Below are 62,886 nucleotides of genomic sequence, written 5' to 3' on the forward strand. Positions count from 1 at the left end.
CCAAGTGACTGATGTTCCCTGTGCAATGCAAGACATCTGCCCAAGCGAGCAAGTGAACAGACAGGCCCATAAGCTGGACAAACCCATATCACTACTTGGAGAAACATACTCAAAAGAGAACACATCAGCCTGCTTAGCCTTTATGAAGCTAGTGCTTTTAAAACATTGGGGTTTATACAGCCCCTGTGTGCTAGTCAGGTCCAACTCAAACAGGTGCAAGCATTTTAACAGTCTGCTAAGTGATATTTGTTGTTCCTCGGCTGTAAATTAAGTTCTTGCCCTGAAGAGCCTGCTGCCTTGATATTTTCCTTGAGGGTGATGACTGCCTGGCAGAAGCTATTAAAATCAAACTACAGAGTAAGAAACAAACATGCAATCCAGCAAAGGTCATGAAGATGGTGGTTGTTTAACCACACCGACATCTGGAAAAGGAACTATGCAAATTTTCAAGCCAATTAAAAATAAATTATCTAACATACTGAAAATGATTAAGACAATTAAAGGATTGCAGCACCTATTAACGAGGCTGAGAGACCTGGGATGGTCAGCCTGGAGAAGAGAAGGCTTGGGGAGGGGTCTTACCAGTGAGTATACATACCCAGGGGGAAGAGCAAAGAGGATGGAGCTGGGTTCTTCTCAGTGGTGCCCAGTGGCCGGACAAGAGGCAATGGGCACACACTGAAACACAGGAAATTCTGTTTAGACATAAGAAAAAGCTTTTTCTACTGTGAGAATGGTTGAACACTGGTACAGCTTGTCCAGAGGTTGTGGAGTCTCCATCCTTGGTGATCTTCAAAACCTGACTGGATGCAGTCCCAGGCTCTCTGCTCTAGTTGACCCTGCTGCGAGTGAGGCAGCTGGACTATGCAATCTCCACAGGTTCCTCCTGAACTTAACTGTTCTGTGATTAGAAAAGAATGGCTTTCTAAAGGAATTTAACTGTGGGGTTTAGGGTCTTCTATCAAAAGATGAAAATTTTCTCAAGAAAAATTAAATGATTGTCCAGATTGGTGTTGAATGACATGCAACACTATGATTATAATGAATTAGTGCTTCAATGACCTAAAGAAGTTCAATACAACCTAATCTGCTCCAGTGTTCCTTAGAAGAAAAGACTGCAAGGGGAAGAGGGGTGCCCAGGTGCCCTCTTGAAGGTATTTGGGCTTTCAGCAGCTGCTGGTGGTTCTGAGACCTTTGCTCTCCCTGTTTTCCGGGCATGCTCCAGCTCTCTTGGCTGCTCCTGCTGCACCTGTGTCCTTTCTGAAAGCAGCTGCCGTGGGCTATGGTGTATTTAATGGGTGCCACATGGCCAAAGCAGCTTGGAACTGTACATACCAGCTTGCTGCTTTTTTTCTCCTTTTGCATATGTGCATCTTAAAAGAACTGACACACGGAGAGGAAGTGGCTTCTGAGGCTCTTCAAGGTCAAGAGGTAAGAAATTCTGTGTTTGCTGTCTACATGGTAGTAAAACAAAAGCAGGGATTTGAATGGGATTTTGCTCTTGTCCTACTCCACTGATCTGCTGGCTTCTAGCTCCACCCATTGCTTGCTTCAGTCTCCAGATTTAAAGATTTGATTTAGAGAAACTTTGGTATGACAGGACGATACTGCCCGTTCTCGCAGCTTTGATAACGCTGTGGGTTGGTTAGGATGACTGGGAGTGCTCGAAGTTAAAGGGGTGCTCTGCTAGTCTTTAGGGGGAAAGTGAGAGATAGAACACCTTGCAAGCTCTGCTTCCCCCAAGCGAGGTAACAAAACCTCTAGCATTACTGGTAAGGTTTGTGGGGGGTGGGTATCTCTCTCAGGCCTGGGATAACCAGGGTTGGAGTTAGGCCAGGTGGTGGTATCATGGTGCAGAAATTTGTGCAGCCAGGCCAGTGCATGGCAGTTCAAGAGACAGGGAAGTGGTAAGCAAGTGGTGTGTTGCCAGCTGGAGTGGTCATGGGAAGGTTTCCCGGACGCTTGTACACCTTGCAGCCACAGTAGGTCCCAGGCTTACCGAGTGCACACTGGTGACAACAGGCAGGAGAATGGCAGCATGTGCCAGATGCTTCTAGCGCGGGCACAGGGAGGGACTGAATAGGCTGGGGTTGCTCTCCACAGCCACAGTTTCCTTGCAGCTTAGTAACAAGTGAAAGCTGCAGCCAGGGAAGTGATAACTGATGGATGTGAAGTGGTTGATTTGGCTTTTCCTTGTCAACTGATTCCACACCAAACTTTTTCAGTGACCAAAAGCCATGGTTGACCAAGCTGAGACACAAGGTGGCCAGGAGAGCTCCACATGTCCCAGGTGGTTTTCTTGCTAGGTGGGCTGCAGTAGTGTAAGGCTAATGTTTGTATTTTGTTTTGTGAAACCAGATAGTAGTGACTTCAGTCTTAAAGCTGGGACATGCTGCCTCTCCTTGATTCATCCTAATCCTTCCCCTGGCGTGTAGGGCCTTCATATGGGTCAGATCAGGTCTCACACGTACTGTTCATCCTGACAGCTTTTTGTGAAGCCCAAACTAAAGCTGATGTGTATCATTTTCTTCTAAAATAGTTTGTTACAGAAGCCTTTGCTGTGGTCCTTTAGTATCTCCTTCTTTTTACATTGGCATTTGTTCTCCAGACTTGCTCAAAAGCCACCTTGCCCAGTTTGCTGGGTAGGAAAATGCTCCCTGGTCTTTAATGATTCCTTGCTCCAGCTCTCCCTTCTCTATATAATATTCATTACTCTTGAAAAACTTTGCATTGTCTGTGCCTTTGGTGGATTTTTAGGACTCAAATTTGGATGTTGAGATGGAGCGGGGCGGGGAAGGGAATTGAGTGGTATAAGCTCTGGGCTTTCCCTAGCTGCAGCTTGATTAAGCTGCCCTGTTACAATAAAGCCAAAATACTCTTCTGGACATTGTTAATGGCTTGCACTTCAAGGTATGAAGGCAGGACAGTTACTTGTGTCTTTTCAGTGTCTCGGACTGCGCCTCAGGCTTTGCAGTTGTTCAAATGTGTGGTTTGAGGCAGAGGGTAGAAATTGTGTAAGTTTAGTTTAAGGGTTGGGGGTTTTTTATTATTATCCCTCAACTTGCTTCTGGTGATGGGCAGTTCTCTACCTGACTGACAGAATCAAGGCACAATCAAAGTCTCTTGTTGTAGTCAGAGTGAACCATGGCTGGTTTACCTCTTCTGCACCTCCTGCGTGTTTTCCTCCCTGAGTAAGTGTGCTCCCCCGAAGCCATGTTGGGCAGTGCTGGTGTGAAGCAGTGGCTTCTTCTGAGTAACCTGCAGCATGAGCAGTGCGAGTAGCGAGTCTCTTCGTGGAATTCATAACTTAGGATAAGCAGCCTCGGCTATCTCGTCAGCTTTTTAATGATAACTGTGAGGGTGCGAATCTACATGATATCTGACTTATTTGTTAGGAGTGGAGGGAGCTGCTGCTAAGCTTCACCTTCACTGCTTCGTCCCTCCTGCTTTAGGTAACACCTTGTTGAGAAATGGAGGAAAACCAAAGCAGCAAGGGAATAGCTTTGAGAAGCTGACTTAGTCTTCCAGCCATCACAGAGCAGCCCAACTGTCCTGGCTTTGGTCTGCAATTGTAAAAAAAAAAGCAAAAAATGTAATTTTCCTGGCAGTTTGTTTGTTTATTTCAAATTCGCAATACCAGCACACACAGGGCATAACACATGACTTCTCTGGAACAGTAAGTCTTTTACAAGGTATTTATTTTAGGCTTCTGCTGAACATATGAATAAACCAGCAAAAGAAAGAAATTACAATTATGACAACAATGAGGTCAATCTTAGGGAGAAAATCTTCTTGAGAGCACCCACTTAAGTGAAATTGTCACTTGTGTACATTCACAGACACAGCAGGATGCAATCGATTAATGGCTCCTTCAGCTCAATGGGAAGTGAAGAAGCAGCTGCCTTTGATTTTTAGCCTTCTTGCACACCAATGCGTTCCACTGGGGAGTGGTAAACGGGAATACTCTGGCCATTGCGTAGTTTCAAGGTGACATCCTGAAGGCACCAGCTGATGCAAACCAAAAGAGATCTTTAACTTCTTTTAATCACTTTTAATACAGTAGTAAAGTCAGTGTAGAAACAGCTGGCACGGAGAAACAAATGGTTCCACACGTTCATTGCTTTTAAAAATTCTCTCAAGTGTTTTAAAACCTGGTTTGTGAGTGCCAGCTACTGAAAGCTGATTTCCCTAGTAGTGTAGCATAGCACAGTCCAGATTTAAAGGTCTGGGCTGCATGTTCCTATTTGTTGCAACTCAAATAAAATCCTGCCAGCTATTTTTAGATAGGACATTCCTCCCCCGACCTGGTGCTTTTCTTCCTCTCCATCCTGCGGGTGCATTCCTCACTCCACTCCTCTCCAGCCTTGGAGCCAGACCATGTTGCTAAGGAATTATCCTGGCATGGAGGAGTTTGAACACTGTGTGATTGCTCAGTGTGGCTGCTGAAACCCTGACAGGGAACAACAGTGGTTACTCAAAGGAGAGGGAAAACTATGTTTGTTGGAGACTGAGGGGAACACTTCTTTTTTTTTTTTTTTTCTTTCCTCTAAGCTCTGCTCTAAGCTCACTTCTGTGAGACTGCTCGTGCTGCTTTTCCAGCTGGGAAGGACTATTATTTCAAAGTACTGAGATAGGATTTTTTTCAAAAGCTCCTGGCACTCACCCAGCTCTGCTTTGCTGGAGTCAGTGCCGCATACGTACAACTAGGTAATTAGGCTGCCGCACCTCTGTGCGATGGGTCTGTGGCAGGGCTCTTCGCTCGCCAGCCCTCCGCCTCCATCCGACCCAGGATGAGCAACCGCCTCATTTATAACAGGGCTTGAAGGAGCAACAGCTCGCTCCCCTCAGCGTGGCCTAGGGTCTCGGCCCTTCCCTGCGCTTGCTTCAGGGCAGGCTGCTCTGGCAGGGGGGTTGGACTAGATGATCTTTTGAGGTCCCTTCCAACCCCTGACATCCTGTGATTCTGTGACTGGTGCCTTGGTTGCCTTCGCCTCTGGGCACCCTCCCCATCCCTGCGCTGCCTGCACCTGAGTGAATGCCTTCTCCAATCCAAACCAGCTCACGCACTCCGAATTTCCCTTTCTTCAGTTGCCCTCTTTTTTTAGCAACCACATAAATAAATAAACCACTACGGACAGACTGCACACTCTGTCTCAGAAGCTCCATTTCAGTGGCTTGGGAGCCTCAGCTACCCTTGCACCGAGCGCTTACCTCCTGGTGTCACTTAACTGTGTCTGCATTGGTCTGGTTGCCTCCCCAGTCTCCACTGGAAATGCCCACTTGCATACTCTGCAGAGCCCCACCAGGATTGCCTGCTTATGTGTTGGTTTTTCCTGTTGGGGATTTCAGGAGCTCCTCTTCGCAGAGCAGATGGAAACCAGCCATTTTACTTTTAGTTCCTCAGCAGGGTGCAAGGACAGCAAGTCTTGCCTAGCCCCAAGTGGAGCTGTGCACAGGACCCCACGTGTAGGTGGAGATGATTAAGTCTGACAGATTTGTCTGCCACAAACCCTTTTACAGAAGATGCTTTTTATTTTTAATCTCTTAAGCTTGAAGAAATGCCTGGAGAGCTTATTTAAAAAAAAAAAAACCAACCACAACTCTGCGATACGCATGTGCTTCAGTTATTGCTGCAGTTCAACATCTTGCAATCTTCAGCTATCCTCACCGTAACTCAGTGAAACAGGAGGGAACTGTTATTTCCCTCCATCTGTGAGGAGGGGATAAGGAGGAGTGAGGAAATCAGAGCCCAGGCCCCAGGGAGGCAAAGGTGTGCAAGAGCAGTGGCTGGGGACCTCTGGGGCTATCTCTGGTCACTAGGGAGGAGGCCAGGCCCTGAGTCTCTCAAGTCCCAGCCTAGTGCCTTCCTCCCATCATTTTACACCTTACTTCCCATAATTATTCAGAAGAGAAATCCAGTGAGTCGTGCTCATCTAATTATGACAAGAAAACATTACCATATGGCTGGTGGTAGCTGAGGAAAAACATTGTAGCTTTGAGTTTCTAAATAGAGCTACCAGAAGTGCCTAACAAACTCCAAGAACAAGTACATGTGAAGAGGTTTGTGGATAATAAAATTTCCTCTTTTGCAATGGAAGATGGACTTTGAATTCATGTAGTAATACTTTGCTCAGGTCTAGAAACCACTTTGCCCTTGACAAGGGAAGTTTTCAGGCTTCAGTACCACAAAAATGTAAAGTTGCTACTACATGTTGTGGAATCAGAGCATCCTGCCACTAGAATGTATCTGTTCTAGCACTTAATTATAAGGACAGTATTTATCGGATGGCTTGAATAAAAAATCCTGCATGATTTTTAGCTCACCTTGATAGGCTCGCATATAATGTGTAATTCCCCTACTGCAATACATAATACTAGGCTGGAGTTAGGACTGCTGTTCAACGGCCTCTGCACCTGCTTGGGGTGGAGGGGACAATACATTACCTTGGCTCACAGTAGTTGTATATACACTGAGCTGTAGTTCGCAGAACACAATTCTCACAAATGAACGGCTTGTGTTGCTCTTCTATTTGTATTTATAGGGATGAATTCAATATATTTCTCAATTAATTTACATTTTTACTGTAATGACAGTAAAAACCTTTCACAGGACCTTCAGATATGAATTTCTGATTCCTTTGTGCGCATGATCTCAGCAACACAGATGACTAAAGCAAATATCCTGCTTCACTCTTATCTCCTACTGCTTCTCTCCCTGCGTCTATACATTTCTCCTGGCACCTCCCCAGTACGCACCATTGACGGGAGTGATCCATCTCCGAGTTAATGTAGAGGTAACCCGCTGATTTTGTTCCAGATACTGGTAACTTTATCTGCAAATGTAAAAGTATGTTAAATGTTCAGTGAAGTGTGTATGAAACGGACAGTTACTCCTACAGCCAAAGATGCAACACCTTCTTTTTAACTTAGGCCCTAGTTATTTTTTTAACTGTATTTCAGAGTTTCACTAAGCTTTTCTAACGGCTAACGAGCGCGTGGCTATACAAGTATGTCTGTTCTGCCATGCATTAATCCCTCTCTGCTGAAAGAATGTACTATGTTACAGCTGCAACCCCCAGGGAAAACCACTCGCTCTCGGAAATATTTATGAGCAAACACCTTTCCTTACCAGAATGCATGGTGATCCAGAGGCAACCTGCACTATGTTAGAGCTCCCCATAACCATAACAAGCCTGTAGGTTGAGATCCCCTACCGACCAGTCCCTTAACACTCATCAAGGCAATGAGATGTTCAATGATTCTTCTCAGTGTCACAAATTCTACCACTCCTTTAACAAACAAAGCTAGGAGCTGTAGCAGTGACCACAGCTAATTGCACTAGGTCTAATGTTTGAATAAAAGAAATGTTTCAGGTGTAGCGTTTGCTGGTGGCATTGCAATCACAAAGAGAAAATGCCAGAGGTTCTCTGGCAGTCCCAGGAGCTGGGAATGTTGTACATGATACAATAATTAATGATGATTAACCAGTTTATTTCATGAGAACATGAATGCGCAGGAGCATGAAAAAAAGGGAGAAGTCGGTGGTTTGTGTCTTGGGTGAGGTCGGCAGAAGGCAGGGTTTGACTTCACCCTGAGTCACCCCAGCGACCAGCATTCTTAAACAGTGACATAGGAAAACATCAGTGGGACAGGTTCTCCTTTTCAATCAGCATAAGAGGTTGCGTGGGGCTTTTGCACATTTTAGGCCCAAGATATGTTTCCTGGTAGAATCTCTAAAACCTGAGAAGTGTTTTGGTCCAGGATATCATGTGGGTGAAGCCTGGCTGGAGTGACATGGAAAGCAGAATTTTATGAGTTGGTTAAAGGTTGAGTTTTCTTGCCCCACCAGCCCCTTTCCTTCACTATACCACCTGCCCTGTTCCTTAGTGCCCTTACTTGGTCCTCAGGACTCAAAACTACTCATCAGGAGGAACAAAATGATTCAAATGTGACGAGATCCCACAGTGAGGGACCTGGAGAGGTCACAGCCAGCCCTGGATTAAGGGGTAAAAACGGTGATAGAGAATCCTTTTCAGGCAGCAACATGGAGTGGAAGTGGGCTTGTGTTTGTGAGTTTTGCCTTGGCCCAGCCCTGGGCTGACGCACGGCAGCCTTGTGCAACACTTCAGCACCCAGCGCAGCATTCTCCAGTCGCTATGTAACCCTAGCGCTCAGTCCCGCTCCAGGCAGCTGTCCTCCGTGGCGCAGACTTAGAGATGCATTTAAAAACCACAGCATTTGTGCTGTACCACAGCGTAGCTCGTAAACGGCTATAAAACTCTGTTCTGAACAAACCTTTAAAAACTAGTGTGTGTCATATCCAGGGGGAGGGGAGAGAGGGAGGCAGCTGCTGTTTTAAAGCTGGATCTGATACGTTTCTGAAAGTAATTTTGTGGCTTCCAGTAGCAGGAGGGAGATCAACTGGCTTGGGAGGTCCCTTGGCATTCTGCGATGTGCCCACATAGCACAGCATGAAGATGCTGCTCTTGCTGTTCCTGGTCCCTCACATCAGAGCATAGATTTATACTCTGGAAATCTGTTCCTCTTCTAAATCAACTGGCATCCCATCCTACTGCCTTCCAGTGCCCCCAAGTGACTTGTGACCTGCTGAAAATCCCCTGGCTGATCTCTTGTCACCCTTTGCCTTGGGAAGCCACTCTGTGACACCACCTCCCCAGCGTTACCTGTGCTTTTTCTGTGTCCACGTGATTACTCCCATCTGTCAGTCGGATGTTGTGAACCTTAAGAGGGGGGGCACCCAGGGCTTCCAGGGCATCAGGACTGCTGTTCAGCTGCTCCAAAGCCTGCTGATAATACTGGGTCCTGGCAAAACTTTCTAGGTGCGAGAAACAGGGTAGTGAGGAGATTGCTTAAAATCAAAACAGAAGTGAAAAAGAAAAAGACGTTTCCTCCAAACCACCACACCCTCCCTGAAAAACAGTCCAAAACTATTCATTAGGAGAACTCTGGCTAAAGGAGGAAACACACACTTACATCAGAGAAGCATTGCTGAACTGTAATGTTATTCAGCTCATTTAAGTGGGCTCTGAATATATCCTGTTCCATACTGATATACAGTTCAGCTTATGGCTGTGTCCCCCTGCTTTGCGTACGTTTGTACGTCATCTAAAAGGAACAACAACAACAAAAAAAAAGCATAAGGATGAATATCTGAAAATGTTCTGAAGGTAATTCAAATTTTTTTTAAAAGAGGTACAGAAAATACTTTAAGAACAGAGAGCACGTCACAGACATTGGTGTGAGACAGGAACTGCTGCTGTGAAACTCTTGCTGTGGTCTTGATCCAGCATTTCAAGTGGCAGCCATGAAGCTGCAACTCTGCTGATGGGTGCCTTAAAAGGGAGGCACAAAGCAGCACCATTAGAGTTAATGGTCAAGCAGCAACAATAGCACAGTAGACTGGATGCTGCAGTGCTGGCACATGGGGGACAATTGTAGTAAAACACTATTTATCAATGTCTGTTTACTACATATAGCTGGGAAATGCTGCCCATTGGTGACCACCACACAATGCAGAGCCGTGAGGCTGGAAATGTGCCAACCCTCCTTATGGAGGTAGAGACTTGGTTATAAACATTTTTCAGGCTTGCAACTGAGACTTCTAGATGTGCTTCACGCCAGCCTAACTTCACTCTCTTGACGTCGAGAAGGGCGGAGTTAAGCTAAGAGCATGCACATGTGAAAAGCCTACTCTGGCAACTTTGCTCTTGCCTTCCAAAGAGTTTAAGACAAGATATAATGTTTGTTTCCTGGTCTCTGGCCAGTTGGTATTACTCTTGGAGCGTGAGGCAGAAGGGTGCTGCCCCCTGTCCCTAATTACAGGCATACCCTGTGAACAGGCAGCATCCAGTTGGCATAGAAACAGCTTTGCTAGGCTGCAGCCTGTGCTGGGCCTCCCCGGCTCCCTGGGCCATCCTAAGGAGCTCCAGCAAAAGGCCTGGTAGCACGCCAGCCCTTTAGTGCCTACAGCTCACGGCAAGCAGCCACCCAGACCATGTTAGAAGTATGTTGTGTTCATCCTGCAGGTTGGAGGGGAAACAGGTTCAAGTTTTCTGGTGCTTTTTCTCAGCTGTTCCTTGTTAGCATCTCGTGTATTTGACATAAAATGCCTGACTAACCCATTTGTCCACACGTTTTTCGGTAGGAGAGATGAAAGGATGCTGGGGTTGGCTGGGGAGACTGCTGCCATGAGGAGGGTGTGGAGGTGAAGAAAGTGAGTGGAAATAGGATTAAGTGAGTGTCTGTACAAGCTTTCCCAGAGCCCACGTGCATGCAAACTTCCCTTCAGCCTGAAGGAAGGGGAGGGAAGCTCCCCTCTCCCCCTGCTCCCACCACTACAGAAGTCACTTGCTCCTCACAGGTCCCAGTTCTGTGCACAAGGCAGAAGGAACTGGGATAGCCCTGGGTGTGCACCAAGGGAGGAAGGGTCCCAGTGTCTGTGGGAGGCTACAGAAGGACACACTTTGCAGCAGAAAGTGTCCTTTCAACAGCCTGGTTGGCTTGTCACCGAGTTATCAGACAGCGACTCGGTGGCCACCGATACTGCAACAGAGTAAGAAGTAGCCACTTGATCGTTGTGCCGCTTGATCGCACAGCTCAGTGATGCAGGGAACGAGACCTTTGACTTTTGTATAGCACAGGGGGTGACTTCTTTTCCCTCCCAGAGATTTCTAGATAACAACGCTGAAACTGAAAATTAAAAAATGCTAATGTCCTTGTTAAAGCCAGATTCAATATTTTAAAGTGTAAGAGGATCCTATGTCTGTCGTGTACTCCAGAGCTTGAGGGCATGAGCTGCCTAAAGTTAAAGTCTGATTTCCAGCCTTGTCTGATTTGCTATTAATACGTGTAAAATGAAGGGGGGCTTTCAGAGCTTATCTGAGGGCTTGAGGATCAGGCTTGGCTACACTTTTCTGGCAGCATGCTCTGACACAAGGGTAGGTGAAAAGCAGTATCATTTGATAGCACCAGCAAGGGAGAGGTGTAGGACCAAAAGGCCTACGCCACCCCCCAAAAGAGAGGCAAAGCCTATTTCTGGTCTGATGCTAAACATCTAGAAACAATTTTAGAAAAAAAGAAACATTTATCATTGGACTAATAATTTCGATTCTTGGCCAAAGACATGTAGCAACTAGACCTGTCTATAAACAGCAATGCCACTGGTCTAGCTTTTCTCTCCTTGTCTTGGTCTTCTCAATGCTAAGTGCTCTTATCTGCCCTTCAGTCAGGAGAAACTAATGACATCTTAGCACTTCGCAGGCATGTGGTGTTTAAGGGCCAGCACCACAGAGATATTTACAGATAAAACCCCTAGACATTAATACTTTCTCACAGATGGTCCTCTCTTCCTGCCTAGTTGTAAAATGTCAGTAGGAAACAGAACCTGCATTACTGCCTAAGCTGTCACTTCACCCTCACCCTCAGGAAACCCCCCAGAAACCAGACTTTCTCCTGACCCCAGCAGCCTGCTCCCTATGCAATACCCACCTCTGGAAATTTGTGCAGCTTGGGAGAGCAGCACCCCTGGGGCTGAACAAAGCGGAGCCCACAGAGGCAGAACCCTGAGGCTCAGACACACTACCCTTAACTTCATCTGCTTTTCGCATCCTGCATGCTGCTATTTTGCCTGCCACACAAAAGCAAATGAAAGGGGCAGAGGGGAAATAAGGCTGCTAACAGCACCAAGACTTACTTTGCATAAGATTATACATCACGATGCATCCCCCACCGCTGAACAGTCCCATGAAAACAGCCATTTGCTGCAGTTTTCTTAGAGAAGCTGGCATTTTTCCTCCCTGAAAAGAAAATGGGAAGACATTTGTTGTAAAAGAAGAAAGCAAACGGGCTATTCCCCCCTCCTCCTCTTTCCTGAAAGCCCTTTCCAACCACGCCTGAATGAAAGCACAGTGCACAGGCATCGGGCTCCTGCTCGCTGGGGCCCCACCGTGCGCCCAGAAGGAAGAGTGGTGAGAACAGAGCTAACCAGGGACCCAGCTGGGTTGGACGTGTTTATTCAACTTCTTTTCGCGATGCCACCACTTCACTAATTGCCGAGAAGAAAATGACCTCCCCGGTGTGGCCGGGGGCCAGCGTCAAGGCGCACCGCGGCAGGGGCTCCTGGTGCCTGTGCCCTCACTCGCACACTGTGGGCATTCAGGCTCCGGGGGCCGGATTTCTCTCTCGAGTAAACTCCTCTAAAGTAAACACGCTCGCGGCAGGGCTGGATTTGGCCTGGAGTGGTAAGGGACAGAGCCAAGCCACCGCTGTGCCAGCACAGATAATGGAGCCAGGGTGTGTGTATTCTGTTGTGTTGTTTTTTTCCCAAGCCGCGGATAAACAGGAAGGCTCTTGCAAGCCATTTTTCTTCCTTCCTGCATGCCCCCCCAGTCCAGGCTTGCCCTTACAATGAGTCACAATTTTGGCACTTGAATGAATGACCCAGCAGAATAAGAAACACCTCTGAGAAAGTCAATCTACTAAAAACTTTCCACGGTTTGGGTAAGAGGGGGACTGTGTGGCCTGAGGAGCCTGAGCTCCTGCCCACAGCAGGTTAGTAGGAGTTGAGCTGAGTCGTCAGTGGGAGAGTAGCGTATTGCTTCAGGCTGTGGCAGGATGGGACTTGACCGAGCATCCGAGTGTCGCCTTGTGCACTTGCTTCTCTCACAGCTAGGACGGCAGGGAGGAATGGTCTTGACGGCAATTAAAAAAAATAAATAGCAAAAGGCTGTCCTTTTTTGATGTAGGCATGAAGACATCTGAATACTTGGGGAAGCTGTAGGGGATCTCTAATCCCAAAGGTTTCACACCTTGATCCCTATGCCACAATGGTGTGACTGAAGTGTTACACTTGGTGAGAGCTGGTTAATAAACCAAGGCCCAAACCAGTTACAGAAATGTGTCCTGGGCAAGGCCATTTTTGTCCTGTTGTGAAAACCACTCCTACCATCCCTCAGGTATGTGTTAGTCAGGTATTGCTCAGCCAACAATGACAGTTTAGAGAGGGTGGAGAGGCAAATGTCAGGACTCCTTCCCCTTGTGTCCGGGTCAGGGTGACACAGGCAACCTCGCTCTGCTGACATGCCCAAATGCCATCCCTTGCATCCTCTAGCCCGAGGGAAACTGTGACTGCAACTTTTGTCTACGGCCCTGTTGGCACTAGTCTTCAGTCATAACACACGCTACCCCTTAGTCAAAGGCTTTCCTTGTTAATTAGTCCCCTTGGTTTTAAGAGCTCTTAATATTTACATATGCTGTTTAATTTACTTCAAATTTATGGATGGCTAGCACTGGTAGCAACCCAGAGAAGCATGTGGGTATTATGTCTATTTTATGCCCCCAAAACCTCCAAATTGTGCCATTGGTCCAGTTAGTCACCATCGCTCTCCCTCCTGATCTGCTTCTCTGATGGATTTTCTTCTTCACTTCCCCTGGGGAACTTGAGTGGTGTGACAAGTTGCAGCAGAGGAAGTATAAGTGTGTTTTTACAGAGAAACAGCAGCAGTCATTTCACAAGGACCGCAAGAACTTTCTGCTCGCCTGCCTGCGTTTGCAGCGTTCCTTAAATTGCAATTTATAACATTGTCATGTCCTGTCCCACCCCCACCCCCCTAAACTGCATGATCTGATTAATAACTGAGTTTCCTGTAAGATCTGTCCAGCCAAAAGGAGGATTTGACACTGACGCCACATAACAGGAAGGAGAAAAAAAAGAAAGGTGGTAAATCTGGAGACCAGATCAGATATAACAGGCTGTGACCCACGGCATTTGGTTTTGCCCCTTTCAAAGTTGCAGTCGGGCAAAATTTGCTTTCTGTGATAAAATTCAGGGTAATTGAACGCAAATGTCTGGGGGTGGGGGGTGCTGCCGGCAGTTTGCTGAGTAAGAGTGGGAAGATGTGGAGCTCTTGCACCAGCAAGGAGGCTTTAACCAAGGCTCTAGGGGACCTGCCTAGCGAAGGGCGGAAATTAGAGGCTCTGCAACTCGCTGTCAGCGGGTTTGAGGTTTGTTAGGTCTCACGGTCTGCTCGCACCCAAACACTGCGGATGGAAAGTAAGAGGAGCTTCGTGCTGAGCGGGCAGGTGCTCTTTCATCACCGTTTCCGCTCGCAGCAGCTCAGCGGCTGCGAGTGCCCCCGTCGTGCCGTGCCAAGACAGAGCCATCAAGCAAGGGAGCTTGGCAGCTGAGAAATGGTGGGCCCAGTAAGCACTGCTGCCCCATGCAGTGCTCCCGGCTGCTCCTGATGTGCTGCCCCTGCCTGCAGCTGCTGCCCATTGCCGGTCCTGGTGAGGTAGGGACGTGGCAGGCTGAGGTGCAGCCAGGTTGCACAGCCCACACTGGCTCTGCAAAGGTGATTGTTGCCATAACAAGGAGAATACCTCCATTGCTTGCTTTTGGTCACAGTGGGAAGCCTCCAGGCTGGACCACCCCATCCAGAGGCTAGCCCTTGACACTCTCTTCCCTCTTCTCAGCCGTTTTCTCAAGCCAGTCCTATGGCAGTGCATTGAGGGAAGCTGTCCAGGGCTGCACATTCTAACAAGCCTCTCAGGACCTTGCAAACCTTCTCTTTGATCCCACAATTCCCTGTTAGCTTCCAAAAGCAAGGACAGAGATGTCCTTGGAGCCCAGTGCACCCCTCACAAGGAGGCTGCTGCCCCCTGTCCCTGCTATCGTGTTCCCTTGCAGCGTGGATGTCCGGATGTTGCATCCAAATCCTCGAGCATCCCTCTGCATGCAGCTGCTGCTGACTTCTGAATGATGACACTGAAGATGAGCAACCTGGTCTAGTGGGAGGTGTCCCTGCCCATGGCAGGGGGGTTGGAACCAGGTGATCTTTGAGGTCCCTTCCAACCCAAACCATTCTATGATTCTGTGATACTAATGGTGTCAGCTTGTTGGAGACTGAAATGTAGTAAGGAGCTGTTGTGTGTGAGGACTCATTGCTAGGATTTCTGCCCTCTGGCCAACTGTGTTTGCTGCTCCCATCTGCTGCTCTGCTGAAGTGCCATGGAGGTGGCTCATGAGGGAAGGGAAGCAGAGACATGCCCACAGGCATGCCTCCTGTCCTGAGCCTTCCTGAAAATTACTTACAGCCTGCAAAGCATAGAGGTTATTAAAGCGAAGGACTAAGCCCCCTCAACTTCATTCACCACTTGGGGAGTAACTGTAAGACAATGCATTTAGGAGAATCTTACAGCTACAACGTGCAATCGCCTCCTAAGAAGGGAAGTTCAGGTTGCTATCTGTGGCAGAGATCTCCCCTCAGAACCTGTTATACCACTAAAAAGTATGCAAGTGAACTGGTGGAAAAACATATTTCTTCACAGCCAGTAATTAAAAAAAGCACAATTTCCAAGCTACACTGTTCTGCAAAAACATCTTTTCCCCTGTGCTATTTGCAGTAGTAAGAAAGATTAAGTGGAGATTAGCACACAGAAAAACACTGAGCCTACAGTTACCAAAAGAAGAGACATTAAATCACTATAAGTACTGTTCTCTAAAAATAAATATTAAAGAGCAGAGCTTCCTAGTAAGGACAACGTTCATTTTGTGCCTTGAAAATACTAAGATATGGTGAAGAAGGTAGTATTCTTTGAAACTACGCAGGACTCAGGCACTTAACAAGAAGATTTAACAAACTCAGAGAGGTGGAAGACTCTGAGGGTCACATGTGAAATGGTGGGTTACTGCAACAATAAAGACTGTTTTTAATTAGACTTTGTTTTCTCCACAGAGGATCTTCTAAAAATAAGCTGGATTTAAGAGATTCTCCCTTATTTCAGCAAATTCAGATTTTCTGTTTTGGATTCTAAAATTTGCATGGCAGAAGTTGGTCTCAGGCACCTCCACCAAAGGCAGGTAGTGGTGAAGCAAGGGCATTTTCCCCAAGCCACAAACATCCATTTTATTCGCCTCAGACCTGAGCGAGGGAGCTGGGGCTGCAGGTTCTTTGGGGAAGGCATTTCCTCCTCCTGGTACTATCAAGCTCCACCAGCACCTCCAGCTTCTGGGTGCGATCACAGACCAAACAGGAAACAATAATAGTGCTCTGAAATCAGAGAGAAGCAACTTGTTCCATGCAACCTCAGTGTGATCACTGCTGGCTATCTCGATTTGGGCCACTGTCTACCCACCAAGGTAGGGTGTCTTGGCCACGCCAAGACAATATACCACCAGGCCACCAATACAAGAAACTGGGAACCTTTAAACCACTTTGAACCACTGTAGTCCTGAAGTGTCAGCACGACACACTAAACATGTGCGGCAAAAGACTACTATTGAATTAAATTAAAACATATCAATAGGCCTGAACACAGACCTGAGCATCTAACTTCAAGGCTGGAACTGCTGCCAAACCCTTCTGCAATGAAACTCTCCCTTGGGCTGGTGGGATTTGAGTTGGCCCCAGGTCCAGCTTTTCTGCAAGCCATCCAGGTTGTCATGAAAGTCGCAGGAGAGGAGGGCAATGTCAGGCAAACCACACACAAGCACACACTTTTATTTCACATTCTTACTCTCTTGACCATCCATTGATCTTACAAGATTCATAAGGCACCTGGATGTGAGCCAATTTCTATACTAATAACATGCCAGGATGACATTGTAGAGACAGCTTCTTGACAGTCACTGTCTACAAAACACCTTCATCATCGGTACTGTCACCAAAGAGAGGACAGTACAGCAGAAGTGTTTCAACAGGATCATCATTTCAGCATATTATTTCCCTCTTTTTCATGGAAATAGTCTCAACATACTATTTACCTCATTTCTGAAAAGTAACAGCACAAATTGTGCCCCCTGCCAGCATGTTCAGCAATATTGAGCCTTTGCACGTCTGATCTGCCTTCACCAAAAGCTCAGCAACTTGCAGAAAAGAAGTTTGCTTAATTCACAGTCAAAAAGTAAAAGTAATACTCTCTTTGTCAGTGGTTCTTCTCTAGATGCATTGAAGAGGCGGATTTTGGCATTCAGGGAGGTAAAACACCTTTTTAGCCAGCTTTGAAATGGCTCCTTCAAGGGTCTCCTTGTGGATCGTTTCCTAGAATGATGTAAATTACCCTGGTTAAAATGCTTTGAAGGGACAGCTCTAGGTATCAGGAAGATTAGTGGCAAGCCAGGAAACTGTGATAAGCTTATTCTCTGACTTTGCTGCTAGCTAATTAAGAAGAAAAGTGAAAGTAGCCAATAGAGTGATTAAGGACTCTAAACAGACACCTTATTCTTGTGGTTGTATCACATCTCCTGGGGCACACACTACAAGGCAGGTGGCTTGCTCAGTTACTACAAAGCCTGACATGGTGCCTACAGGTAATTTAGTTTCATTTCCCTCTTCTCCTTTCTTGGGTGCTCTCGTTTGTACGTTTCTATATATTTATACGTCTTCATACGTCTATACTCCACTGCCTACTTCCCCATGTGCTCTCAAGCTACAGAGCCTCATCTGGTGGGCTCACCTGTACCGCATTTCTTTTCCTCCTGCCTGCCTTCACCTCCCTACATGCCTTCTTCCCCTGCAGACTATTGCACCACTCCAGTGCCAGGCAGATAGAAACAGTGGGGTGACCGTTCCTGTTGTCCAAGGAGCCTTCTCCTGCCATCCCTTGGTTTACCCCTCTGTGAAATGGAGTCTGTTTTCCCAACTGCAGGTAACAAAGGCAGGTGCCGAAGTCCTTTTTTGCCTTTCTCCTGAGTTGCACAGACACTACATCCTAGTTTGCTCGGTCTTTTTGAAGGCGAGGCTCGTGTGCCAGTCAGTTCGTCAACCTGCTCCAGATCATCCTCCAAGACAACCAGCGCTGCCCACACTTTGTACTGAAATACAAGGGCTATCGCAAAGAAGAGGCACGACTAGGGCGTGTTATTGGAGAAGCAGGATAATTATACCTACAGTGTGACCCATTTTTGTTGTTATTGGAGCACAGCGTTATAGGTTAATGTGGAATAATCTGTCATTAACATCCCTAATTGTATGTTTCTGTAATTGAGCACCAAGGGGGAGGGGGGAGGTGTGAATGTTCACCTTTTGTGTTTTAGAGGTGAATTGCAAAGGATTTAAAAGTAGGAATTTCTAAGTAGGGTAAATGAAAAAGTTGTATCCAGGGTACAAGAAGAAAAGATCAGTGGTGTTTATGGTTTTAACAGTGAGTGATTTACCTGAGAACGCTATAGGACAGCTTCTTGGCTTCCCCACTGCTGGAAGTGAGGTCACAAGAGCTGCAATTCAAGGTTCAAAAGAATTGCTCCACACTGTCTGTACCTGTGCCTCCCCACAGCCTGCATCATAACCCAGCTTCCAAACAGGCACATTAAAACAAAAGAATCACATAAAGAAAAAGCAAATATAGTCCTTTGACTGCCTCATGCAGTCAGGATGACAGGGAATAGCAGGCCGTGCTTAGCAGGAGCTTAGCAGAAGTGGACTGTCAAGCCAGGGAGGTTTTCATAGCGTGATATGTATTTTCTGTATATAGTTTCCTAGAATAGGTTCACTGAATCTGCAAGGTAAGTGATCAGTGAAGAATACCAAACCATTTCTCTCACTGGAAGATCAAAGAGCTTGCAATGCTTTCTACACAGTGGTAACTACTTAGCTCTCATGCCAGTCTGTGGCCATTTATCTGTGTCCAATATATTAATTATGCCAAATACACTGACAAGTTCTCAGACCCCAAAAAAATGACCTATCAAGCTTTAAGTCAACTTACTAAATCCTGAGATGGGGAAAAAACATGGAGAAACACAAGGAGTCTGTAATGACCTTCTTGGCAAACTGGTCAAATTTCACTTTGTAAACAGAAAAGAAAATGGTCACAGAAGTTCACAGAGGTACTGCAGACATCATTGGGCTAGGAGCTGTACGTGGCTACATTAAAAGTTAGTATGTGCCTGGAAGTTTACGGTCTCTGACTCCAATCCTGATAAGCCTTATGCCAGTCTGTAGTCTTAATAACTTCAACAATACGATCCATGTGCATGCATTAAATAGGCATGTGGTAGACAGTGACCTAAAGGAACTGAATGCCAGGGGAGGCTGTCACAGGGAAAAAATGTTTAAGGCAGGAACATAGTGTAAATCATATGATGCTTGTTCCCTTGTAACGTGTCTGCTTCTGGAAATGAGGGGGTAAAAGATGGGATCTACTGTGCTGTGATCAGCATGAAGCCAAATTTACAAAGCCTTTAAAAACATCAGTGGAGATGGCAAAGTTTGCAGCCCTAAGGCCAAACATCTTGCTGATGTAACACCTTTTATTATACAGTACTCTAGCAATACATAGTTTTGGTACTCCACAAACACCTTCCTCTTATTCACACTTCCTACCAAAACCACAAAATAAATAAAATGTTGCCCTAAATCCCCCCAGATTCTCAGATGTGGTAAGTTTATTTCAAGTGCCCACCTTTACACCCTCCCCAGAAGGGCCCCTCCTCCAGAAAATGCTGACATTACCTTTCTTCTAAAAGTCAAGTCCCTTTGAAATACATTAGATCAACACTTAAAAGCCTAAGGCTTTGAGGAAAACTAATTACTTTCGAACATCTTGGACACCTGGATTGTTTCCAGAACTTGGTCCTTGCCCATATGAGCAGAACTGGTTCAGTATCAGCTAAATCTGTTAACACAAATTAAGATCTGGGGAAAAAATAACCTCAAAGACTCGTGACTTTTTAATAAGCATTGAACACCAAAACCAGCACAAGACCAACAGGGATTCTGACCTAGAAACATTCTATTCTCAGAAAGACAAAAAGGGGAAAAAAGTTATGATGGGAACCGTTAAAAAAAACCCAAAAAAATAAGAAAAGGAAAAAGGAAGAGATATGCTGGATGCTTACAAGACAGTTGGATATGAATCAGCTTCTCTTCCAAAAATGAGTCAGGGCAAGAGGAATTTGAGAGAATAGCCGACTGCAATCCGTATTTTCCTCCTCAGAACATGTGTGGGAAAAGATTTGAGTGAAAAAACATCTGTCTAACGCTTTAAATGATGTCTTTATTTCGTTCACTACATTTCAGGTCTTTCTATAGCTCCTGTTAGGGAAGGCAGGGTATTTTTTTTCATTTTGCAGAGCTGTGGCAGAAAAATGTGTAACGACTTCACAGGATGCCTCAGCCAGGTCAGGCACTTGTTCATCAGAGACCTGGGCTGTGTCCCTGCCCATGCACCATCCCCTCTCTAGGCTAAAACATACCAGCCTAGACAGGCTCAGCACAACTCCAGGGCTGTTTCCAACGTTTAGGGATAGGGGGACAAGATTTTCCCACGGAGCTACAATGTAGGGCTCTGCCCAACAAGGAGGTGTGACAGTCTAAGAGCTGGATAAAAGCACAAACCACACTTCTACATACTGTTGACAGGTGAGATTTTTCAGAACATCAGGTGCTTTGTGTGTGCTCAACAGGCAATACCTTTACAGGATTACTGTTTCCTAAAAGTGCTGGGATCTTTGAAAATTAGGCTGCTTTATGGCATTTTCAAGCCACGCCCTCACTGGTAGCTTTCAAACAGGGCTGCTAACAACATACGTTATTTCCTCATACACTTATTGTTACTGTAATCTTCAAATACTTGCTTGTGGGCTTTGTTGATCAAATGCTAGATTACCAAGGGCTAAATACAATGAGATTTGATAAATGTGGCATGCAGGAGACACACAGGTGTGCTGTGATCCATTAGAAAAGGGAACAGGACCAGTTAGCGGGGAATCACTGCTGGTAATGATGCTGGCAGGGATCCACGCCCACAGACTTCTTAAATTGAAGGCTGCAGAGGAAAGACTTTGCCTTTGACCACAACACACACATTTTTCCGCTTGTTTTTGTTTTCTCATCCTGTGCTACTCAGCTCTCCCTTTGTGGGAATTAGGAAGAGTGATAAAAAGATACAATCACTTCTATATAGTGTTACTCCCAGGGAACTCTGCTTAGATAGAAAAGGCCCCTACCGAATGTTACTTCCAATTTACCCGTGGCTTTTCCAGTTCATATGACACCAGTGCAGGCAAAGCAGAAGACAGCGCTCCCAGGTTTCACAAGCAGTTCATGGACTGACTCACTGTATCACTGTGGCTAAAACCATAAACTCTGGGTGTCTCAATTCACACGTGTAAAAATAAGTGACTAAACATTTCCTGATTCCTACTTCACTGGAAGATAGCGATGTTTAATGGCTGCAAAATGCTCTGCCAGCCTAAGATGAAATTTTACTTAGGTATGAAATTGCCCATGTGCAGCACACACATGTTGAGAGGCATGACAATGTGCTCTAGAAAAAAAAAAGTATTTTGCAGCCTGGCACAGGGCGTGTTGTAGGACCAGTAGAATAATTACAGCAGCCACAGTTGGTACTTATTAGAAAATTAAAGAAGCTGTTAACAGGTCATTAATAATCTGTGACTACCTGCCTTAATAGTATTCTTGAGTCAACAGGCATGAGGGTGAGGAGGTGGAGGAAAGTCACACCTTCTTCTAAATCACTCTGGAAGGCTGATACCCTTATTTTTCATCGCTTTGTAATCTGCTTGTTTACTTCCCTCCTGGTGTCTCTTCTGACTGGCTCTTCTCTGGCTGCTAGCTCTCACACCAGAGGACCACAGGGCTCCTGGCCAGGGAAGCCAGCAGCCACACCTGCAACAGCCAGTCTCGGGGGAAAGGCAGCCCTCTCTGTGGTGTCCCAGCCTGGTAGCTGTCTCCCTGCCGTTCAGAGTTGCCCCTAACACCTCTCCCGAGTGTGTGCTCCTACTCCTGAGGACTGTTTTGTCTGCAGGGCATCCCTGTCCATTTACAACACATTACAAGTTGTTTTCTTGCACCTTGCTCCTTGTGTTCCACGCATAGGCAGATGGTTGGAGGAGGAGAGAAAAGCAACTTGTTTCCCTGCTTTTTCAGACACATGCTCCCCAGAGCAGACAGATGCCTTAAAGTCAGATCCAGAGCATTAATTCATCTTTTGGGTTCAGCTGTAGCGTATAAAGCATTTGCTGGCTCTGGTCTAATGCTTTTTGACATTGTCAGGCCCCCTTCAGTGAACTACTGCCTTGTAACCAACTTGACAGCAAGTATTGTTCTACATTTATTAATACCGAACGTGCTATCTTCAAACGACACATTCTGAGGCCAGGCATCAGCTGTGCTCAGCTCTGGCTTCAAAAAAAAATACTCAGACAGCAGCACAGACCTCCTGCTGCTAATAAGTAAACAAATCAATAAAAACATGCCTTTACCACGCTGCTGCCACACCTTCTTACCCTTTCAATCTCAATTTTGCAATAATGTTTTCTTCTCCTAGGGGGTCTTAAAATTTTAAGTATCCACTTCCCTGTATCCTCCCCTTTTTGGCTTCTTTAGAAAAGGGCTTTTTTCCCCCAGTCTTCTTTCAATTTATTCCTTTCTCTCTCTTTTGGTTGCAAACCTAAATTCCAGAAACTTGAATCTACATAAAAGTTCATTAACTTCAGGAACTGGTTTTCTTCTCCTTTTTATTTTTTTTTTTTTTGGCATGTAGATTTTTTTTTTTTACTATAGCCACTGTAATTTTCTATTATTTTTAAAATGTTCAGCTTAATGGGTTATATTTACTTAGTCAATAAGCGGATGATGCCCATGACAGCACCAGAAGTGTTTGGTTAGCAGCAGGGAGGAAAAAAAAATCAATAACTCCAAGCATTTGGCAGCTTTGTGGGCAGGAAATCATTTGTATTCTCTGGTTTAAATCAATGACCTTCTTTTCTTTGCTGTTCCAACAGGAAATTATAAACTCTGTGAACACTATTTGCATAGCGCCTTCTGCAATACACTTGTATACGCCTGGGCAAAACAATATGTTAACCCCAGCAGTGCTTCTCTGAGGTCTCCATTAGAGAAACCCAGGCACTTTAGCACAGAGCTTTTCAGCTGCAGGCACTTGCATTTGTAAGAAGTGGAGGCAGAATAGAGCAAGATGTGAAAAGAGCTCCTTCTCGACTTCCAATGGCACCGTCAAAAGAGGAAGGCATTATTATTTGATAACAGGGTTGTCTACTGCTGTGTATTAAAAAAAAAAAAAAAAAAAAAAAAGCCTTCTTTGTAACTTGGCAAGCTGTTGTATTTTCAGTATGACAGTCAGAAACTTGCTACTTCTACATTAAAGCTGCAATTCCATTTTTGTATCTTGTTTGTCAGGTTTGCCCTAATGTGCCAGGTATGGTTTGAAAGTGCTGCACCTTTGTGTGAACTCAGCTTAGCATTACAGAGTTCATGTTTGTGAAAGTTTCAGCCTCCTCTATTCTGCCCTTTTGCTAAATGCCCTTAAGGAAGAAAAAGAAATTGCCACCTTGTCTTGCCATGCTGATGGGAAGCCGTTCCAGGAAGGTGACATTCTGAGATAAGGCAGTGTTGAGCCTGGCACTGAACCTGCCTTCTAACTTTTGCTGTTCATCACTGCATTAAGCCCATCTCAGCTATTTCTTAGCACGTAGGAGAGCTGGCATTGAAGAAGACAAGCTAGTCACAGGAGATGGAGGAGGTGTGTTACCCTTTCTTCTATGTTTCCCCCAGTGTGATTGCAGCACAGCCCCAAAGTCCGGGATTCTTGTCTATGGACAGAGCTAACTGCAGCAGCTTGCAGCATGAGCAACTGCCACTGTAAAGCTCCTGGACCTGAGCACCCCTCAATGTGCTGATCTTCATCCTGTGCAGGAGAATGACATGGTAACTCAGCCTGAAGAACATGATAATAACCCCAGAAACCACCAAGGCCTCAGTAGTGTGCACTGAAATTAAATGTCATAAAATTCAGGCATCCAGATTTCCCTGCTTTGCTTTTGCACATGACAAGTCCTTTCACAGTAGTTCTCAGCAACCCTCCTGTGCTCCCAGTGCCACTGGCACAAAGCTGTAGTTATCAGGCAATACTTGAAGTATATTTATTAGTTATGTCACAGCTCTCCTTCCCTAAAACAAAAAGGATAGGAATGTTACTCAGTGATGGAAGTAATTAGTAATTCTTGCACTCCTGCTTTGTTTCTGTTAACCTGCCAGATGTAAGGTTGCCCATCCTGACCTCACAAGCCTTTCATTCCTTCTCACTGCAAATTCTACATGCTTGTTGGGGTCCCTTCCAGAGCTCCTGGCTGCTGAAGCACCCTTTGCATTTCCAAAATTTGCTGTTCCTGATTGAAGGGAGCCACCAAGAAAAAGGAGTGCCTCACTTTTTCACTGACAAGAGACCAAAGCAGCATAAGAGTATTACATAAGGGTTGAGGTCAGAAGAGACCTCCGGAAGTCACTTTGCCCAGTCCCCCTGCTCAAAAGAGGTTGCCTACAGCTAGTTGCCCAGGATCATGTCCAGACAGCTTTTGAGTATCTCCAAGGACAGAGACTCCACAATCTCCCTGGGCAACCTGTGCCAGCACTCAGTCACTCTCACTGTGAAAAAGTGTTTCCTGATGTTCTGCATCACTGCAGACGGCACCTCCTGTGTGGCAGCTTGTGCCCATTGCCTCCGGTCACTGGGCATTGCTCGAAAAAGCCTGGCTCCCTCTTCTTCACACTCTCACTTCAGGTATTTACATACCTTGATGAGATCTCCCTCGAGCCTTCTCTACTCTAAACAGTCCCAGAAAGCAGAGCGATAAATCAAAGGATGAATTCGGTAGCTATTGCTCAGTTGACTTTCTTCTGAGTGGGTCAAAAGCAAATGTCCCTTTCTTTCTCTGTTGCTTTTCCTCCCTTTCCCAAGCATACATCTCCTAAATGTCATGCCATCACCTCTTCCCATTGAACACCATGTATCTGGAATCTTTCCATATCACAAGAAGAAATGTTTTAATCTGGACAGATGTGCAAATAGAACATAATAGCTCATGCCAGAAATATGAAATGGTTTGATTGGTTTTAGGCTTTGGACTGATTTGTGGGTGATTTATGATTACATATGAATAAAACATAATCAGAAACTGTGGAGTGATAGTTGTATATGCACAAAGAGGAGAGCTGCTCCTGTTACACATGGGAATGTATGGGCCATAATCTAATTCTTCTGAGGTTGTGAAAGGTGTGCTATGTGACTAATTCATTTCACTAATACATGACAAGGCACATTCACAATGGAAAAAATTACTTTCCTAGATAATTTATTTTTTACTGACTTATCACAGTTGTTACCCTCCTAAGGCTGTATATTTTCTACTATGCAGAAAATTGGTATGGAATAAAAAATGCTGATAGACTCAAAAACTGCATTTAGCTTCAAAGCAGAAGTTTGTGGGTTGTTGTTTTTTAATATATATAAGCCACAGTCTTTGAGGGTTTTGCTCAGAAGACAGCCACGTGTTTCATGTGGCCTCTGTTTACAAAAAGGAAAATATAATTCTGGGGAAAAGAAACTAGATTACATTGCAGGAAAAGGAGATTTAGTGCTGCAGTGTTCAAGAGTACCCGGATGGAAACTCAGCTCAGGAACTCTGTATTGAATTTAGGGCACAGATTTACCAATTGGCTCTGTTCTTGCATTGCACTTAAACACGCTGCTGTATTCATACTGAATTGAATAGGATTTGCTGTAGAGGTAAAAAGCAAGACTCACCCTCTTTTGAGTTTAATATGGGGTAATGACTTTGACTTTGCTGACTTCAGTAAAGTAACTCTTGATTTATACCACTATAAGCAAGAGCAAAGCCAGATTAGGAATGCACCTCAAAGTGACAGTGTCCAGATGTGTATTTAACCTTTGTCAAGTGAAACATTTGGAATAAAATGCACTGTTCTCTGCTCTTACCATTCTCTCCATAAATGCATGGTGAAATGGCTTATGGTATTTTTAACCTTTATAACATTAGAAATGAGGACCCATAGTCTCCAAACATTACTCTCCTCATGTGATGCTTCTTCATTGTAAACCAAATCACTTTAAATGAGGTATAACCTGGTACCAGAGAAGATAGAATTGGCTAGTTTACTGCGTGTATGTATAAACAATAAGATGGCAGAAGCAGCTGATAGATTATGTAAAGTTTACCACATCTGTTCCTCTGCCCAAGGCTGGCATGGAAGAGGACAAAACTCCCTCCTTTCTTGCCCTCTATATTCGGATCCATTAGACACACTCTCAAGTGTCTTATTTGTTCTTTTCCATTTGTGTTGGCCATTCCTTTCTAACAGGCCACTCTCCTCCACCCAAGATAAGCACCTAGGCAAGCAAATGGTGCTAAACCTTGGCTTGGAAGTTCCTATAAGCATGCGATTTTCCCCTGGGGATGTTTTGTCTGGACCATTTTATGATGCAAAGGTCTTACTGGAAGACAGAACTGGCCCTACAAGGTCTGGATGCCTTGCTGAGAGAAGAATACTAGTTAGCATATATAACATCCAGTACTGGTAGGGAAAGTAAGAAAGCAACCAATTGTTTTTAACTTCTATGACAAGCTGCACTCCTCTGACTACGTTTTTCCCCAAATCTGCTTATAAACTATGTTTCAGTATGTGCCATTTGTGCTTTACAGAACTAAGAGTCTAAGCCAGTTTACTGCTGAAAGTAACAACTTTCTCATTAAATGTTAATGGCAATGTTTTAATTAGTCCCAGGGTTCCGGTAGAAAGTTAAGTCCTTCCTTCAATAACCAGCAGGTACAGATGCAGTAAGTGTTAATAACTTAACAGGAAGAAAACCAGGCAGGCGTACATTCCATCACCCAGAAAATGGATTTCATGTAGCTTTTTGATGGACTGTTCACACTTTAAAACAAAAAAGTGGTTGATTTTTAATATGGAGAGTTGGTCTGTTTGCAGCACCTAAAGCTGCAGCCCCATCATGTTGTTTCTCATTTCTTTCAGACCTAATGTTTAACGTGCTCCCTGCTATACAATTCAAAGCTAAAAATGTCACCTGGGTTAGGAGTGGGGAGGGCAAGAAATTCAAACCATTCTCAGACTTTTAGCAACTGTGCTCAGACACCAAAAGAACAAACATAAGAAATCAGGCAAGATTTAAATAGCTTTGTTTCGTATAGCTTTTTAAGACACAAACTGACTTTTATAATGAACAAAGAGTATGCATAGGGGTTATGTGGGAATGGGAAAGAGCTACCTATGCGAGTGTGACACCAGAGAGGATTTAGTGGGAACAGTAATGGACAAAGTTTTATCAAATGCTGGTCTAAAGGCCAACTGGAGCAACCAGCTGCTTTTCACCTCTATGCAAAAGAACAGCAGCCAGTAACACTGACTGCCCGTCCTCCTCCACCTCTCTAGCCACCCAGGTTTTACTTGGGGAAAACTTTCTCTTAAATGGAGCCCAACAAATGGCAAGGAAAACCCAAGATCAGGTTTTTGAAAGGCTGCCATATCTTTAGGTATACAGTAACCTTAAGGGATACTTCAGGGATACTGTATCCTGGACAGAGAGGTTTTTGAAAGCTTACTGTCTCTCCAGGGACAGACAGTTGTCACTCTGATTGGTAACATCACTTTCTGATCCTTGGTTTTCTACCCTGCTGAAAAAAGTAGACTGCCATTGTATTTGCTTAAGTAACTGTCCAGCTTAGGAGATGTCTTCTGCATTTTCCAGTTTAGGAAGTAAACTGAAGTTGAGCAAAGAAATCTTAAGCTTTTGTCACGGTCAAGAAGCAAACTGGTTTTGGCACTAGGCAGGGCTTTTCCAGTGATCCACTGTGGTTTTCTGGCCTCAGCACTGCTGTATCTGAGGGAGTTCTTGAAACGCAACCCAACATCAGCATAGTGCTGGAGTATATTAACAAGACCCCATTTACTGTAGTTTTAGTACAACAGGGAGAGATCTGGAAATACGAGTGGCAGCTACACAGCATTGAACTCTAGTGATTTTTCCCCTGGCTTGGTTTAAAACAGTTGTATGATAGGCTGATAACTGTAATTATTTTCACCTCAATCGTGCTGTGGATTCAGGCTTCTGAGGCCTGACTTACCTTATTCAGATTCAAGCTCAATACCTACGGCTTGATTTTTAGGCAGCTGGAGAAAGCAAGGGAGTGCTTTTTGTACTGTAAAGCACCAGCATAACAAAACGCTTTTTGGTGCCACTCCTCTAAACTGCCGGTTCAAGATTGCTATCACTTGGTAGCCTCAATCCAGCTAAAAAGCTCTTATCCAGACCCCACCCAGAACAAAAGAAAAAATGCAAAGGAGTGGGTAAGTAGCAGAGGCAGAGGAAGAATATTCAGACATTCCTACGGGTTCAACGGGGTCCCTCGACCTCCCACTCCAAGACAACATCTAGTACTGTCAGTCCTACTGCCTGTGTTCTCCTTACAATCAATATATAGTAAAGTGAGAAGTTAACACACAACATTGACATGACAGTAGTCCCATCAAAACATCAGGGATCTCCTGCAGCTTTATCTGGCCTTGTTCACAAAACCCTTATGAAAATAACCACAGTCTTTTGCATGAAACCATGCCTGCTGGCTGCCTGAACAGTGCTAGCAGTATTTGTAAAAAGGAGGTAATAGACCATGTATTTCAGTCCTACAACTAAATATAATTTTCATAATAGACATTCCTCCTTTACAGCTCTTCCTCTGTTGGTAATAATGAATAAATCCACAACAGTCCATGTGCTGGGACTTTTTGTTTATCAGTTTATCCAATTTTTATGAACTAGCCTACCTGAAAATGGATACAGTCATTCTTCTAATGGCACTTTGTGTTTAGCACATGCAAGATTTTGCTCTGTACGTGTATCAGGAGAAAAAAGTAGAAGAGCTAGCATTTTTAAAGAGTAAACATTTCAAGCTGCAGCCAAGATCTTTAACCTAGTAAGCTCTGTGGGAAGTGGAATAAGAAAACCTGGGATCCTCCAGATTTGGGCCTCTTGGAGTCTCCAAGGCCAACAGAGAGCAGTTCCCTGCAGCCTCTCCCCTGCAGAGAAGATCCAGACCCACTTCAATATCCAGCCACCTGCTTCCACAAAATTCTAGTGTCTTCAATATCTCAAAGACCCTGTGCCTCTCTGTCAGGTCTGTTATAACAGGGAGGTTCCCAAACTGTGTATAGATGGATGCCGACACACGCACAACACACATGCCAAGAACAGTCATTTCCGTAGGAAACCAGGCTGAAATATGTGCAAGTCAGTCAATACAAAGCCAGACAATTTTCAAGACAGCTGTTAAAAAGCTCATTAAACATTTGCTAAGCTCTAGGAACGGGACTGTGTGCTTGTAACAGAACTGCATACCATGGCATCCCAACAGCAGCCTCTTGAGTACTCCCAGCATGCAGGAGTTAATGTTACAGTAGCACCATGAACAGCCCCAACAGAAATGAGACTTTCATCCATTGGTTGCTCAGCCTTAATTAATAGGACACTTTTCAATTAAACTTCAATGACATCTTTTGAAAACAAGTTTTACACCTACTATATTTCTTTTGGACAAAGCAGTCTGCTCAGCTGTATTCCCAGCTGTACATTTTGTTTCTCCCAGCCTGCTGGCAGCCACGGCTACTTAGAAAGGGAGTAAGTTATGTCAACTGCTAGGATTTTCTACGGTACATATTACATCACCTTTCCTGAGAAACTTGTCTGAGCAGATCCCTTTTCTTGCTTTCTTCTTTCATAATGCCCTTCACATTCCTCTTTCAGTATTTGTTGTTCTCTCTGTGGAAGCTCAGTTGCTGGCATTTTAAGGAAAGGTTACATAGCAAAAAGGTCACTAATGGAGCTTTTCTCTCCCTATCCTATGCTCCTAGAGAGAAAACAGTAGTGTGTGGCACCTTTAGAGAAAGGTTTTCCTTCAGAAAAACCTAAGCATTCATTGTTGGTTTCAGAACAAGAAAAGCAATTTGGAACAGAAATTACCTTGGCCATTTTATTTCTAACTGTGAAGGACGAGAAAGAGCAAAGGACAAAACAAAACAAAGACAGTAAATTATGCTCTGATGCAAGTAGAAAGCCAGATCCCTAAATTTTACCCTCATCCCTGATCAAATTGCTCTGTGGCTCTGCTTGCTTCTTTATGAGTCCTAGTCCTTATGAAATGGCCTTGGAAGTCAACAGCCATACGTCTTTCAAAATGTCCTCTAGATAAAACGTACTGATTGAAGTCTGGTCCAGAGACAACGGAAGGTGCTGGGAACCTGCCCAATTCAGGTCCATAGACTTCAAAGTAGGCAATGTAAGAACGAAGTATGTTAAACCTGGGAACAGGATTTGGAAAAAGGTGGGAATGGAACCTAGGGAAAGAAAAGATAAACATTTACAACCTAAGGTGTATAAACTTGGATGGCTTAATATACGTGCTCACCAGTTCGAACACGTGCACACACGTGTGTGAGCTGGCACGCGGGATGGCTGCTTGCTGTTTGTTTATGCGGGCTCTTTTACAGTCCCTCATTGCAGCAAGGCAGTGTGTGCAGTAGCAGACTGGTACAGTCCGTGGTAGGGCATCGGCACAAAAGCATAGTAAGGATGCTTATTTTCACTAAAACTAAATGGCTGAACATGAAGTTGGGAGGTATCTTCTCTTCAAATGCAGCTTCTTCTTTGAAACACAGTGGCTCCCACATGATCTTCTTGAGTTAATGTATCAGCATGCTGTTGATGGTATATAAACAAAGCTAAAAGAACAGGAAATTATTAAAGCAGAAGGCAGTACTTCATTTACTATTCAGCTGGGATTACTGCTTAGGAAGCCACTAATACACATTCATAATGAATACTAGAAGTGAGCACAGGCAGAAACTTGCCTGTTACCCAAATGAGTATGACTACTGCTGAAATGTTTCTCTTACTAATCTTTCTTAGAGCCTGAATTTCACTTCCAGAAAGGCAAGATTATTTGGGAGGTTCTGTTTTCACACTTAATTGCAGAATCACACAGACACATGGAGCTCTTCCGGGAGCTCTTTGGGTTTTGGTTTCTTCTGAGCGGAAAGAACATCAAAGACTAACAAAGCCCAAAGCACCTGTTCCGAACTTGGTTTGCTGACCTGCCAGTTGTGTGTTGGATTGGGAATTTCCTTCTCTTTTCTAGAACGTAGAAAAGAAAGGGAGGGGGGGAGAAAAGTAGCCTAAAAAATTATTCTGTTCTTGTTCCAGTTGATCTGTTTAGGATTTTGTCACTGGCCTCTGCTAGACCAGGAAAGGCTTCAGCGTACAAGAAACAGCACAAAGAGATCAGATAGGAAGGGGACGTACCAAAATAGTGGATGCAGCACGGGGTCTCTGGCAGGGCCAGATCCCTCCCATAGTACAGTGTGACCCCCCCGCCCCTTTTGGCAGAAACCACTCACAAGCCCACGTGACTACTTTCCCACTTTTCTTGTCTTAGGAGTCTCAGGTGAAGAGGCAGCTGCCTTGTGCCAACAGACTGGGAAATGTTAGGCATGAGGCGTGTCTTCCAAAAGGCCTGAATCAGGATTGCAATGCTCAAGTCAGATGCCTAAAGTAAGCAGGCAGTCTCGATCCAGACTACCCTTTCCCCTTCCTGAAATTCCAAAGTTGCTGATCTTCCCACTTGCCTTTTCAGTTGCTACGGATTTCTGTTAGAAAAGGATGATACAGTAACTTCTAAAGCACCGAAAAATGCTGCAATGAGAGATCCAGGTACTACTGAGGAGCACCTGGTGTCACATACAGAAGCCCCACGTAGGGTGGGCTGCTATCACACGTAAAACCAACTGGGTTAGTAACAGACTAAGCTGTGGCTTCTACAGACAAAAGGCAGATTCGGGACAAAGGGACTTGAAATAGAAAGGGAATTTCTGACTGCACTTCGTCCCCTATGTTCCTTTTTTACTCCTTCTTTTCTTCCCACTCCATCCCCCATCCTCCTGTCCTTTTGCAAAAATCCAAAATGGCACTGGTTGTGTTACAGCTACAGATAATTTGTCAAAGATTTGTCTCCTCCCTCTCTGTATGAGCTAATTGTTCCCACCAAGCTTTCTGGGGTGATGAGTCAGTGGCAGCAAGAACCGACAAATTAGATGTGGTATTTATTTCCCTCTGCTTTTTTTAAGCATGGCAGCCTCCCCCATCTGCCGACATAGGAGAAAGGGTAATCAAACGTACCGCAGCTGGGAGCTCTAAGAATAATGTCCACAAAACCTGCAGCTTCCAGTAAAAGCCTTTTATTTTTTTGTTTTTTTTTTTTTTTTTTGTACCAGGCATTTCTGCATGTTTACTCAGCTACACACTGTGTTAAAAGTTGCAACATTCATCTTTAAATATTAATTACCAAGGCATGACTGCTTCAAAAATCCACTGCCTGAGGGCAGGGCCTAGGAAGTGGAAAATGTAATTTCAGAAAGAGATGAGAACAAATGTTGAGCCTTTTAATTGCAGGTTAGTACAAATGACTAACAGTAAAGCAAAAATCATTTGGATGTATTTGTTGTTCTGAATGTTGAATTCAAAACTTAGCAGTGAGTTGCCTGGGGTTTGTTTTTTCCCCACTGCTCTTCTTTTTTGTAAGTCAGATAAGCTGGTGAATTTTGGAGAGGTGCAGGAAGTACATTTCTAAAAATTCAATTAAAATCATTTACTAGATTAGAAGAAAGAAAGTAAGAAAAGGCTAAATGATGCATGCGAAGTCAGGCAACAGTTGCAATAGTTGTTGGACAGTTACTGTGCTCACTTGGAGTTTCATTTCGGGATGAAGGCTGCAGCGATTCTTAGCATCTATCTCCATCCCCCTCAGTTCTACTGAAATCTACCTGGAATTACAGTGTAACAATGGATTTGGCCTGTTTCATCACATGTGGCAACACAATACTAAATGCTTCTGTTACTCAACGTTGCTATATCAGATGTCCCAGACTGACGCCAACAGAACCATTGCAATAGCAATGGCATCTTCATCTCCACCCTTCTGGCCTTGCTGCTGGCAGACTGGGGACAGCCCTGTGTGAGCACCTTTGCAGGGCATCAGAGGCACTTCTTTTCCCACAAGGGCAGAAAACTTGTTCATTCTAGCCCCCCATCGCTGCTCAGTGTTGGCCATACCTGGGAGCACACAACTGGTGGGAGATGTAACTCATGCTCTGGCAGGCCTGAGGCTGGTTTCTTGTGTGACCATAGGAGAGACCGTAAGGGCAGGGTCTGTGATGGTCCTAAAGTTGCAGTTATGCACCAAAGCCCGGAGGCCAAAGGGACTCCAAATTGTGACACTCATCTTTTCTAATGCTGATGTTCACCAGGAACCTTCAGTTCTGCTTCTGGGTGTGCTCAGAAGTGCTTCTGACCTCACAGCACTGAACAGCTTGGTGCCTGCCTCCCTAGGATTGAGAAATGGCATGCCACCTCACTACCAGAAGGGCCTGATCCACTAGGTGTATCAAAAACCTGCCTAACCTATCATGTTTCATCCAGAGGAGCGGAGAGAAGACAAGAAGATGGTGGTGATGATAGCGCTTGTGTCCCATCTCCTCTCCCCACTTGCTTCTATCTAACAGTTCTGTACTGAAAGCTTTTTCCCCGTGACCTGGGAGATCTGATTTCAACATGCTCTGAGTACATTCTCTTGCTGAGTCAGTCTGCACCCTTCTGTAAAATGAGGAATAAAAGACCTTTATCTCATGGCCATTCTCACCAGGCCTGTACTGCAGACCCGTGCCCACAGGCTAGTTTTTGCAGGATGGCTTATGACCATACTGTTAAGAGTTTGTTTCCTACTCAGTGGACTAGCTGCAGCCATGCTGCATAGTGCTCAGCTCAAGTCTCCCCTTGAGACTCTGTAGCTAATGGTTGTTATTTTCTGTGCACAGGCTTGGTGGGTTTTTTTTCAAAGTATGGGGGGTACTAACAGGTGTATGCTGCAGGCCACCACACCAGCGCTGCATCAAAAACATTACAATGCCAGAAAAAAATTGTTGTGTGCTCTAGGAAAGGGATGGGTGAAGGCACAGCTTATGCTACTGCCTGATCTGGAATAACGCTGAAGCACTGTCCTTATTGAAGGAAATATGTTTGGTGTCTTCCACATCTATTCTGTCTGTCTGGAGCAAACCCTGGACTGAACTACATGGTTGACAACACTCATGCTTCCCCTTGGGGATACCAATGGATTTGTTCCAGAAGAGAGCTCAGACACTGACAGGTGTCTGACATACTGACCACGGGTAGTATGAATGACCAGGAAACCCACCCTCGGAGCAAAACTGGAGTGTGCCAAGCTACTATACAGACACAGCACTTTTAAGCAATAGCTGTTCTGCTTTGATGGGGCCCATGAAGTTCAGGAGGTATCTCTGCTGAGCTCACTCAGACAAAGCATCAAGCAGAACAAAACCAAGTGAAACACAGTGCTGTACAGCAGCCCTCAGTTGGTGTGGTCAAGTAAGTAATGATCACATTTGTTTTCTCACTATTCCTTCCCCTCACACTTTCAAATAACCCAGGTGGGTACTGCATTTGTAGGGTGATGTCCGGAAGTGTACAGAAGACCAGGGCTTGCACTGTCTCCCATCCTCCCCTCCTTTGCCAGTGATCCAGTGACTAGTTTCAGTTCTGTTTTACCACAGGTACGACAGGGAGCCTGAGGAGCCTCCTGTGCCACTGCTGCTCTCTGGAAACCCAGCTGTCTCTATGTTTTCCTGACCGCCTCTAAGATGATTGTCAAGGGCAGAAAATATTAATTAAAATTTAATTAATAAATTGAATACTGTGAGGTTAATTACAGCTATTTACAGGGAGTGTACGGGATTTGGAGGGCCTACCTTCTGGTGTTTTTGCACAAAGTGTTGCCTCTTCTTCTAATCTCTAATTACCCAGCTTTTATTTTTTTAATAGCCAGTTTCCAAATGATTGCTCAGTACCTCCCATTTTGTTCTTCATCAGCAATTCTCCAGCACAGCTGTTGCAGAAGGGAAGCAGTGATGCAGTTTGCCTTGCAGGGAGCAGGTGATAAAGAATCTATCAGAAGTGGTGTAAACCAACAACATAAAAAAAAAAAAAAAAAGAAGAAAAAACCTGAGAGGCCCAGCCCTTGACATTGTCTAGAAAGGGGACTATATAAGAAACAAAGGACATGGGCAGAAATAAGAAGAAACAGCAACATCTGAGGCTGCTGCAAGGTCAAAAAAATGTCTCTCTGTATGCAGCCCTCTTGCCCAGCTGCATGTTTTGCCTTCCTGCATATGCACAATGCCAAGAGTCATCAAGAGCAGCAAAGCATCTGGGAAAAAGCAGTCTGTTCCAGCACAAAGTCAGCTGCAACTTGGAATAATTTCTCCTCTACTCCTTATTCTCAACCTACATGTTTCCTCCTTAGTGGTAAAACCTTTTTAAAATTTAAATGGACTTAATTATCTGTATTTTAAAACCAGTTAGTTTTAACCTCTCAGAATATAGCTACAAAGAACAAGGGTCCTTTCAGGACAGTGTTAAACTAAAGGCACACAGTAAACATGCTGTGCCCAGATATCAGGAGTTTATTCCAGCCTGCTTTTCAATTCCATGCTACTAGATGCAAACTAATAGTGCCTAAGAACCAGCACAGAAGAGAGCTTTGGGAGTTTGGGGCTTATTTTGGATGTTTTGGTTTTTTCTTTTGCAAAAGTGATCAACATGATGAGCAGAGAGCCCACTGCTTTCCCTCAGGTATCTCATCCTGCCTGCTAGTAGTGTTCACGATTGAATGGTTGCCACAGAGGGAGCAGAGAACAGCGGTTGGAGGACTAGGACTGGCAGCGGCGCTGCAGCTGGCCTGGTGCCTGCTTTCCCCTTCCCACCACAGCAGCTGGCTCTGAGTGGCAGGCACAGGAGCCAGGTTTTGGCCTCCGCTGAAGTGAGATGGGGTGAAGGGGGGAAAAAAAGAGGGGGTTTTTGGTAACCAAGAGCGATTACGCTAGTAAGGAAAAATGGGGATAGGCTGGCCAACATGGAGAGCAGCATATGCCGAAAACCCAGCATGGATCACTGTGGTTTCTGAGGTTGGAAAACCATTGCCTAAATTAAGAAAGCTATCTTCCATCTCAAGAAAGGAAATGTAGAAGCCAGAATCGCTCTTGCAGAAAAGCCTGGCTTGTCTGGCTCCTCAAGCATGCTTGAAAATTTTGTCCACCCCCCTTTGCAGCGAAATGGTTTCACTGCCCAGGGGCGTTGAGCTGAGGGCTCTCCAGCACCGAGGTGTCTCCCTGCCCTGCACTTTGGCTGAAAGCCTCGGATTACAGTGCCAAACCCCTGCTCCAGGTCTACCCTTCACAGCCATGGAGATTCCCCCAAAACAGAGAAGATAAAGCACCATCTCCTCTTTTAGTATTTAGAACTGCGTGGCCTGAGAAATGCTTGCCAGCATGTGGTAACTCAACTGTTCGCACCGATGACGCGCACATCTACGAACTGAGCAGCAGTGCCCACACAGCACTGCGAGGCATCCTCTGACAAAAACAACCCTGAATGGCGTCTTCAGACGGGCTTTTCCCCATTTCAACAGCAAAAGTAATTTTGTAACACGGAGGTAAAGATCTTGCTGCTTAAAGCGTTTCCTGGTCCCCCGGCTCAGTTGCTTGTTCCCGTCGCAAGACGCGAGTCACGCCTAGGGACTCCTGGTCACCCCCACGCCGGTCCCCCGCGGGCTCGGAGGCCTGGAGCCAGGCGAGGAGGACACGGGCTGGGTTGCCGGGCCGAGGGCCCTTAAGTAGGCGGCGACCCCGTCTTAGCGAGGCCGCTTCCAGCCGGGGCGGCCGCGGCAGGCTCGGGCTGCCGGTGCCACCTTCTGGACACACGAACAGGCGTGAGGTGGAAGCAGCGCTGCAAAGGAAGTGTCTTCATTTCACTCCCCAACGCCGCTTTTTGTTCCCTGCCCGGCCGCCCCGCCCCTATTTAATCCATAACCCTGCAGGCCGTCACTGGGGGGAGCAGCGCCGGCCCGGCCCGGCCCGGCCCGGCCCGGCCCGGGGAAACCGCGCACTGCGAGCTCCGAGAAACGCTCCCTCCCGCTGGCATCTCCTCGTCTCCGAGAAACAGCCAAGCACGGGAGAAGCAGACACGAGACAGCGGCACTTGTCTTAACAGACATCTGTGCGTTTTAGGCTGGAGAAGAAGAGCAGGGGCATGCAAGGGCACCCTGGTTAACACCAGTGGCACCACATCAGGGGCTCACAGAGTATTAATTTCAGCACGGGCTACCCTGCAGAGAGGGGTCTGACTGCTCTTGCTGTCCGATCAGCTTTAATGGCCATGTGTGAATGCAGACATCTTGAAGTCTTGCCATTTATGTCAACGGCAGTCGTGTTCTCAAAGGGCATTGTGCTCTTTAACATCCAAACCACAAACTGTGGAGCGTGGTTACACCACATGCATTACTGAGAGCAAGGCTAAGGTTAGAGAGGCCACCTCATCCTGAAAGAATCCAAAATTACATCTCCCGCGGACAGCAGCTGCAGTTCTATCTATGTCTTACAGCTGCAGAGTGGGACCCAACCACTGTCTTCCAAGCAGCCGACAGCCTCAAAACTCGCCTGCAGAATAAGCTTGGGAACAACTTTTAGAGCAGAGAAGATGTCTCCACAGAATGGTTTAAACAGCACAATAGGGAGTAGCAGACTAGGAAAAGCTGTGAGGTTGGAAAGAAATGTCTGAATTGGTAGAAAGCAAAAAGGAGCCAAAAGGAAGAGCTATGGGGACAACCCAGAAGGCAGGCAGTAACGAAAAGTGCAGGCTGCAGAGCACAGCACTGCACCGCTCCTCACTGAAGGCTTGTTCTTCTGCCCCAAACTAAGACGGAGTCTAAGAAATGTGGCGTTTGAAGCTGTCACATACTTCCAGCAGCTGCAAACATGCAGCACCTAAAACAAAGGGCCTCAATTTAGTGGCAGCTTTTTTAGGGATTATTGTAACATGGGATGGCAGCAACAGAGACAATGGGCCATATGAAGTGCACAGGTAATGAAATGTTCCATGATGGGAACTTAAATGATCTGTTATGCGGATGCTGCTGCACTTCTATACTGCAAATGATACTTGTTTCCATTTCAGAGACTGGGGCGCAGCAGTGACATGGACTCTGGCTGAAGGACCCATAAGGCAAATGTACAGCAATGGTAGGGCAATACATTTATTTCAGAAACATAAGGTACTTGAAATATTTTTTTCATTACATTTATTTCAAATGAGTCAAGCCTTCTTTTAATACACACATAGCTCCATGACAAATACCAACTGTGTGGTGACTAGAGCCACACTGTGGCTTTGATACCGCTGCGTTACTATTATGCAACACAGTTTCAGACGCTGACCCATCTAGGCTTTCAGTTTTTACAGTTGGACTCCACTGGAGTTTAATTGCTGCGTAGCTGGCCCAAATATAGGTACTGTTACCGCTTGTTTCTTCAATAGCTTCACTGCATTTCTTTTAATGTAGATTTATTAAAAATAACAATGGGCTCTCTTCCACAATGGTGTAATCAGAGTAACTGATGATAACGGCAGTTTATGTCAAAGCATCTAATTCCTACTGCTGGTAAGTCTCAGTTCCCATAGCTCTCTGGGAAGGACATGGACAACTCCTGTCTGAAATAAGTTTCAGCAGGATCTGGGATTCTGAGGCCCACAGATGCACTTCTCTCTAGCACTGGTACTTAACAGTGTTGTGTGCTTTATAACAAAGGGGGTCAGTGAAGTAGTTTTACTCTCTTTGGTTACTACACTGAGGAAATAGCAAGATCTCTATTTATAAATTTTATTATTTCCGGTCTGTATTGATTTGAAAAGCATCTTTAGCATGTAAGCAGCTGTTTAATGCATTTTGACCCAAAAGCAAGGCATTTGCATTAGTATTCCCACTAGAACGATTGTCCTTTCATGTCCATGCATTAAGGCCCTGTTTAAAATCTGTCCATGTCCCTAATCTCTCCGGGGAGCTTTCCCTGAATATTCAATGCTAGTCCACAGTCTATAACAAAAGAGGGAGGGGAAAAAAAGAGACAGAGAACAGTGTTTATGCATAAAGTTCAACAGCTTTTTCACGTAAAAAACATATGCACACACAAAAGCACCTCAACTACAGACGTTGGCATTTCCACAGCAAAGATCTGACAGCGTATGCAGTTTTTCAAGTTAACTAACTTACAACAAGGGCATAAGGCATCTGAGCTCCAGATGCACTCATTCAGGCTGCCAGGGACATAAATAAAATAGAAAAGAATGCTCTGACTCTAACATGGGTTTTACAGAGATGTGCTGAAGGTCTAGCAGATGGGTTTTGCTGTCTCAGCTTTTACCTGTGTAACAAAGTAAATGCATAAAGCTACTTACTGGCTCCTTCAATTGAAAACCTTTGCCATTTGCTCCCATATGCTCCTGTGAAGATATGGCTAATTTAAACAATGAGCAAAATCCTACCCCCCAGGGAAGCTGATGGCAAAACTCCCACTGGCTCCAGCAGGCTCTGAATGTTGCTCAACATAAATGCAATTGGCTGAACTTGACTAACAGCATAACCAATATTGTAATCAAATTTGTATTCTTTTACCTACAAATTTGCCACCCTAATGCTGCCCCTGATGCTGCTGTTGCCCCGTGGTTCTTGCAGAAGAGCAAAAACAGCAACACAGCTGCTGCCACTGAAACTGGGCTCGCTGCAGCCTCAGGCCATGCTGACAAGCAGCTCTCTTCCATGGAGGGGTGAGGAATCCTCTCTTGAATTAGGGCAACATATCAAAACATTTTGTCATACCATTAATTTTGTTTTGCTCAATCTACGTGCTGTTCTAACACAGTTCTTCAGAAAACTGGAATTCTGCACCTGAAAGACCTCATATCAGATAGCAGAAATTTCTGATTTAAAAAAAATTTTGCCAGTTGAGAATGAGTTTTTTCCCTCACACAGAGACTTCTTCATCACCCTTATAATCCAGTCTAGCTTTCATAAATGTCTGAGTATTCTTCCAGAAGCCAGTCTGCTGTTTGGGCAGATGGCACAAAATTTTACAGTTCATTTCATCCCTGATGCCTACAGTTAATGCTAATAATAATGGGATACACACACATGGATACATATACAAACACACATGCATATACAAACACTAAGAGAAGAAAACATTCCTGACATGTTCTGGTAAGTGAATTAAACTGGTGAAGGCAGAGTCCTGAGCTCAACACATACTAGTAGTACATCCCCAAAACTGTGTATTTGGCTGACTTTAGGAAAAATCGTGCACTGTGAACTAAGCAACGCTTCCTAGTTTAGTATTTCTGGAAACTCGATTCCTCTGTGTCTCTCTTAAGACTTACCAAAATATATCTGCTCACCTGTACTACTTAGTTTTAAAATACAACCATTCGGGTGGTCATATTCAGTTTGGTTTCTGTGGACGGTCACTATTAACTGCACGTGGCTCTGATCTACATGTCTCAGATCCATTTCATAACGAGCGTGTATTTTTTTCCGCTCAAGATTGTGGATTTAAAACTAAAATTCCCAGCATTGAGGATGAGGAAATGGCAGGGAGAGGAACACCCAGCCTGGGACTCCCTAAGACCAAAGCCTGCATCAGGAGGAAGCAACAGGGACGACTCCAGAGATGTGAGGCAGAACAGGCAGTACAGAGAACAGGCACCAAGGGAGCTACCAAACCAATAAATGGCTTACCCATGGTTCCACGAGACCGCCTTAAGAAGCAACACTTGACTCAAGCAGCTTTTGCAACCTAGGCTCCAGTCGTCTTTCTCAGTACCTCTGCTCAGTCCCTCCGCACAGTCCCTATTCTGCGCTCAGGAGCACCCCCATAATGCACCTGAGCTTCCAGTGAAAGCACTGCTTGGTAATACAGCTTAGGGAAAGACGGACGAGGAAGAAGAGAATAAACATATTTGAGGACCGATGACTCAGACTAACTAGAGAACGTGCTTAAAGCAAGTTTGTTTCGTCAACGGCAGTGCTCTGCTGCTTGCATAACCCCTTTTAGACTGGGTCATCCCAATTCTTTTTCTCCATTTAATGGTGACATAACTAAGTGGCCAGGCAGTCTCACCTATCATAAAAGCCCAGTATGCAGTAGTCATAGGAGGCTACTGTTCAAGACAAAGCCATGAACTCCACTTTTAAGAATGTGCTGGGCTGTAATTCTGAAGAACGCATTTATTAGCAAATTCCTGTTTTTATAAGCCACAAATCAAGACACAGCTCCCTTCAGCACTTGACCAGCTTTATGAATCATGAGCCATGCAGTGCATTGCCATGAGACTTTGCTTTAGAAATAAAACTGTTTGTTCAACAGCAGAACACCCCAGTTCAGCCATCTCTTTCCACAACTGCTGCTTAGTCTCAAACCAGAATGAAACAGCTCTGGAATTACACATGCACTTAATGTCCTCTTAGTATCTACCAGATTCAGTATAAAAGCATCATGGTGAGTTTCTAAATCTGACATCTGCTTAATTAAGCAACATTTTCAGTATCTGGCTACTTTGCAAAACTAGGCAGCTAAGTGAAACAGGTCTAGTGCAGAGTCAGTTGTGTGGGCGTTTTTTTTTTTGGGGGGGGTGGGGTGGGTGGGGGGACGTGCTAGAGGTTTCCCAGATATCCCTTATTTCAAAGCAGGAAAAAAAACAATGGCCAGCTCTGTACCAAACCACAGGTCAATAGATTTCAATGGTCTAAGGTTAAAATTGGCCTCCAGCTAGCAGAGCAGACTTATCCCACAGGTATTAAACTGGAAACTTTTAAAGATTAAAAATAGTTACAGTTACGCGACTTATTCTTGTAAAAGGATTTTTATCGTGTACATGAAGACGAGAAGCTTTCTTCCTTTGAAATGTTTGTGTTCGACACTTCCTCTGCAGCACAGCAAGTCTGTGTTTTTCTCTCTTGCACAGGCTGTGGGTTGAGTTTTGTTTTGCTATTTTGTCCTTTTTTCTTTCACAAATCAAGCTGTCAGCAGCATGGAAAGTAAATCTGTAACTGGGACACGTAAGAACTCTGTGCTGAGCCTGCATCGCTGCCCCCAGTAAAGTCACCCTTGGAAACAAGAGCACTTGAGAATATCTTAGCACAGAGTGAAAGGCTTTCGCTATGGTTTATTTAGCTGAAAAGGAAAAACATAATTCAAGTAAAAAAATCCAGAGATCAGAGATGCTAAAAGTATGTGGTCTCTGCTAGGCTTCCTCCTACTGCAGGCCGCAACCTCTAAAGAGCACTGTGTTTTTATATCCGCTTTGGTGGGGACAACGCTTTTGGGCTGGGAGATAAACCTAGTTTTCTTGGACTGGTATGAAAGCTAAACAATAATATATGCTCCTCTCCTACTACCACAACCACTCCCAAAGCTAAGGGAGTCCAGCACAGTACCAAAGGGCCATGGTGAGTACAGCTGTTTGCTACACAAATTGCTTTGGCCTGCTATTAACTTCTTCCTCTGCTTCTTACTCACCACCCCATGTCAGGCCTAGTAGCTGTACTCTCCACATGTCCAGCCTCCATCCCCAGCAGATCCATCCCATCTGTCCCCAGATGCCACATCTAGCCACCATTTCCCAGGTGGCCCAGTTTACCTAACCTCGATTTCCTGCTGGGCCCTGGAGCTATCTCCACCATCAGACGCACCGTGCTCAACCAGCCCAGCTATGTAATTAGCAGTGCAGCTGCACAGCCACCAACCTGCCAGCACGCATGTGGCAGACCACTTCTTGGCAACTATTAATCATATATTGCATAAAAAACAGTCCCTTAATGCAGGCTAGTCTTTCCACTCCCCAACCATGTAAAGGACATAAAAGCTTTTGGCCATGCAGAAAAGTGAACAAAATGAGTGGTAATTAACTCTCATGACTACAAAGGCTAACAACTTCAGTGCTTGCAAAGGGGATCAGAGGCAGCTGAGCTGAGAAAGAACTGTAGCAGAACAAGTATTTGCCTGTGAGCAAACACTGCCAGAGTGCTTATTTTAGAATGAATAGTCATGTTAGTTAACTAGAGCTAACTATTGAACAAATAGCTCACGTTACAGCATACCGTAGGTACCCTAGATGCTTTGATCTACTGACTGACAGACCTACTGCAGCGTTCTTTTTTTCAGAAATTGAAAAAAAACCCAATTTATCTTTCATAGCTGGGTTTTGGTACAGTCTTTTCACAGAATAATAGGAACAAAACTTGTATGAAAAAGGAACTAAAATGGACATACTCATTGCTGCATGAGGTATTTACATTCAGCGTGAGCATGTGGTTTGCAAAGAAAAAAAAGAGCAACCAAATTAAAAGTTTTTCTGTAAATCCACACGTGTGACTGTTAAGCCCTTGCTCGTATCTCCATCAGGACAGGCAAGCTTTGGTGCACTACATGCCCTTGTCGTTTCTGACCTTTTAACACAAGTGCAGCCTCTCAGCATCAGGATTTGGCCTGTTGTTCAGTGGCATACTACGTAGCTCACCACACCCTATGTGCCACTTACTCAAAATACCAATGTGGACAACAAATACGACGCCCATGGTTTTCATGCAGTAGGGGAAGAGATTTGTTTTTTTGGGAATGCTTTTTAAGGCAGCCAAAATTCATCCTGAAAATTACAAGTAAAATGTGTTCTGATTATGACCATGCAAGTAAACACATCACATCTGGAAACACACATGAAAGTGATGAGTAAAAGTTTCTTTTTTATATGAACTGCTTTACACTGGTCATAAACTTAAGGGATTTGGCAGGGATTAAAGACTCACTTGTCAGCTGCTGTGTCCTTTAATAAGCTTCTTAACATCGATACTGACAGAAGCAGTGCGTCCCCAATTTAGCAAACCAGGCTGTCTCTGTGCAGGTTTCACTGCAGCTCTGCCGGCCTGGAATAATTATTAAATGCAGTGAGTCTTCTGCCTCCTTTAGGGAAACAATCTACTAAATAGATTTCCCTCAGACCCAGCTTTTGTGGAATGAACAATAAAATTATTAACTTAATTTCTAGGAGAGCCACACACACTTTCTGTGGCTCTTCATGCTCTATTGATGTACCAAAACCCCATGTTGCGCTCTGCTATGTCCTGTTCTCGTATGTCCTGCCTTAGTTCAGGTTCACAGCAAGCTTCTTCTTCAGGGCTTATTCAGCTCAGTAAGGATGGCCTTGCTGGTAAACCACTTGACAGCAGCTAGGGGTTCTCTGCCACAGGCAACGCAGCCGCTGACCGTCTAACCCAGCCAAGCCATCTCAGACCCTGTTTTGCACTCTTGCCTGTAACATGGAGATTAAAAATGTCTTTCACCTTTCCAGCTAAATATTTTTCTACTTTATAAATGGTACACTCCTTAGGACAGAGACTTGACACATACTAATCCAGAACCAAGCAGAAATCACGCTTTGCTTTAATTCTTTGGGATCTCTGGGTAAGAATCACAGAATCATAGAATAGTTTGGGTTGGAAGGGACCTTTAAAGGCCACCTAGTCCAACCCCCTGCAGTGAGCAGGGACATCTTTAGCTGGATCAGGTTGCTCAGAGCCCCGTCCAACCTGATCTTGAGTGCTTCCAGGGATGGGGCTTCTACCACCTCTCTGCGCAATCTGTGCCAGTGTTTCACCACCCTCACTGTAAAAAATGTCTTCCTTATATCTAGTCTAAATCTACCCTCCTTTAGTTTAGAACCATGACTCCTTGTCCCATCGCAACAGGCCCTGCTAAAAAGATTGCCCCCATCTTTTTTATAGGCCCCCTTTAAGTACTGAAAGGCCACAATAAGGTTTCCTCGAATCACCCCCTAAGATGTTAAACAGCTTTTGTTTAACAACATTTTTAAAAGTTCAAACCAACTGTAAAGAAGACCAGGCAGATTCTCACTTTGGGCCCTTAGTTTTATCTGGTTTCCATCCTCCTGTCCTTGTGTGCTGTGGGCGATCCCAGGCAAGTTTCCTGCTGGTCTCTTACACTTGTTTTGTGCCATCTTACACTGCTGGAGCCATGCAAGTAAGGAACTGCAATAACAATACTAACCGCTCAGCTCTGACAGGACATAGCTATTTTTGCTGGATTACTTTTCTGGCACAGCACTTAAAGCACCAAATGATTTGACACCTGTAATTTTATACTTGGAATAACACAAGGTATTCATACTTCTTTTGTAATGTAAGATAAAAGCAAACACTACATATGTTCTCATTCCAGTGCTGCTGTCTGGCAGCTATTTGCCTAAGGAAAAACAAGTACTGTTACATTACAGAATATATGGAAAAGTAAAAGCTATGGAAAAGAAATCATTAAATAGCTAACTTATTCCCCTGCTAGCACTAGATTGCTCCCTGCAGCATGTTTTAGAGTGTTTTGTCCAGTCTGGTTTTACAAGTTTCACATTACTTTCATTTATATCTTTAATACAGCACTGAGTCCAATGTGGTTTGGTGCTGCTTATTTTCCTTGTCTTTCAACTAGAAGACTCAGCGCTAGACCAGCTGTTCATATAGAGTCAGCTCCAATACTGAAAAAAATCTGGACTCCTTCCACTGACTTCAACAGGCTTTGGGATCAGGCTAATGAAAAGACGGCGAATACATTTCATGTAAGACTAAGCAGGCTACAGTCAGCAAAGTATAAAGCGGATTAGCTGTGTACAATCCAAAGGCATATTACTCTGCATGCTTCTGAAACAACTGGCTAACACACTTTTTGCTTTCACAGAGAGAAAGGGACGGATTCATTTCTGGTGCTCTGCCACTAAGTCAATGCCACCATGCCAGGAATTAATTTGATCTGGAATCTGCCCAGTTAGCCTCATTACAACTGGTATCTTCCTAAACTGGAATTGAGGAAATTTATTTTCTAAAAATGCAAAACCAATAAGCAAATGCTTTCTGCTTTCCAGTTGAAGTTTAGGTCTTTAGACTTAGAGACCCTATGGAATGAGTATCAGGGCAAACATGATGGGTTTTGTCTCTTTCCTCTGTCAGGGAAGGATGGACATCCTTTCTTCTTCAGAACCTAAAATGGGTCATATTTAGTTTAAAACACACATACTTACTTAGACCTTCACTTTCTGTCACCAAACCAGATGGGCAGCCCCAAACCACTAATTTGCACGTATTTTACAGAGCACTGATACTTCAGCACACACCCACTGTGTATGCTTTGAGTGCGCGACTTCTGAAAGTTAGAATGCCTTTTATCAGGAATTATTCTGTCATTTGGGGTTTCATTCTGAACAATACAATCAAACGAAGACGGTGGTGCGCAGTTATTCTTCCCACCCCTTCAAAGCTCACAGCAAACTGTGTCAGAGTTAGTGATGTTCTCAGCCACTGAGAATGCTTTAATCAACCAGACTTTTTTTTCTGCTCCCGCTCTTCCCTATGGACAGGGGACTTCATGGCACTGCTTTGTTGTATGATGTGTACAGTTATAACCTACGCTAAAAGTATGCCACTAATGAATGAACACTGTGTGTGTGTGTGTCAAGCAGATGAGAACGTTCTTTTGATCTTCTGCGCTCCACCACTGTGGCAGACGGACGTCTAAATTGCTTTATTAATGCGCTGAAGTATTCCATCATTTCTCAAACAATACTGAAGGAATAATCAGACTTTCATTGTGTTTTGATTTTCTGCTCTTCCAGCTCAAATCCAGCTGGATGGCATGCAGTAGGGAAAAAACTGATGATTATTTATTTATTTATTTATTTATTTATTTCCAGGGGGTTGGGAGGAATAGATCATGTGCCTGACACTCTCTGAGGCAGCCAACAGAAGCTTCTCAAATTTCTGTTTAATTTCAAAGCAGTTTCCACACAATACCGGAGCTGTATTTAGCTTTAGGTACAATTTCAAAACTAGTTCAAGGGCACAAGACAAGGGACTCCAGGCTGATTTTGAGGATACCTTAAAATCAGAATAAACATGTTTAAAAAGCATAGAGGTTTCTGAACATGATGAGAGCAATGATTTTAGCCTCCAACATAGGAATAGCTGAGGAAAAACAAATTACCCAACTGGTTTGAGGCCACAGAAGCATATTAAAGAAAGTTTATATGCAATTGCCTGTAAGACCATGACGTAGAAAATCCTTGATAACCCTTCCAAAAATATGATTCTTATGTGGTGGTGTGCCAAAAATTGTGAATCCACCCAAATTTCCCCAGATTGAATGACATAGCTATAAATGACAAGGAGGGGGAGAAAAAGAGGCAAAGTAGGGCCTCTGGTCTGTAAAAGAAAGAAATCAAACTACCACTTCACAGGCAGCTAAGCTGAACTAACAAGTCACTGTTGCAAAAGTGCGAGGTCAAGTCTCCCAATCTCTTTCCCAGCCTCCTGGCTGCACTTGCAGCAGCTCGGGTACTCCTCTGATCCCTTACCTTATGTCTGTCATTAGTGGGCTGATTTATCTCGCTGTTCCAGAGAAAGCTATTCACCCTTCTGCTATTTTTCTTCCAGGCTAATAGGTCTAATCAGCTAATGGAGGGATCTAACACATATCAGATCCAGTGCAAGGTAAGCAGCAGGGTGACCAAGAGCAAGGAGAGCTGGGAGGGGAAAGGACTGGTGACTGCCACCTCTCTACGCTGGCAGTAGCAAACTGTCTCCGTGCGTCTCATGGAGGCGCTGTCTTAGTGCAAGGACTTACTATTAGAAGGGAAGGGGGAACCGAAGTAAGAAGTGGAACAAGTATGGGTCCTAATCATTGTTGATTTGGAGGAGTGTGGACATAAGGATGCAAACTAGAGGAGTAGGAACCCCATGTGTCTGCAGAGGATTTAATAGATAGAAAAAAAATACATGCATATGTAGCAGCTGCAGCACACCTAGGAGTCATCAGGCGTATAATCTATGCGCAAATAACTGCGTAGTTCCCCCACGAAAGCATGGGGCTAACAGCATAAAGTCGTAGTAGCTGCACACTATGTCTGCATCAAGCCTGCTAGTTCTGAAGAGTTTTGCACTTACTCTGCATGGCTGGACAGCACAGCACACTCACAGAGCTCCTCCTGCTAGCTGCTTCATGTTCTGCAACTGCAGTGCATGCTTACAGTGCTAATATCCAGAGTTTTCCAGACATTCAGCAACTAGTTCAGAAGTCTCTGCTCCCTACAGCTACCAGACATCTGGAAAGCCCAGAAAAATTTATGAAGTCCTCAAAATCTGCCTAAATGGGATTTCCTGGCAGAAAGAGTAAATGTGTTTGGGAAAAGGAAGCCTGCAATATCCAGACAGTCCTTCGCTACCTGTAGAAAAGCAAAGGTAGGACAACAGACGCTTAGAAATGTCCTATTCTGATGGACTGAAGGCAGGGCTGGAGGTCAAGTCTCAACTTCTCCACCTGTCTTCTGTACTGACTTGATTTACCATAACTCCATTTTACAATGAATTTGAGAGGACATGCTTTCACATCATGGAAATATGAGAGGTGTCTCACAGTTCGGCTTAACAAATGTTCCTGTTACTCTGGCCATTACAAGAGCTGCATAAGGAACTTACTTCAGGTCTAGACACCCATGAAGAAAATAACTGTAAACGAGTAAGAGGCTATGCACTAATGTGAGAATCCACCCTTCTCTCTCCTTTATATGGCGTTGGCTTATAAAATTAATTACTTACCTACCTCACAGAGACGCCACACTTAATTAATATTTGTTAAGTGCTTTGAAATTCTGATGGAAGACATCATAGTAGTGTGCATTATGACTAATACAGTGTAAAAGTGATGCCAACTGTGTTGCTCAAGCAGAACGCTGGAAGGATATCTACTCAGTTTCTCATTTAAAAAGGGGAATGGAGATGAACAAGGTTTAGGAAAGCATTTTAAAACTCAGTTGCCCTAAAGGAAAAGGGAGAACTGAGGAGGAAAGGAGCTAAAACAGTTTTCAGAGGAATTTACTGTGCAGCGTGCTTTAACCCCTGCAAAGTCAGAGAGTAAGCACCTATAGCAAAATCTTGGTGCCAGTCAAGCACACGGAAAATGTTTCACCAACTTCAGTGAGGTGAAGATTGTTAGCTTTTGTCATAATTTCCAAGAGGTGCATCCAGCATCCCACACACAGGTTTGTGACTTTGCACGGTTGCTTGTCTCCAGTTTAGGTTCAGGAAATAACCTCATCAAGCTAGGGCACGCTCACCATGTAAAAGCAACTGCTCAGCTTCTAATAATCTTTCTACTACATCCCACATTTGAAGTAAATCTTTCCATTCTGTAAATGAATTTGGACCTGGGCTACCAATTTAGGTTGGTGGCAAAACTCCAATTAAATGTAAGCAGTGTGGAGATCACTGTAATAAAGATGGGAAGAAAACACCCTGTGTTTAACAGTGGTTGTAACTCATATACACCCCTGGAGTTCAATTCATTTACTCAGAAGCCTGTGGAATTTGTAATTAATTCCTGACTGGAAAAAAAAAGGAAGTAACAGAAATTCAGACCACTTATTTTTTCAGAATTAGTCCTCCATACCTAGCAAGGTAAAGATTGGGAGAAACATGCTTCTCACCACTTCTGGGTAAGGCAGAGTTAAAGAGCATGTTTTTCAACTGGAAGCTTTGCACCTGGGAGGCTCAAAAGAGAAAGGCTATACAGAGTAGCAGGTGATAGGCATCAAAATTTGAAAGAAGGTACCTGGGAGCTTCTCCTATTAAGAGGAATCATTTTACAGCAGGCATCTACAGCTACTTTAGGTAGGAAAGAGTGAAAATCTGCTAGGATACAAATTTTGGTTTGTTTTTATTTTTTAAAAAAGATGTAAGGCTGTTGTTTGGTGTATATGGGGCTCTTGGTAAGCTATTACTTCTCTTTTTCCAAGTGGTGTGTCATGGCTTCCACTGAGTATCTCTTAAGGTACTCCTATACAGCACAAGGAATCTTAGAAATACTGTAAACCATCTCTTAAGGTAGGTTTTTCAGCTGTGCTATTTCAACTGTCTAGAAATGTTGTACTACAGCAAACCAGCACTTCTCAAGCAGCTCTGTGTCTACGCAATTGCCTAGACCAAGCATAATGATAGTTACATGTAGCAACTTTCCCTCTTTGCTTGTGCTAGTATGCTATATCTTTCCAACGGTACTGCAGGCTCTGAGGCATGTAGACTTTCAGTTTTCTCTTTCAGTGCTTGTACAGCTGTGTCCACAAATGTACGTATTCTGTAAAATCCAAGGAAATGTTCCTGGATGCTAGGATTAAGCTCAGATATCTGCAGCTCTAATAACTTGCATGCAGTTCTCTGCTTTCTATTTAACAGAGGATTTTCATAAACTTCTTGCAGCAGCTCATGCTGTAGCTCTTAAGTGCTGACTGCTGCTTTCCAGTCCTAGTGGAATAGGCAACATCATTCTTCCATCAAAACTCAGTAGTCAGAATGGGTCAGTGTATGACCTACATCATGTTGCAGCTCTCTGGATCCCAAGGAGAGACAATGCTAAGGGGCCAAGGCAAAAATTCAAGCCTAAAGCTTTTATTGACTAAAAGTTAAATGCCTGATAACTTGAAGTCATGTGAAAACAGTGCCATGTCACTTGTTTAGACAGATAGGCTGCATCTCCTTCCTCTGAATACTCATTAATAACATATTGACTGGACAAACAGTCCCATCAAACATGGCAAATGTTTCTTTAGAGTCTGCCATTATTATGGCTGGAGATAATGGTGGGCAGGCAGCATAAAGGAAAAACGATTCTGTCTACTGCTTCCAAGGCTTCTTTCAGGGAAGGCCACTGAAAAGACGCTTAGTATGTGTTTTGGAGAGGTCTAATTTTGTGGAGGGGCCAGAAGAAAGTGACACAGATCACAGTATGCAAGGCTATATGTAAGTCAAAGACCTTTACTTAGTGATGTCTGCACTGAGTTGACCAGACCTGAAGAACACTTTAAGACAATATTGTTCTTCATTTTAAGACTTCAGAAAAACCACAGTGCTGCTAAACAAGGTATTTCATGGCTTGTTGTCCTCACTGTGTGTCCATCTACATTATCCTTGACTTTTTACCTGGCTGGCTCTGGTTTTCTCCTACTGGCTTATGCTTTCTTCCCCAGCAGGCTGAAGAGCAGCCCAGCAGCAATCTCAAAAAAAACACACCTATATGGAAAGCATCTAAATTGCCTCTAAGCACACTTAATCACTCTTACCTAGCGTGCTTTCCAGAGTAGGTTCTTGCAGTTCTCTAATCCTCTCATTTAGGTTTCTGTGCCTGGTTTTAACGTTAACACTACTTTCATGGTTCTCTTATGCCCTGAACAGCACACAAATCCCTGCTTTACTGTTAATTTGTGTCTCTGACTTGTACTCCTTATACCTACAACCTGCCAAAATGAACTCCTGTTAGGCAGTCTAGTCACCCTGTACCTACAAATGTCTCTGCACTCTGAGTATCTTCTTATTTTCTCCTATCTCCTAAGTACACTACACATACCTCCCAGCCTCAGGTGAATTATTTTTCATGTTACATTAAAACGAGTGTTCTTCAGATGAGCACATCTTTTCAAGTAGTCCAGATCTCTGTGAACCACCCTGTGTTTACCCCTTCAATTTGTGGCATTCATCAACAGCATACAACCAGTCGCAGAGGGGGTATCAAAAGGCCAGAAAGCACTGCTCTGGGGTCTTTGGGACTGTTAGACTTCTGTTGGATCAGACTTCCCTATGGATATTCCCATTCCTTATGTGTCTTCCTTCTGGGGGAGTTCAATACATCAATTTCTAATTATTTTAATGCTAGACTGATCTCTCTTATAATTACTGCTGGCCATATCTACATCAGGAATAAGTACAGGTCTGTTAATCAAATCACCTGATGCTAAGGGCCGCGTTCCCGCTACGTGGGTTTTGCGTGTGTGGTTTGTTTAGACAGCTCTTGCCTGCTTTCATGGCTTTTCCCACCGATGAGCTGTGGAGGGTGTAAGGCATTTTCCTGTGGTGCAGTCTCTAGTGGTCTATCTGAAAAGTTCATGTCAAAGTGCAGTACATGGAGATAATCTGCTTCAAAAGCACACTCTTGTCTCTAACTTATTTATCATCAAAGTGGGAATCTGCACTAGTGCTGGAGCATAGATCAACACCTGCCAGACAGACTGGGAGATTACTACTGCCATTAATGAAGTTAATCCGCATCTGGAGAAGGCACACAGGGATGTGGAAGATTTCTATCTCTTTGTTAGTTAATGGGAGAAGCTTACAAAGCTATTCTTCAAAGCAGATACGGCTGCAGATATGAAAAAGGAAAACATTCCCTGTTCACTTGCCTCTAGTTTGATCTAAGAGAGGTACAATCCATTTTTAGGTAATGGATAATTGGCCTTACTATGTTTAGTGTCGTGATCAAATTAATAGCAGGAATGACTTTTTATTTGGTGTAGGGAGGGGTGAGAAAGGCAGGGCAAACCCCTCCAAATTATCTGCTGTGTACTGAGGATATGTCTGAGACAGCTCTGGAAACAGGGACTGTGTTTTTTTAGATGGTGGTATGCAAGTGCAATCACTTAATGAAAATATGTAAATACCAGAAAAGCAAACTACTATGTCCTGGGGGAAGAGGTGGGGGTGTGTGTTTTTAAATACAACTGTTATTACTGCTGTGCAGTTCTTAAAACAAAAACCACCAGTGCCACCCCACCAGATGAAAGTATTCTATCACTTAACTAAAGACACTCTAATACCAGAAAGCATCCCTGAAACATGCTTAAAAGCAAATGTCAGTTTAAATAGCTGGTGATGCTTCTCAAGTTGTACATAACAGGGAAAAGACTGAGAAGCAATACTGAACTGACAACTGGAACTGTGTTAGTAAAATATAAAGTTTCCTTGTGTATCGGGTATCTTTTCAGGTATCTTTTCAGAAGTATGCTCTCAAATAGGTTCTATTCCTTATGATATGCTGAGTAGAAAAAAGTAAGACTGCATCTTCAAGAGGTTAGCTCCCACACTAGCTTTATGGTCATGTAACTGTTCCTTACTTCCAAAAACTGAGAAACAATACAGCTTTTTTCTGCAACCTCCTCAGTTATGCAACATCACAGCTCAAAACTGTGGACTGAGTCACTAATGGCATTATAGACAAATAGAAAAATCCAGCTAAGTTCCTTCCCCCCACACTCCTCCACTCCCTCTTGCTTGAATATGCAAGCATTTCAAAATCAAGTGTTCATGCGCATTAGTTGTTGACTTCTGTTTCTGTGGGACTTGTACAGCTGGGAGCTGGACACGTGGTGAGGTGTCTGCACAAAAGCAGGCCAGAGCTGATGTGGCCTTCAGATCTGTCTCTAGAGCTGCCTTCCAATTCTCTGAACAACCACGAGTTGGGCTGCCACCAAATCATCCTCAGACCTGCTCAAAGGGCTGTGCTGCAGACTAGGTAAGGTAGTACCGGCAAATGAGAAACTGCCGTGCAAGACCAATGCTGTATGGAGCTATATTCTTTAACAGATAAGTTGCATTCACCTGTGCTGGCTAAATGTGGCAGGTACAAAAGAAAGGTCAAGTGCCCTAACAGCCATGTTATTAGGGAGGGCACGCATGAGCCTGTCTCTGTATGTGAGCTACAACACTTAAGGTGCCTTAAGTGTAGTGAAAACAACCCCCAGCATCAGCTCTTCCTCCTGCTCAGTTTTATGTTGTGGTCACAGCTGCAAAGGTAAGGATGTTATTTTGTTCCTTTTGCTCCTCTGGCATTGAGTCAAAACCCAGAAGTTTGTATTAGAGAAGTGGCCTGGAAAGTACTATATTAACAGACATGCAAAGCCTCTGACTTCTGGGGAATAAACAGCTTTTAAGTAAAATACATGTAGCAATAATCCATGCACACTTCATTAATTTCAGAACTGCAACAGCAAAGTACTATTTAGAAAAAGCTGTAAGATAGTAATGAAGGGTTTGGGGTTAATTTTTTTCTTTTAATCCCAAAAGCTCCTTATCTCCATTCTCCATGTTTTTGTATTCAATTTACAGTAGTCTAAATTAAAGCTCATCGAACAAAAAAATGACACATTAAGTTTGACTAACCTCTTCACACACACATACCCCATGCCCCGTGCCATGAGAATCCTTTCTTAGGGGAATAAATGCAATGACTTTAGAATTGCTACATTGCTTGTTTAAGATAACACAAAGTGCAAAGAAAAGTTTAATGGAGTTTGGCTGATTTTGGATATTTCAGCACCTTAAATGATTATGTTGAGGCAGTGAGGGCAGCAATTCTTGTTAAGTCTTAACTAACACAAAAGGATCTCTAGGCACTAAGCTGCCAGAAAGGCAGTATTTTTGTTATCTGTCAACATGCAAGCATCTTTCTCTACCACATCCCCAGTCAAGTTTGAGAACCCTTAACACAGGCTACTGCACGATATGAAACATGAGTTTACTGTTCAAATTTGAGTCAAAGCTTAGACTCAAACCAAAGAGTAGGTGCAGTTGAAGTGCAGCTGTGAGTTGCTGCTGGGAGGGGGTCTCATGCCCCCTTTCCCTCCCTTCTCTTGGACTGTGCAGGTGCTGTGTATGTCATGTCCAGAAAGCAGTGATCCACTGGAAAACCAACTTTAAAAAAGCCGGCTGATCCCTAAACCTGATACAAGAGGTTCAGCACGATTTGCAGCTGGGTAGTGGAATAGGGCCATCTTGCTGTCACGGCCTGCTATTACTCCAGCCTGTGAGGCTGGCCTAAGGGAGGAGCCTCTTGTTTCAACACTTCAGTTTATCAAAAACTAGCTCTAAAAGAAGCAGTCCAGCCCACGCTTATACCTCATGCTACACGCTCCCTTCCTGCACTTTAAGAGTTTATGTGAATCAGCAAAAAGTAATTGATTTGACTCAAAGCCAATTAGTCTAGGAGGATGGAGGAACCAGCCTTCACCAGTAAGAAGGGATAGGGGAAACCTTGTGTGGTTTAGTGATAAGAGTAATCCTAAACTGGAGACTTTCAATTTTTAGAGAAAGAAATGTAGTAATTCCTTTTTTTCATGGTGTCAGAATATTAAACATGCTCAAGACAACCTGATCACTTCTTAAGTTTAACCTGAATGACGAAGCAAATCTGACTCTAGTTTTCTTACTATGCGGGTGAGTTACTGCAACTGACTTGCTTTACACTTGCCCAACTTCTTCAAGTTTCCACTAGCTGTGCTTCTGCCACCGAGTTTTCCACAGTGCAGAGTACTGTGGGCATGTGCCTGTTTTAAACCGTACCTCAGCCCAGGGGTTGTTATCTGCCACCGCCCCCTGTGCCTGTTGGCCATGGGGCAGAAGTGATGGAACCCCATGCCTCCTCCGCCTTAAACCCACCTGTTCGGGAGCTGGCAATGCTCCCTTGGGCAGCACTGTCTCTGGAAATGATATTTAAGTGGGTTAAATTGTTATAATTGATATTAATGAAATGTAAGAAGTGATTGAAGCAACTGGGAAACTGCTAAGAGTCCTTTGAATGGTCCTGAGCCAATTTTGGTGAAGCAGTAACTAGAACATGATTTAAGACTAGACTTAGGAACTCACTACTAGACAATGTGGCTCTGTCAGAAAGTGTGATGGATTGTGGTTTGGCCAGCAAACCATGAAGAACTGCTTGGGACTGCCAAGATTAGAGAAGGAGGAGGTAAAGGGTAATTCTGGCAAAGGGAGATTGCGACCGCGGACTCATTGACCACCTACCCAAATGGCACCACCTACTCAAAAAGGACAATCGAAGAACAGAAAGGAGACTGTGCACCAATTTTCATTAGAAGCGAGGAAGAAAACCCAATCATCAAAGGAATTAATGATGAATATGTATTAGTGAAGTGTATAATGATGGAAACCTCTTGAGGTCAGGTGTGCTGTCTTGGAACAGACACCATCAATGCATATCAGTGAAATAAAATACCCCAGCTCTGGGTGTATATTGGCGTTTTGCACACCGGGTACCAGATCCTGCTTGTGGGCAACATTTTGGCGGCCCAGATGGGACCGTGCTAACAGCCTTGCCCGGATCATATTGCTGCACCCAAAAGGGAGAAGAGAACTGAATGGGCTCCAGTGCGCACAGACCTGTTGATCAGGGACTCCTATCAGGTCCTCTACTGTGGTCAGGCAGTAAGCAACACAATGGTGCAACACTACTTAAGAGGTTTTGGTTTGAGGGTTTGTTTGTTTGTTTGTTTTGTTTGGTGGGTTTTTTTTAAACGAGGAAAGCAAGGGGGAGGAAAACCACTGAGCAGTGAGCGTTTGGATCCTGTGTGACACTTACCAAGGGAGATACGCATCAGAAGACAAAGGGAGATGTCCCTTGTTTGTGGCTTTTTGGTACTGAAATGAGTGCTACTGCTTCCCAGGAGGCACCCTTCTGCTTTCCCTTAGGATGCATCCTAAAGAACTGGAATAATTTTGGCAGGGATCCCCTGACAAAAGACAAATTAAAATGTTACTGTAATCAGTGGTGGCCACAATATCAATTAGATGATGGTGAAAAATGGCCAGAAAATGGATCTTTAAAATACAATACTGCAATTAATATTGTTGTGTCATAGGACTGAAAAATGGGGTGAAATAGCTGATGTTGATTTATTTTTTACTTTGAGAAATGATTAGGATACTTGAAAAAAATAGACTAATTGGTCTACTTCCTTTGAATGAGAAAAAAGGAAATCAATCTTGTATTGTATGCAAGGGTGGGAAATCTGAGACTGGAGAAAGTGAAAAGGATGCACAATTATCAGTATTCCCCCCTAAGAACTTGAGACAGACAGTTTAAGTGATGAGGAAAGTAAAATCATGAGTCCAGCCTCAGGAAGAACAAGAAAACAAGAGACCTGCGGTACAGGCACCCCTCAGACAAGCTGTAGGACCAGAAGGGACACCAGTATGGACATGTGCCATTTCCCACTTCTGATTTATTAAATTTGAAACAGGTGGTGGGATTGTATCGAAACAATCCTGAAGGAAAGCATAGTACTATTAAAACAGTACTGATGACTCATAACCCTAACTGGGGAGGCACACAGGCTCTTTTAAAATATTTATTCACTACTGAAGAACGGACAGTTTTAGAAAAAACTGGGGAAGGAGTAACCCAACAACACAGGAGAGTACATAACATAGACACCCACGTCCCAAGAGAAGACCCTTGTTGGGATCCTAACACAAAGGGAGAAATGGAAAGGTTAAAAGAATACCAGAAATTTCATTCATATGGAATTCAGCATGGTGTATAGAATCCTAGAAATTTATCTAAATTATATGAAGGCAAGGAGATAAGGAGGCTCCTGCTTTTTAAGAGAGATTGTTCAAAGCAGCATGGAAATGGACTGATTTAGACCCAGAGGATCCCAGCAATTTAAAGCTGTTTAACATGCTGTTTATCAGTCAAGCTGCTATAGAAAGCCAAAAAAAATTGCAAAAAGTAGAAGGGGCAGATGGACTGACAATCTTGCAGCTATTATCCATTGCATATAAGGTATATAATGCCTCAACGAGTTGAGGAGGCTGAAAAATGAGGATTGGCCAAAATCCAGGCGTCCCTAGTTGCTGCCTTAAATGATGGGAGAGATAGAAGGTGATGAAGGGGATGTGGAAGGGGTAGACTTTGGGCTAGAGGAAGAGAACAAGGAAAATCCGATGGAGAAAATTATGACGTCCCTTTACTAGCAAATCAATGTGCACACTGGAGACAAGAGGGACATGGAAAAAAGGAATGTCCTAACCTCTTTAATGGTCAAAAAACAAAGAAAGAAAGGGAAAGGTCATTGAGGTTATGGCAGGAATCGGGTTAGACTGAAGGGGATTGAAAGAATTTATTAAAATTTCCCTAGCCGATCATCTGATTCCAGTTAAGCTGAGGAATGAGACTATATTTTTTAACTGATAGAGGAGCCACACATTTTGTATAGTAACTAGTTGTAAGCAAGCCTTAAGTAAAACTAAAATAAACGTCATTGGTGCAACAGGGAGAAAGACCTTAAGGCTGTTTTTAAAGCCTATGGAATGTTCAACTGGAGATACTAAATTAACTCATGAATTCCTCTGTATGAGTAATAAGAGAAAGTGAGACTTATCAAAGCATAGTAAAGCTTTGACAAGTCTCAAAGTGCGGAAATTGTTATAATTGATATTAATGAAATGTAAGAAGTGATTGAAGCAACTGGGAAACTGCTAAGAGTCCTTTGAATGGTCCTGAGCCAATTTTGGTGAAGCAGTAACTAGAACATGATTTAAGACTAGACTTAGGAACTCACTACTAGACAATGTGGCTCTGTCAGAAAGTGTGATGGATTGTGGTTTGGCCAGCAAACCATGAAGAACTGCTTGGGACTGCCAAGATTAGAGAAGGAGGAGGTAAAGGGTAATTCTGGCAAAGGGAGATTGCGACCGCGGACTCATTGACCACCTACCCAAATGGCACCACCTACTCAAAAAGGACAATTGAAGAATAGAAAGGAGACTGTGCACCAATTTGCATTAGAAGCGAGGAAGAAAACCCAATTACCAAAGGGATTAATGATGAATATGTATTAGTGAAGTGTATAATGATGGAAACCTCTTGAGGTCAGGTGTGCTGTCTTAGGACAGACACCATCAATGCATATCAGTGAAATAAAATACCTCAGCTCTGGGTGTATATTGGCGTTTTGCACACCGGGTACCGGACCTTGCTTGTGGGACAACAAATCAGTGCTAGAGGAGCAGGTCTCTACAGCAGCTTGAATATTTTCTGAGTATCAGGCTTTGTTGGTAGCTCGCTAGGCAATTTTGCCTCTCATCCCACTTCTAAAAGCGGCTGAGGTGTATTTAATGTGCAATTACTGCTAACACGGTTCTGGTAATCGCTCTGCGAGATGTGTGTTTAATTAATGCACTCATTCATCCTCTTACAGGTCTAAGACTCCTCCGCTTTGCAAGCCTGCGGCCACCTTACTGCACAGCGCCATGCCGCCCGGTTAGTGCCCGCTTTCACCCCTACCGCCTCTGCAGCTGTCCGCTCGTCCCCGTAGGCAGTGCTCCCTTCACAGAGCCGCCGGAGCTCTCTCGGATCTCCCCCGGTGCAACCCCGCGCCCCCCCGCCCCCCGCAGGGCCCCGGCTGACCCAGAGCCCCCCTTCCCCGCCGCGCCGCCATTTTGTGCAGCGCCGAGCCCGCCGGCGGACCCGGGGGCTCGCTCGGGTGCCCCGCCGCCCGCGGGGAGGGGGCGGCGCGGCCCCTCCCTACCGGCCGTGACCGCGTCCCGGGTCTGCTCGGCTGCCCCTCCCCACTCACGGCGGCGGCAGTCGGCGGAAGCGCTCACGCGGGGGCCGCCATTGCTGCGGCCTGCGATGCCGGCGAGGCGCGGCAGGGGGCGCTGCCGGGGGGCGCTGGGGGCGGTGGAGGCGCGGGGCGGTGTGGCGGCGGCGGCAGGCCGGCCTGTGGTGAAGCGGGTCTGGGTTTATGAGGGTCTGGGTTTATGAGGGTCTCTCTCCTCGGGGCCAGCGTGGGCTTTCCTCGGACTGTGCCTCGCCCCTTTTCGCCGGAGGCGGTGGGTGTCCCGCAACCGTGGCCTCGGCTGGCGGGGGAAACCTGTGAAGAGGCAGCCGTGGTTCCCCGGCCGGTGCTGTGCTGGAGCGCAGGCCTCCCAGACCCCTCAGCTTCCTCCTGGTGATCCGCTGGCTTTGTGGTGTTTCCTTATTTTTCCAGGCCGAGCCCCAAACCGAGGGACACCGTAAAACCACCCGTGTGCCTTAAAATAACATTTCTGTAAGCACCTTTCCAGCAATCCCCAAAGAAAACTCTCCTGGATCTAATCTGATGATCTGATTCTGTACACTGATATGCATATTTAACTGAATTACTGCTGTCTTTAGCTTGTCTTTTTCATTCCAAATTTATCCCTCCTCATTGTACTGCGTAAGCTGCTGGCTCTGTCAGAGTTTAAGTGGGCTGTCCAGAGCTGTCCAGAGCTCAGTGCTTGGGCCACAGCATTTGTAAAATGTGCATGAGCACTGCTAGATTACAGGATCCTGAGCCTTGGCTCACAGTTTTGATTCCTCTGAAATTAAACAATGAGTGTACCAATAATTCCAGATCATGCTGCGCTGATGTTTCTCAGTGCATCGTACCTGCTTTGGTATTTATTATATGCACTTCCTGGCTGAGGAGTTGAATCAGGCATTTTTCTCAGGGCTGTTGCCAAGCCAGTTTGTTCTCTTACCCAAGTAGTTTCCAGCTTCTTACTTGCATTTTTTGGCTTACCATTGTGATTTAGTGTAATATTATCTGCTATGGAATTCTCCCAAATAAAACTGTTTCTTCCCGTGGAGAGCTTCTAGTGGTTGCCAGTCAACTCCTATAGTCAGAACGATGATTACATTATTTTGTATTGCTTAGTTGTTCCTGACAAAATAAGTGAGAAGTGAGAGGTTGCTAGGTTGTAGCTGAAGTTAATTAACACATCTGCTTGCTAGGACTTGTAACACTCGTTGAACTATGCAAGGTGAGGGCGGGGAGAAGCATGGCCTGGAAAGACAAACAGCAGAACAAAACAATGTGCAGATATGACAAAAAAATAGACAATGAGAAATACAGGACAAAAAGGGAGCTGGTGTCCCAGTCTAGTGGGAACTCTTCCTACGCTCCTAAGAAGCCCTATTAAGAAGCTGTTTTGTATGCAGTCTCCAGGTTTTTTAACCTCTCTTTCTCTCCTCCTGCCTTTCCACTAACATCCCTTCTTTGTGGGAATTGGCTGCCTTTACCTTCGGGGTGGTCTGACTCCTACATATCTAACTACTTTCTGAAAAATCTATTTCATACATTTCAGACTGGAAGAAGGATTTTGTGCCAAAACCTTGTCTACAGTTCCCAGCTATGCCTGTGTTGGCCTAACTACCCCTGCAGGCTCGTAATTTTGCGATGATGAAAGCTATATAATATTCATCCAATTTTGGTGAAGTTTTATTGGTATTGAAAGGTACTAATTTGTAGATACTCTCTCTGCTATTTCTATATGGAAAGAGAAACAGATTGTGTAAGACATCAGTACATCAGTAGAGCTACAGCTACATCCACTCTAGGGGCTATTTGCTGCTGCTTATTCCAAGGTTGGTGTTTCTCCCTGCCCACTGTCGCCACCCTGGAAACGTTAGCTTCTCTTGCCGCTCATCTGCTGGCCACAAACGGCTCCTCCAGTGCCCATGTCTCATTCCACCTCTGGAGGAACTGCTTCTCTCACCCCCCAATGTTGACCAGGTCTGAAGTTCAGTTGAAAGTTGGGTTTGTTATCTAGCCACCTGAATAAATAAGCCAACATGGCAGAGCAAGCTTGAGGCTATATACAGGGATCAAACAGAGTTACCTGACTGGTTTAAGTGAACGTAACTCCACAGCATGGTGGGAAGGGGCAGTTGTGCCCTCCAGTTTAGCTGCATGTTGCCACTCCCACGCGGTTTTGGGAGCTGACCTGTCTGGAAAGTGGGGAGGTTGCTTTTTTAGCAAGGTTAATTATGAGATTGGACAGGTCCTGCATCCTTAGAACACGTGACTGTACAAATGGGAGCACGGTTACTGAATCCAAAGGCTCTGAGTTACATCTGCCTCTAATCACTCATATATATTCTTTCATATGTTCTGCTATGGTTTCCTATCATGTGCTAATTGATTCATTACTTTATGCTAAGCATACAGTCACATGCTAGTCATTAGCAGTCCCATATGTTGAACGCTTGATGTATATCTTTAAATGCCATATCTCCTGGTCTGCCTATCCTCTTTTATGCAATGCCACACATATGTTGCAGACCTTCATTCATGCTTTGATGGATTTTTAACTTCCTGCTTGTTAGTCTTGTATGTAATTCTTCAGTTGCTCTCTGGAACTCTTCCTTATTGCAGTTCCGTAACAACTGTAATTAGAGCTGCTGATACATAGGTGTGTGCTTTAGCTTGTGGTAATACAATGTGTTTGAGACAGGAAGGAAAGAATTTAGCAGCCGGGTTGGACTAGGTGGTCTCCAGAGGTACCTTCCAACTCCTACCATTCTGTGACGTATTTGAAACATCCAGCATAATAATGTCAGTATTAATCCCATGTTCAGGTTATGTTGGACCACAGGAGTTTTACATGAGTTAAAACTCCTTAACTGGCTCAGAAAATGTGACTCTGGAAAAGCAAATGTAGATGGGAGGAGGCCGAGTGAGTTCCTGAAGTCCTGCTCATGAGAAAGTTAGTTGGTCAGAAGAAATGAGTGGGAAAAGATAGAAAGAAGTGAGTATCACTCTTAACAATCCCAACCTGCAGAATTTCAGAATAAAGACTTTGAGGAATCTAGAGCTGCATTGAATTTTTAAATTTTATAGGAAGAAGACAGACTACTTATGGTATTACTGTTTACATATAGTATGCCCCAAGACTTGCCAGAAACAGGTTGAATTGAACACACCTGAGTGCAAAAAAAATAGAGGTTTCTCTGGAGTTATTTCTGCTTTATATCTGAGGTGAATCCATTGGACCTGTAGTCCCAATGTTGATGCAGTTTTAGGTTTTATCGTAGTCTGTGAATGCCCAACCTCAGCGTGGTCTAGAATGATCTGTGGAATTCAGACCATCCTCATTTCATACACTGTTTATTACAGGAACTACTGGCTTAGTGGAAAACAGCCGCACCCTCTCAGGCTTTTATCTTCCAAGCCCTGAAAGAGACAGCTGAAGTCCTGTTGTATGTAGATAAGAAATGGCAAGTAAAGGGGCTGGGAGTAAGATCTGAGTAAAAAGTGACTCTCCAAGGAAAAGCTAGTGCTTACGCACAGTATGTTGTGGGCCAGGAAGCAATCCCAGTAGGAAGGGGGACAAATAGTCTTGAGTAAGAGCTTGTGTAAACCTGGGCTGGGCTGTCCCAGCAGCTGCTTTCTGTACACCGCCTGCTTGAGCAAAGCCAGGCACAGAATGGTTTATTTTCTGCTTGGCACTGCCAAAACTCCCATTTCCCAAGCACGGACTCAGCCTGCAGCATTAACCCTGTGGATGCAGCTGGGCAAACGCGAGCATTGCCCATGTACCAGTGTCTGCAAGCCCTTGCATGACTGGGCTCTGGGTAGTGC

The 62,886-nt window shown here is 44.5% G+C and overlaps 1 protein-coding gene across 1 annotated transcript; it reads right to left on the reverse strand.

Moving 5' to 3' along the window:
* Positions 1-3,664: 3,664 nt before the first annotated feature.
* COA1 (cytochrome c oxidase assembly factor 1) lies at positions 3,665-34,813 on the reverse strand. Its single transcript, XM_086468335.1, has 5 exons — positions 34,788-34,813; positions 11,714-11,816; positions 8,685-8,836; positions 6,757-6,833; positions 3,665-4,008 (listed from the first exon to the last, which is right to left on the reverse strand). Exons 2-5 carry the CDS (start codon positions 11,805-11,807, stop codon positions 3,912-3,914), a joined length of 420 nt encoding a protein of 139 aa, XP_086324461.1. The 5' UTR covers positions 11,808-11,816; positions 34,788-34,813; the 3' UTR covers positions 3,665-3,911.
* Between the last annotated feature and the right edge of the window lie 28,073 nt (positions 34,814-62,886).

The sequence above is a fragment of the Leptosomus discolor genome, chromosome 7, assembly GCF_034619465.1.
Source record: "Leptosomus discolor isolate bLepDis1 chromosome 7, bLepDis1.hap2, whole genome shotgun sequence".
Classification (NCBI taxonomy): Eukaryota; Metazoa; Chordata; class Aves; order Leptosomiformes; family Leptosomidae; genus Leptosomus; species Leptosomus discolor.

What these genes read in the sequence shown, in the direction of transcription:
- COA1 (XM_086468335.1), bottom strand. Translation starts at nt 11,807, where the DNA reads ATGCCAGCTTCTCTAAGAAAACTGCAGCAAATGGCTGTTTTCATGGGA. An exon ending in GATGTATAATCTTATGCAAA is followed by an intron (nt 8,837 to 11,713) that starts GTAAGTCTTGGT and finishes TCTCGCACCTAG; the next exon opens with AAAGTTTTGCCAGGACCCAG. An exon ending in ATGGATCACTCCCGTCAATG is followed by an intron (nt 4,009 to 6,756) that starts GTGCGTACTGGG and finishes GGTTTGCATCAG; the next exon opens with CTGGTGCCTTCAGGATGTCA.